The sequence below is a fragment of the Artibeus jamaicensis genome, unplaced genomic scaffold (genome assembly GCF_021234435.1).
Source record: "Artibeus jamaicensis isolate MK-2021 breed Jamaican fruit bat unplaced genomic scaffold, CSHL_Jam_final contig_468, whole genome shotgun sequence".
Lineage (NCBI taxonomy): Eukaryota > Metazoa > Chordata > Mammalia > Chiroptera > Phyllostomidae > Artibeus > Artibeus jamaicensis.
Window position 1 is genome coordinate 2761453 of NW_026521846.1, and position 60948 is coordinate 2822400.

A 60948-nucleotide genomic window follows, 5' to 3' on the forward strand; every position below is an offset into this window, starting at 1 on the left:
TATCTTCCTAGTGTGGAGTCATGTGAATCCTTTATATATTTTATAGATCACACCCTTGTCCAAGGTACCATTGGCAAATATGTTTTCCCATATGGTTGGTTCCCTTTTCATTTTGCTGGTGTTTTCTTTTTTTTTTAAATTTATTTAGTTATTTTTCAAGTACAGTTTTCTTTTGTCAATTTCTCCCATCCCAGCCCCCCCCTCCACCCCGTCTCCCCACCTCCCTCCCATTCCCCTCCGCCCACAGTCCTCATCCCTGTGTCTTTCATACTTGTTCTTCAAAATCCCTCCCCGTTATTCCCCTTAAATTCCCTTCCCTCTCCCCTCTGGTCGCTGCCCACTTTATGTTTCTTTAGCATCTATTGATATATTTATGTGGCTTTTGTCTTTCCTTTGTTTATGTATTGAATTTATTGATATGCACATATTGTACTATCATTGCATCCTTGGGATAAATTCCACTTGATCATGCTGTATGATCTTTTTACTTATTACTAGATCAAGTTTGCCACTGTTTTGTGGAGAATTTTAGCATCCATGTTTATCAGCAATATTGGCATGTAGTTTTCTTTCTTTGCTGTTTCCATATCTGGTTTTGGAATTAAGAGAATATTGGCCCCATTAAGAGTTTGGGAGTCTTCCATCTTTTTGGATTTTTGGTATATTTTAAGAGGGATCAGGGTCAGTTCTTTCCTAAATGTTTTATAAAATTCTCCTGTGAAGCCATCTGATCCAGGGCTTTTGTGCACCAGGGGTTTTGATTTCTACTTCAATTTCACTAGCTGTTATTGATCTATTTGGGCTTTCTGCTTTTTCTTGATTCAGTTTTGGAGAATTACATGTGTCCAGAAATTTGTCCATTTTGCCCAAGTTTTCAAATTTATTTGCATAGAGTTGTTTATAGTAATTTCTTATGATCCCTTTTATATCATTGGAATTGGTTCTGATTGCTCCACTTTCATTTCCAAGTTTCTTTATTTGAGTCTCTCTTTTTTCTTGATGAATCTGGTTAAAGTCCTGTCAGTTTTGTTTACCTTTTCAAAGAACCAGCTCCTAGATTCATTGATCCTTAGAATTGTGCTTTTCATCTCTATGTCATTTAATTCTGCTCTGATCTTGGTTATGTCCTTCCTTCTACTAGCTCTGGGTGGTCTTTGTTTTTGTTCCTCGAGTTCTTGTAGGTGTAGGGTTAGGTTGTTGGTTTGAAATGTTTCTACCTTTTTTAGGTAGGCCTGTATGGCTATGAACTTCCCTCTCAGGACTGCCTTTGCTGTGTCTCATAAGTTTTGGGTTGTTGTGAGTTCATTTTTGTTTGTTTCCAGAAACTTTTTGATTTCTTCCCTAATTTCATACTTGATCCATTCATTGTTTAATAGCATGCCATTTAATCTCTATGATTTTGAGTGTTTTCGTTTTTTTCCTGTGGGGTTGGTTTTCAGTTTCAGTCCCTTGTGGTTGGAGAAAATGCTTGGTATGCTTTAAATTTTTTTGAATTTTTTGAGCCTTGTTTTGTGTCCTATCATGTGGTCTATCTTTGAAAATGATCCATGTGCATTTGAAAAGAATGTGTATTTATCTTCTTTGGGATGAAGGGCTCTCTATATATATCAGTTAAGTCCATTTCATCCTGGGTGTTGTTTAATGCCGCAATGTCTTTGTTGATATTTTGTTTGGAAGATCTGTCCATTTTTGATAGTGGGGTGTTAAAATCCCCTACGATAATTGTGTTCCTGCCAATATCTTTCTTGTAGTCCTCTAAGATTTTATCTATTTGGTGCTCTTATGTTGGGTGCATATATATTTACAATGTTTATGTCTTCTTGGTGGATTCTTCCCTTGAGTATTATGAAGTGACCTTCTGAGTCTCTTTTTATGGCCCTTTTTTTGAAGACTATTTTGTCTGATATGAGTATTGTTATCCTGGCTTTTTTTCCCTGTCTGTTTGCTTGGGAAAATTTGTTTCCAGCCTTTCATTTTCAGTCTCTGTAGGTCTTTTGTCCTGAGGTGAGTCTCTCGTAGGCAGCATATGTGTGGTTCATGCTTTCTTATCCATTCAGCTATTCTATGTCTTTTGATTGGAGCATTTAATCTCTTTACATTTAAGGTTATTATTGATAGCTACATATTCATTGCCATTTTTGTAACTTTGTTTATCTTTGTCTCTCTTCCTTCCTTTCCTTAAAGCAGTCCTTTTAGCTTCTCTTATAGAGCTGGTTTGGTGAAGGTGTATTCTTTTAGACTTCTTTTGTCTTGGAAGCTCTTTATTTTGGCCTTCTATCTTGATTGAGAGCCTTGCTGGGTAAAGTAGCCTTGGTTGAAGGTCCCTGGTTCTTATTACTTGGAATATTTCTTACCATTCTCTTCCAGCTTGGAGCGTTTCCATTGAGAAGTCAGCAGCTCAGCTTATTGGGGCTCCCTTGTATGTTACTTCCTGTTTTTTCCCTTACTGCCTTTAAGATTCTCTCTTTGTCTTGGAATTTTGCCATTTTAATGATGATATGTCTTGAAGTGGGTCTCTGTGGGTTCCTCTTGATTGGGAATCTGTTTTTACCTAGCTTCCTGTGACTTTTTTTCTCCTCAAATTAGGGAAGTATTCCATCATTACTTTTCCAAATAGTTTTTTATTCTTTGTTCTTCTTCTCCTTCTGGTATCCCTATTATTTGGATATTATTGTTTTATATTGTCTTGCATTTCTCTCAGTTCCTCTTCATTCTTTCTGAGCTTCTTTTCCTCTTCTTGCTCTTTCTGGGTATTTTTTCTACTTTGTTCTCCAACTTGCTGATCCAATCTTCTGCTTCTTTCATCCTGCTTTTGATTCCTTCCACTGTCTTCTTCAGTTCAGAAATTGTATTCTTCATTTCCTCTTGTCCCTTGCTGATATTTTCTATTTATTTTTTCATGTTGATATAGTTTTCAGTGAGTTCATTGTAGTTACCCTGTAGTTTCTGGTAGCTCATTGTGGGCTCTTTGAACTTCCTGATAACTGGTGCTTTGAATTCAATATCTGATAGTTGACTTGCCTGTATTTCATCTAACATTCTTTCTGAGGCTTTCTCCTTTCCTTTCATTGGGGGATTGTTTCTTTTTCTTCCCATTGTTTGTGGGAAGAAAAGTTTTCCCATTCTTCTTATTGTTAGCTTCAGTTTCTTAAATTGATTTGTTCTGGCTTCCTGGGTTTATGGTGTGAAGTTCTGTGGTATAATTCCTGTGAGATTCAATGGTGTAGTTTCTTTTTATCTCCCAAGCTCACTGATCTTTGGGTGTCTTTTATGTTGGCTCTGTGTTTGTCTTTGGGTTTTGTTTGTTTGGGCACCTTTTCTTTCACAAGCTGGTGAAATGATGGCCTCTCTGTCCACCACCTGATTTAATTTGTTGTACTGGTGAGGACAGATTGTGTTGAAGCTAGTTCTTCTGTGTGTACAAGGTTTTGATGATTCCATTTTGCTCTTGTTCAGTTGTTTGTACTGGGTAGTTTCTCCCCTATTTTGTACTATTTCCAGATAGATCTTGCATTGAGGTTTGTGTGGTTTCCACTCCCTCCTTCACCTTCTTCTGTTGTTATCTGTTGGTGGTTCCTTTGTTGTTGGGTTTCCTCTTCCAGTGGGTATCTTGTTTTTTTACCACTTCCACCTACTCTTTTTTTGTGTGATCAGTGGAAGGGGGAGGAAAAATGGGTTATGACAGCAGGAGAATATTCTGTGATAATTACAATAGCAGCCAGGAGAGAAGAGATAGGAGGTCTTTAGGCTATGTATAGTGTTAACCATAATCTTCAACCCATCTAGGAACTTTTAAGAAACGATGGACAGAAATTAAGACTCTTGTTGGGGAGGGAAAACTTGTGATTTGGATCTAGAAAGCATTGAGGTTGACGGAGGTCAGATTGTGAGGTAAGGTGAGGGTAAAGGTTTGTAAACAGGTGTAGTGTGAGAGAGAATAGAGTTAACCACTACAGTAATAGAGTTCAGGAAACTGTGTAGTGGGTTAAGATCTCGGAGGAGTGTTGTGAAGTATTTACAATTGTATGTAACAGCTACTATTTACAATAGTATTAGAGCAACAATCATATGACAAATCTATGTAATCTGAATAACATGAATAGGGGGTATAGAACTTTGAGCAGTGTGCTAAAGGAACACAAGTGAGGTGAAAGATAGTAAATTAGCAATACACTATGGAAGAGAGAGCAGGGGAAACCTGTGAAATGATAAAATATAACCAGCCAAGGCAAAGAAGACTATACAGACAGAGGAGGAATACAAAGATACTATTGAAATAAAAGATGTAAGAATAATAAGAAATAACAATAATACAAATATGCAGCATCTTGTAGCTTCCCTGCTATAGCAAAGTGAAATTTGTCTCTCTGTCTGTACTGTTGGGGTACCCCCTCTTTGGGTCCAACTCTGACCTTTTCTCGGTTCCAAGTTGTTTGTCTCACTTGTGCTTAAAAGAAAAAAAGGCAGGAGAAGGGAGGAAGAAGCAATAGGTTTGGGAAGAAAGAAAGCAGGAATGAAACAAGAAAGTATGAAAGTGAAGAAAAAGGTATTGAGAGATAAAACAATAATAAAATAAAAAAAAAAGATTACTTTAAAAAAAGCACCTCTTGTTGGTTTCAAACTCACCAAACGGGTTTTTCTGGTCTTGCTGGCTGGAGTAAGCCAAAGGGCTATTGGTGTGGCCTTTCTTCCTTCCAGATGAGTACTCAGCAAGTCTTGTGAGCACTCTCCCAAGAGCTAGTCTGGTGCCTCTCCCCAGCACCCCATGTAGGGGATTCAGGTCCTCTTTAGAGCACTCTTTCTCCTGGGGTCATTGCCATGGGCTGGGTTGCAGGCGTGCATGCCCAGCCAGGCTGCCTGGGTCCTGCGGGTTTGGGCATGAACGCTTCCTAGTGATATGGGGGGAACAAAAGGCCTTCTGCCCAACCTCGCTGCTAGGCTGGGTAGGAAGTAGGCCAAGCGGCTGTTACAGGAGAATCCTTCAAACAGTTTACTTTTTGAGAAATTTCTCCTATCAAGCCTGCCCTCCACTCAGTACAGCTTATTTCTCCAGCCAGACTGGTGATTATCAAAGTCAGAGCTGGACACTGCACCTCTCAATTCTCCCAAGTTAGCAACCACAGACTCCGCAGAGGATCACAACCCTTGTGTTTGCCTCTTCATCCTTATTTCCCTCTCTGCAACCTCAAGCCACCAGGTTTCTCCTGGTGTTGCCCAAACTCTGCTTGGCCAGGGAGGGAGGAAGCTAATGACCTGGCTCTCTCCCAAGGACCCTACGACAGGCCCACAGCTCCCAAAGAGTCCGTGGTAGACCCACCAGGTGCCGGGAGCAGGTCGAAGCTTATATTTAACATTTATTTTTTAAATAATCATGTGTCTTGGAGTGGGCCTCTTTGCATTCATCATAATTTGGAGTCTCTACACTTCCTGGACTTGCATGTCTATTTTCTTTTCAAATTAGGAAAACTTTAATTCACTATTTTTTTTGATAGATTTCCAATCACTCGCTCTTTCTCTTCTCCTCCTGATACCCCTATGAGGCAAATGTCGGACCTCTTAAATTGGTCCCAGAGGCTGTTTATACTATACTTGTTTTGGATTCTTTTTTCTTCTGGCTGTTCTGCATGGTTGTTTTTTGCAGCCTATGTTCCAAATCATTGATTTGATTCTTGTATTCATCCATTCTACTGTTGTTTCCCTGCAAGTTGTTCTTTATTTCAATTAGTGTATCCTTTAGTTATGACTGGGCCTTTTGTTGTTGTTGTTGAAGTCTTCAATAAGTTGCTTGAGCATCTTTATAAACAGTGTTTTGAACTGTGCTTCTTATAGATTGCTTATTTCCATTTAATTTAGCTCTTTTTTCTGGAGTTTTGCTTGTTCTTTCATTTGAGCCCTGTTTCTATGTCTTCTCATTTTAGCAGCCTCCCTTTGTTTATTTCTATGTATTAGGTAGAGCTGCTTTGACTGCGTGTCTTTGTATTGTGGCCTAATGTAGTAGGTGTCCTATATGGTCCAGTGGCATGGCCTCCCCTGTCATCCAAGCTGGGTATTCAAGGTGTGCCCTTTGTGTGGGCTGAGTACACCCTCCTCCTGTAATTGAGCCTTCATTGCTGTTGGCAGATCAATGGGAGAGATTTAGCCAGGCCAGTCAGCTGCAAGGACTGGCTCTGACCACTGACCACCAATCTCTGGCCTCCATGGAGGACTATCTGTGCAGGTGTTCCAATATGATCTGTAGCTGTCTACTGGGTGTGTTGGCCTGGGGTTTCCCAGGTGTTGCAGGTCAAGATCAGCTATGACCTGGGGTTTTGCTCAGGGTACCCTACCTGAGCTATAAAAAAATATCTGACATGGTTGCTACATGTGCTAGGCTTGGAGAGTCCCAGGTGAAGCCAAACTGTAACTCTAATCTGGCTGCCACTCTAGGGATCATTGAAGACAGCTGTTGCTTCTTTGATATGACTAAGAGCCAAGACAAGCCATTCTTATGGAAGAGCATCTTGAGTGGGACCATAAGTTGGGTGGCATAGGGCATCTGTGGATCACCAAGGTGGGTCACACAGTGTTAGCCAGGTTGATGGAGTCTCAAATATGGCACCAGCCTACTGGCTCTGAGGGGGGATGTCTCAGCAAAGGGACAATGGCCTCTGTTCACCCCAATGCCAGACACTTCACTCTCTCCTGGTATACCACTTGTGCCCTTGAAGCTGCCGCCATAGTGCTGTAGTTCAGAGGGAGCAAGTCTGAGTAGGTGAGTCTATGTGTAGGCTGAGTAGGCTCCCCAAGAGGAACTTCTTAGGGCTATGACAGCCTTCTATAGCCAACACAATCCCTCCTGGTTTTTGCAGGCAGAAGTTGTGGGGACTCATCTTCCTGGAACTGGAATCTTGGGCTGAAGATCCTGGTATAGATCTGTATAGAGAACCACTTCACATGGTGTGGAATTGTAGCTCAGCCTCCACGTGGAAAACCAGAGGGGAGTGAGTGGCACTCAGGACCACGCCCATAGAAAGGTTTTCCAATTGGGAATCAGGCCTGCATTGTACCTAGACTGCTATGAGACTTGCTTTTGCTAAAACACCCTCACCCTGAATTCAAACAGAGAGTGCTTACTATAACTTCCTAAAATCCATGTTAAACCTTCCAAGGATGAGTGTAACCAGTTCAACCACTTTTCCCTTTGCATTTTCAAATATCCTTCTTCTGTGATGTGATCAGTGGCATCATCTCCTTTGTTTTCTGTAAAAGGTAACCACCTAAAGTGAAACTATGTATCATAAATGAGGACCATCATGTAATGTGCCCAGAAAATAAATAAAGGCCAGTCAAGGCAAGGCCCAAGGCATTTTCTCCTCTTGAGAGAGAAGCCATGTCCCTTTTCTTTCACAGGACTCAGTAGTTCGTGTGAATTTCTCATACTTCATCCACCCTATGGCAGACTCCATGAGCTGGGGTCCACATCAGGTCTGAGGCTCCTGGCTTCCAGGATATCCCACATGAATTTTTATTCATGTGGGTGTGAGGCCAGCCTATTCCATGTCTATGCCTCTGTTACCAGTCTGGATGGATGTGGTTTCCTCAATTCCATAGTTGTCAGACTCTCATTCAAGTCTATTTCTGATGTTCCTGGGTGATGGTTTTTTATATTTTAGTTGTAATTTTGATGGGGCTGTGCAAAGAGTCAAGCCATGTCTGCCTATGTTATCATCTTGACTGGAAGATTCTCACCCTCCATTTTATTTATTTTTTTAAAATTTTTTAAATTTAGTTATTTTTCAAGTACAGTTTTTTGTATATTTCTCCCATCTAAGCCCACCCCCCATCCCGCGCTCCCCACCTCCCCACCTCCCCCACCCCCCCAGGCCTCTTCCCTGCGTCCCTCACATTTGTTCCCCCAAATCCCTCCCCCTTCCCCCTTAAATTCCCTTCTCTCTCTCCTCTGGTCACTGTCCCCTTGTTCTCTATTTCAGTGTCTTTGTTTTTATTCTGCTTGCTTGTTCATTTAGTTGTTTAGCTTCCTGTTAGAGGTGAGATCATACGGTATTTGTTTTTCAACACCTGGCCTATTTCACTCAGCATAATGCTTTCCAGTTCCATCCATGTTGTTGCAAAGGGTAGTAGCTCCTTCTTTCTCTCTGCTGCATAGAATTCCATTGTGTATATGTACCACAATTTTTTGATCCATTCATTTACTGTCGGGCACCTAGGCTGTTTCCAACTCTTGGCTATTGTAAATTGTGCTGCTATGAACATTGTGGTGCATAGGTTCTTTGAAATTGATGTTTTAGGATTCTTAGGATATAATCCTAGCAGTCTCACCCTCCATTCTAAATGACAGCCTTGCTGGGTAGAGTAGTCTTGGTTGCAGGCCTTTGCTTTTCACTACTTGGAATATTTCCTGCCATTCCCTTCTGGCTTGTAGTGTTTTTGTTAAGAAATCAGCTGCTAGCCTTATCAGAGCTCCCTTGTATGTTACTATTTCTCCTTTGCTCATTTTATGATTCTCTCTTTGTATTTAACATTTGCATTTTTAGTATGATGTGTCTTGAAGCAGGCCCGTTTGGGTTCTTCTTGATTGGGACCCTCTGTGCTTCCTAACATTGCATGGATTTTCCCCTCTCCAGGTTAGAGAAGTTTTCTGTCATTATTTTTTCAAATAGGTTTTCTCTCCCTTGCTCCTTTTCTTCTCCTTCTGGTATTACTATGATGCAAATGTTGTTATGTTTCATGCTGTCCTGAAGTACCCTTAAACTATCCTCATAATTTTTGAGTCTTTTTTCATTGTGTTGTTCTGCCTGGGAATTTCTTTCTACCATGTCTTCTAGCTCACTGCTTGGTCCTCTGCTTCATCCACCCCACTTGTAATTCCTTCTAGTGCATCTTTTATTTTAGATGTTGTATTCTTCATTTATTCTTGGTTCTTATTTATAGTTTCTGTTTCTTTTTCTATGCTGTTGTAATTTCCAGTCAGTTTCTTGCAGTCACTAAGATCCTTGAGCATACTTGTAACTTTTTAAAAATATATTTTAATGATTATATTATTACAATTGTCCCATTTCCCCCCTTCAGTCTTCTCCACCCTGCACTCCCCCTCCCACCCACATTCTCCCCCTTTTGTTCATATCCATGTGTCATACTTATAAGTTCTTTAGCTTCTACATTTCCCATACTATTCTTACCCTCCTCCCTTGTCTATTTTCTACCTACCATTTATGCTACTTCTTCTCTGTACCTTTTCTCCCCTCTTTCCTCCTTTGATTGCCCTGTTGCTAACCCTCCATGTTATCTCCATTTCTGTGGCTCTGTTCCTGTTCTAGTTGTTTGCTTAGTTTGTTTTTGTTTTTGTTTTAGGTGTGGTTGTTAATAATTGTGAGTTTGCTGTCATTTTACTGCACAAGTTTTTATCTTCTTTTTCTTAAATAAGTCCCTCTAACATTTCATATAATAAGGGCTTGGTGATGATGAACTCCTTTAACTTGACCTTATCTGGGAAGCACTTTATCTGCCCTTCCATTCTAAAAGAAAGCTTTGCTGGATAGAGCAATCTTGGTTGTAGGTCCTTGCCTTTTTTGACTTGGAATACTTCTTTCCAGCCCCTTCCTGCCTGTAAGGTCTCTTTTGAGAAATCAGCTGACAGGCCGATGGGAACTCATTTGTATGTAACTGTCTTCTTGTCTCTTGCTGCTTCTAGGATTCTCTCCTTCATTTTAATCTTGGGTAACTTAATTATGATGTGTCTTGGTGTGTGCTTCCTTGGGTCCAAGTTCTTTGGGACTCTCTGAGCTTCCTGGACTTCTCGGAAGTCTATTTCCTTTGCCAGAATGAGGAAGTTCTCCTTTATTATTTGTTGAAATAAGTTTTCCACTTGTTGCTCTTCCTCTTCTCCTTCTGGTATCCCTATAATTCAGACATTGGAACGTTTAAAGATGTTCTGAAGGCTCCTAAGCCTTTCCTCATTTTTCTGAATTCTTGTTTCTTCATTCTTTTCTGATTGGATGTTTTTCTTTGTTTTGGTTCACTCCATTGATTTGAGTTCCAGTTTTCTTCCCATCACTATTGATTCCCTGCACATTTTCCTTCATTTCAATTAGCATAGCCTTCATTTTTTCATGTAGTGTGCAACCAAATTCAACCAATTCTGTGAGCATCCTGATTACCAGTGTTTTTGAATTGTGTATCTGATAGTTTGGCTATCTCTTTGTTGCTTACTTGTATTTGTTCTGGAGCTTTTGTATGTTCTTTCATTTGGGCCATTTTTTTTTTGTCTCAGTGTACCTGTTACATATCAGGGACAGAGCCTTAGGTGTTCTCCTGAGTGAGCTAACCCACATAGCTGGCTGTGTTGTGACATTGTATGTGGAAGAGGGGTGTGAGAGGGAACAATGGTGCTTGCTCTGCTCTCTGGCAGATTTCAGTCACTTCCCCCACTACCCACAAGCAAATTGGACCCTTTTAGTGCTGATTCTCCTGTGGGTGGGTTTGTGTACATTCTAGGATCCTGTGGGTCTCACTATCAAACTCTTCTATGAGGTTGGGAGTTTCTCCTGGCACCTCAACCCTTGTAGGTATTTTCAGTTGGTGTTTTGAAGCTTTATTTTCCTGCGTTGGGACCCTGGGTTGTGTGATATGTCTCGCTCCCCAGTTTCGCCTGGTTTATCTGCATGTGAGTGTGGGACTGCTTGGTCCACAAGCTGCCTTGTGCCCCATGGCCCTGCACAATCTGCCACCTTGCTGCGTCTGCCAGCTGCTGCCTTGTATGTCTGGGGATCCACCAGCCACTGCTTTGCCGTGACTCCTCTCTATCAGGCTGCCCAACTTTGCCCCTCCTACTGGTCTGGATGGATATTTCTTCTTTAACTCCTTGGTTGTTGGACTTCCATACAGTTCAATTTCCTGTCGGTACTGGTTGTTTTTTTGTTTCTGAATTATTGTTGTCGTCCTTATTTTGTTTGTGCAAGGAGGCAAAGTGTGTCTACCTACACCTCACTCTTGGCGGGCACTTGTAACCTTTTTTGGAACTATATGTCTGATAGATTGCTTGCCTCAATTTCATTTAGCTCTTTTTCTAGGGATTCTTTCATTCCTTTTGATTTGGGATTGTTTCCTTGTCTTCTCATTTTAGTTAACTCTATTTGTTTGTTTCTGTACCTCAGGATACTCTGCTTTGCCTACCTGTCTTTGTGTGGTTGACTTCTGTGGTAGAAATTCTGTGGGATTCATTGGAGCAGTCTCATTGATCACCATTTCTAGATGCTCTAGGGAGGCTGTTTATTCAGTTTGTGTGGGCTCTCATGTTATACTTGGGTTTTGCCTATTGGTGGCTCCTTTGTTGGTGGGTTCTCCCTTCTGGCTGGCTTACAGGTAGTCACAACTCCCACCTCATAATGTATGCTGTTGTACGGGTGTTGGTTAACAAAGTAGTATTCTAGAAAACTAAACTCATGCCAGCCAAAAGAACCCCTCTCAACTGCATCAGCAATATCAACCACAATTGATCAAAAATTAACAAAGATGAAGAGAGATTAAGAATATTTTAAGATAGGAAAAAGGGAATATTAGATGACTAAAAGATAGAAAAATATTTTTGAGTGAGAAGAGGGAGGAGAATTTATAAGGGTAAGGATAGAACCAAGATGAAGAAAGGGAGATAAAAAGTTTAAATGTAAGTAAAACAGCAAAGGGTGCTGGCAAAAATGGAGTAAGAAAAAGGAAAAGTATATTATGAGGTTTGCAGCAAAATTAAAAAGGTATTGGACCAATGGGAACAAAATTGTAGAAAAACTACAGCAGGGTTAATAGCAATGACAGCTGAATGATGATTAATACAAGTGGAAAGGGAATAAGAATATTGTACAAAAGAGAAAACTGCATATGATATGTCTACAGTAAGAAAAATGTTTTTGAGTGGATGGGGGAGGAAACTATTAAGAGTAATGAGTAAAGCCCAGGCTAAGAGGGGAAAAAATTAAAATAAAATTATTCACTCAAGTGATCAAGGGCAGGGGGGAGGCAAAATGGAGTTAGACAAGGGAAGAGTATCCTATAGGACTTAAACTACAAACGAATAGGAGTTCCAATGGAGAAGAATAGCAATAACCATGGTATCTTCACCCAACTAGCCACAATTTCTAAAGGTGAAAAGAAAATAAGACTATTATAAGAGTGGAAAAAGAATGTGAGCTGACCTAAAAAAGGAAGAGTGATTATTCGAGGTTAGTTGGGAGGAGAAGTAGGAAGAGTCAAGAATAAGGATATGATGTAGTGTGAGAGAAGATAAAATTTACAACAGTAAGAAAGGTAAGGAAAATGGAAGAATGGAGTAATACCAGTGAAGGTTGTTATGTGGGATTTGAAATAACAATACTATGAAAAACTATATAATCTGAATAAAAGAATAAAAAATAAAAGACCAAGGGTAGTGAGTTAGTAGGAATTTGAGTGAAGAAGAAATATTAAAATGCTATATGAAAGGGGGGAAAAGAAGAAGACAGAGAAACAAAAAACACACAAGTTCTGAGGAAGAGTGAGGTGAACGTCATCTCAGCTGTTGATGTTCACCTTCTGACTTCTTTCTGGATTCCCCTCTGTTTTTTTATCAGTTCAAGGTCCTGGGGTAGGTCATTCAACTTCTGGCAACACTGCCTGTATCTCCTTCCCCTGCCTCTAGAGGGAGATTCTGTTGGAACTGAGAGGATGAGGTCTCTGTGTCTCCCCTGGGAGGCACTGTTCAGGCTTCTGGGAAAACTGTGAACATGTTCCCCCTGCCCCTACACCTTTCACCTTAGTCTGTCCTAGTTTATTTCCAATAATGTATAGTTTCTGATTAAATAGCTGTTTCATGGGGGGGGGCAATCTGTAGTGTGTCAGCTCTCCGGTGCTTGGTGTAGACTGTAGCTCTCTGTGTGAGCCAAGGCTTGGTGGTACCCTGATTCCCCTTGTTACACCCTTTCTTAACTTCCCACTTTGATGGCCTTCAGTGAAATATGGCCCTAGGACCCAATGTACTTTGTGTCTTATGGGGAGTTCAAAATGGGCCCTCTTTTATATTTGTCATGCTGTGTTACTCTTGCAGAAATGCCCCTGCAGGTTGGTATGCCTACCCAGCCACTCGTGAAGATCTTCCCTTTCACTGTCAGAAATAGGGAACTGGGCTCAATCTTGCTTTCCTAGAGGTTCCACCAAGGAAGGGGACCCAGTCTGGCCTCCGTTAATGTCCAGAGCACAGTTCACAGCTGACTATCCACCCATCATGTGGATTGCACTCTGCACTCTAACTTTGGTGCCATGCATCCTGGGGCCAAGAAAACACCTCACTATGCACCCTTTGATCAAACTGCCCAGGTGTACTGAGTGGAACTAGATAGTGACAATAATCCTCCCACCTTTCTGGCTAGGCAACTGCACATTTGGGGATCTTGCTCAGCATGCCTCAACTGCCCTTTTGAAAAAAAAGCCTTTCTGGGCACTCCTACTGCAACACTGAGCCACTGCCCAGCTTTCCACATACTTCAACTCTCTGACAAGTTGAGTCCATCACAGTCATGGCTTGTCATGCCCCTCTTCTTTCCCCAGCTCCAGGTGCAGCCAGAATCCTACCCATTCTCTGGCACTGTCCTGGTGGTATCTGCCACTGCAGCTAGGGTGCACCCCCAGCTATGTGTGTGGGTAGCCTGTTTCTCCCCAGCAACTCTGCATGTTCAAGTCACACCCAGCTGCCAGTTCCATGGATTCCCCCCCACCTCAGGAGTGGAAGGAGCCAGTAGGCTGCTATTTCTGACTGGTCTCTCTTGGACACTATCCCCACCACAGCTGCAGTTTTTTGCACTGTGCCTGAGGACTTTTCCTGTCCATATATAAAACCTGCTTACCCCCCATTTTGAAGCATCTTCTGTATGCTTTGGCTTCCAAACTTCATATCATGTAAAATTCTGTTGACTGTTCACTTTGTTTAACCTCAGCGTCCTAGTTGGGTGCCTGAGTAAGTGGGCTCAGTTACCACCTACTTCACCACCCTCTTCCTGCTTCATCTTCCTCTTTCCTATCAATAGAATTTTTTATACTATGTTAAATAAACATAAGATTCTTGTTGATTGACAGGTTTTTTTTCATTTATACAATGGAATACTATGTGAGTATAAAAAAGAAGGACCCCTTACCTTATGTGACAGTTTTTTCTTTCAGTATTTTTAATTTCCATCCCACTATCTTCTGGCTTATATTGTTTTAAATCAATAATTGGTTATTAATCTCACTGAGGTTACCTACTGTGTAACAAGTTGTTTTCTCCTGCCATTTTCAACATTTCTTCATTTGTCTTTCAATATTTTGACCATAAACTATCTGAGGGTAGATTTCTTTGTGTTTATCCTCTTTGGAGTTTATTAAGGTTTTTGAATGTGTAGATTAATATTTTTCATCAAATGATAGTTTTTAAGCCATTACTTCTTTGAATATTTTTTATGTAAATTTATTTCTTCTCTCCTCCTAGGGCTGCCATTAGGTAAATGTCAGTATGCTTAATGGTTTCCTCAATTTCTCTGAGATTGTTTATTTTTCTTTATTGTTTTTGTCTTTCTTTTTTTAACAAATTTTACAGTATCTATCAACGTATCTTCAAGTTCTTTATGTTTTCTGTTACCTCAAGTTTACTACTGATTGCCTCTGGTAAAATTTTTATTTTGATTATGGCATTTTTTAATTGAAAATTTTTATTTGGTTGTTGCTTTAAAAAAGTATTTATTGATTTGTTAGAGGGAGAGTGGCAGAGAGAGAGTGTGGGGGCGACTGTCCTTGCAAGTCTCCCCGTGTGCCACGGATGAAAGTAAACATGACTGAGACATGATGCAATCTTCTTGGGGAAGAGAGATGGCCAGTTTCCCAGAGGAAAAAGGCCTTGAGCAGTGGCCAGTTTCTCAGGGGAAAAAGGCATTGAGCCCCTTCCTCCAAGGGCTTTTATTGGGTTGTAATACACAGGAATACAGGGTGGCAAGGATCAAACAGTAGATAACATTTCAAAGAAATCTGAGGGCTTAGTCTGAGTCAGAGTCTGTCAAGAAGCATTTTAGGGTTTCTTGCTCAAACCCTTAACATATTGAGTGAAAGCACTCTTAGCAGAGCAGATTTCACAGGTTTATCAGGAAGTCTTTGTGATGCCAGATTTTTCCCCTGGACACGCTCTAGCAAGGCAAGGAGCTGCACCTCTCCCCAACAGGTATTCAGACTTAAAGGGATTAGAGCCAGGAAGTGCTTCTCCCAGAGGACATGGGGATTTAGGCTATCTCAAAGCTGGAGGGCAAGAGTCCATTGTTCTTTGTTGCAGCCCCCCCCCCCCCCCCGAGTCCTTCCATGATGGCCTCCCAAGTGGTCGTGTCTACATTGTCCCCCACTGTGAGGGGTCTTACCTGTCATGGACTTCCAACCATGCTTTGGAGGTAGAGAGGAAACTGAGGCAACATTTGCTACCAAAGACAAGCTTTGTCTCCTGCGGCTCCCATTCCAGAGGTCACTGACTCCTCCTTAGCCACTGGGGGTAGAGTTACAATTCCTAGAACCAGGCAGAGTGGTTCACAACAAGAGAGGAAGGCATTGATTTGTTGTTCCACTTATTTATGCATTCATTGCTTGATTCTTATATGTACCCTGGTGGGATCAAAATGAAAACCTTGGCATATGAGGACAATGTTCTAATCAATTAAGCTACCTTCCAGGGCAGTTGTGGTTGTTAAAAAACATTTCCTAAGAGACACAAGATGGTCGAGAAGTAGGTGAAAGCCACACTAACCTCCACCCAGGACCAATCTAGAATTACAACTAAATTGTAGAAAAATATATTGAATAACCAACTGAATACTAGCTGGAGAAAAGCCTTACAATCATAGAAAGACAGAAGAAAACACTTCAGCATAACATGACTGGTAAGGAGTATGGAAGAGACACAAGAGGGCTGGCTGGGCTCCCATTGGGTGGCAGCTGAAGTGCCTGAGAGATATTTCAGTGGCTGGGGAGTTCCCCCTGAGAAGTGTTGGGTCTAAACACAAATTTGGGCTCCCCAGCCTACATATAGCACCAGAGCTAAAAAGGAACTCAGATAACACCAAGCTGTGAAGAACAAAAGGAGTTCTGTCCTCCCAGGAGAGATGGCTGGAGATACAGAGAACCATTGAAAGAGCCAACACACAAAATTTCATTTGTAGCCACTTACCATGGGTGCTGGCAAAGGGAAGACAGAGTGAATTAAAGATGATTGAGAAGAATCTGTGGTTGGTGGCTCTGGGAAGAGGACTGAGGGAAACAACTACCAGGATCCATGTGCTGAGTCATTCCCCATACCGGTGGAGCCATCTCTATCAGGCACAGTACTCCTCTCTGACTGGCATTAGCCTGAGGGGAAGCAATAGCCCCATCCTGTGCTGCTTAAGCCTGACTGCTGACAACAGATTGATCAGATTAACAACTGAAGAAATTAATAGCTCATTAGTTTAACATCAAAGACAGGTAATACAAAGAAGTAGCCAAAATGGGAAGACAAAGAAATAGATCCCAAATGAAAGAACAAGAGAATTTTCCAGAACTAGGTGAAATGGAAGTAAGCAATTTATCAGACTCAGAGTTTAGAGTAATGATTATAAGGACACTAAGCAACATGAAATAAAAAACATAGAAATCATGTAAAAGGATCAGTGAAAACGATCAGTGAAAAGAATGCAATACCTGAGATAAATAATACACTGGTAGGAATAAACAATTGGTTACATGAAGCAGAGAATTGAAAAAATGTTTTGGAGGGCAAGGTAGAAACAAACAATTAGGCAGAGCAGCCAAAAGAAAAACAAGTTTAAAAATATGAGGAGCTTAAGAAACATCTTGGACAACATGAAGCATAACAACATCTACAACATGGGAATACCAGAAGGAGAAAAGAGAGAGTAAAGGATTGAGAACTTATTTGAAGATATAATGTCTGAAAACTTTCCTAATCTGCTGAAGGAAAAGTCACACAAGTCCTGGATGCTCAGAGATTCCCAAAAAAGTTGGACCCAAAGAGGCCTACACCAAGGCCTACATATCATAAATAAAATCACAAGGCTTAAAGACAAGGAAAATTTTCTAAAAAACACAAGAGAAAAGCAGGTAGTTACCTACAAGGAAGCACCAATTAGACTCTCTTCTGATTATTCATTAGAAACATTTCAGGCCAGAAATGAGTTGTATGAAATATAGAAGGTGATGGAAAGCAAGGGCATTCAACCAAGGCTGCTTTACCCAGCAAAGCTATAATTCAAAAGAGAAATGAGATTTCCAGAAAAGAAAAAACTAAAGGAGGCTGTTATTCCTTTTTTTTTCTTTTTTTTACTGTTGCTCAAGTACAGTTGTCTCCATTTTTACTCAACCACAACCCCCTGCCCCACTCATTCCTGACTCTCAACCTTGCACCTATCCCCTTTGGCTTTGTCTTTGTGTCCTTTACACATGTTCCTTGATGGACCTTCCCCTTGCTTTAAGAAGAAGAAGAAAAAGAGAAGGGGGGGGGAAGCAGAGGAAAATAGTCCAACATAAAATTGTACTACATACATATCTATCAATAATCACCTTAAATGTAAATGGATTAAATGCTCCAACCAAAGGACAGAGGGTAGCTGAAAGGATAAGAAAACAAGATATATATATATATATATATACTGCCTCCAAGAGACCAATCTCAGAAAGAAAGATATGCACAGACTAAAAGTAAAGGGTAGGGAAAAGATATTTCATGAAAATGGAAAAGAAAAAATAGCTGGGGTAGCAGTACTTATAGCTGACAAAACAGATTTTAAAACCAAGGCTATAGTAAGAGACAAAGAAGGACACTACATAACAATAAAGGGATCAATCCAATAAGAGGATGTAACCCTCACAAACATTTATGCTCCCAACATAGGAACACCTAAATATGTAAAACAAATCTTGGTGGACATATAAGGAGAGATCAACAGAAATATAGTCTTAGTTGGGGATTTTAACACCCCATTGACTTCAATGGATAGATCTTCCAAGCAGAAAATCAATACAAAGACAGGGATCTTAAATAATGCACTAGATCAAATGTATCTAATTGACATCTTCACAGCATTTATTTCTGAGCAGAAATAAACAAAATTGAGTCTAAAAATGACACAAAATGTCAATGAATCCAAGAGCTGGTACTTTGAAAGGATAAACAAGATTGACAAACCTTTAACCAGACTCATCAAGAAAAAAAGAGAAAGGACCCAAATAAATAAATCAGAAATGAAAGAAGAGAAATAACAATGGACACCAAAGAAATACAAAGATTATTAAAAAATCATAAACAACACTATGCAAACAAACTGGATAACCCTGGATAAAATGGATAAATTCCAAGAAACATACAATCTTCCAAAATTAAATCAGGATATCTGAATAGACAGATGACACATACTGAAATTGAAGCAGTAATAAAAAAACTTTCAACAAACAAAAGCCCTGGACCAGATGGCTTCACAGGTGTATTTTACCAAACATTTTGAGAACAACTCACACCTCTTTTTCTCAAACTATTTAATAAAATTCTAGAGGAGGGAAGGCTCCAAAACTTATTTTAGCATTATTCTAATTCCAAATGCAGATAAAGACACTACAAAAAAGAAAATTATAGGCCAATATCCCTGATGAACATAGTTGCTTAAAATCCTCAACAATAAGTTAGCAAACCGAATTCAGCAGTGCATCAGACATATACACCATGACCAACTGGGATTTATTCTGGGAATTCAGGGTTGGTGCACTGTTGGCAAATCAATAAATGTGATTCATCACATAAACAGAATGAAGGATAATAACCACATGGTCACATCAGTAGATGCAGAAAAAGCATTTGATAAAAGCCAGCACCCATTTATGATAAAAACTGTCAGCAAATTGGGATAAGCAGGAACATACCTAACCATAATAAAGGCCATACATGACAAACCCACTGCTAGCATCATACTCAACTAGCAAAACTGTAAGTGTTCCCCTTAAGATTAGAAACAAGACAAGGAATCCACTTTCACCTCTCTTATTCAATGTAGCACTGGAAGTCCTAGCCACAGCATTCAGACAAGAAGAAGAAATAAAAGGCATCCAGATTAGAAAAGAAGAAGTAAAACTGTCATTATTTGCAGATGACATGACACTGCATGAAGAAAATCCCAAAAATTCCACCACGAAACTACTAGAACTGCTAAATGAATTCAGCAAAGTAGCAGGATACAAAATTACTAAACAGAAATCATTTGCATTTTTACATGCCAATAACAAACTATCAGAAAAGGAAATTAAGAAAACAATCCCATTCATGATTGCTATAAAAAAATAAACCTAACCAAGGATGTAAAAGACCTGTACTAGGAAAATTATAAGACACTGAAGAAAGAGATTGAAGAAGACACAAATAAATGGGAACACATACCATATTCACAGATAGGAAGAATTAACATCATTAAAATGTTGATATTACCCAAAGCTATCTATATATTCAACCCAAATCCTACCAGAATTCCAATGACATATTCACAAAACTACAACAAATATTTCAAAAATTTATATGGGACCAAAAAGGCCCTCCATAGCAATAGCAATCCTGAGAAATAAGAACAAAATTGGATGAAACTCACTCCCTAACATGAAACTATACTCTAAGACCATAGTAATCAAACAGCATGGTACAGGTATAACAACAGACACATAGATCAATGGAGCAGAGTAGAGAGTCCAGAAATAAACCCATACCTTTATAGTCAGTTAATATATAACTAGAAAGCAAGCATATACAATATGCTAAAAATAGTTTATTCAACAAATGGTGTTGGAGAAATTGGACAGATACATGCAGAAAAATGAGCTAGACTACCTTCTTACAATACATACAAGAATAAATTCAAAATGGACCAAAGACTTAAATGTAATACCTGACATGGACAAGGACTATGGGTAGAGGGCAGGGCTGTATGTGTGAGATGGAGGATGGGCAGGAAAGGGCAGATCAAGGAGGGCGGGGAATGGGAACAACTGTAATTAAATAACAACAAAGAAATTTAGAAAAGTTACACCAGAAACCATAAACATTGTAAAAGAAAACAGGCAACAAAATCTCAGGTATTGCTCATAGAAATATTTTATTGGATTAGGCAAGAGAAGCAAAAGAAAAAAATAAATGGGACTACATCAGACTAAGTAAGTTTTTTCACAGTTAAGAAGCTTATCAACAAAATAAAAAGATAGCCCATAGAATGGGAGTACATATTCAGCAGTAGATCTGATAGGAGGTTAATATCCAAATTTATAAAGAACTTGCAAAACTCAATACCAAAAAAAAAAAAAAAGAACAAATAGTCCAATTAAAAAGTGGCAAAGGGCCTGTATGTATGGACACTTCTCCAAAGAGGACATAAGATGTCCAGTAGACATATGAAAAGATGCTCAGCATCACTAATTATCAGATAAATGCTGATTAAAATCACAATGAGAGATATTTGTGCAAAGACCATAGTGAGGTAGGTGGGAGTGGAGGCCACTTGCCCCTGTGCAGAGGTAGAATGCCTAGAGGATCTTCTGAGGAACAGAGTAAACAGCCAATGGAATACCAGTATATATAAATGTTGGAGGCCAAAATTGTAGAGGAAACTGAAAAATAGATGGTAAGGAGAATGCTTTGGGACAGTAATGTCCCTGGGACCAGTGCAGGGACCAGGGCTGCTGCAGCCCCAGCTCCAGAACCTGCCAGGTCAGCAGCTCCCTCCCCTGTCAAACAGGGAGGATAGAGAAGCACCAGGATGGACCAGGATGCTTGAAGTCCCTGGGGATAATAAAGACAAAGGCAGTCACACAGGGGCAGTGTTCATCCACTGAGACTGTGGATGATGACTGGGTCATTACTAGAGAAATTGGGGAGCTGGGGGACACCTGGAGAAAGGAAAAGAGTTGGACTGTGACAGACCCTGACCCAGACAGCCTCCAGTCTGGTTGGAAAGTTGGGCTGTGTAAGAGGCCGGGTGCATGTTAGGAGTGGCAGGCTTGAACAAGAGGATTTTGTTTTTTAAAAAAAGTCTCTTGGTGGCTGTGTAGGGAACTCTCCCTCATGGCTGCCCCAGCCATGCCCCCACAGCCCAAACCTCAGCCTTACCACTTCCACCCCAGAGGCAGAGATTGTGCCTCCACTGCCCAGGTTGCCTCAGCAGCCCACCCATCACTGCAGCCATAACAGCTGCCCCCCACTGCATCCACTGCACTCCCACCCCTGCTGCCACGACCCAGACTTTGCCTCTGCCCCCACCCCCTCAACAGCAGAAGCCATGCTATCATGTTTAAGGCCACCCATAGCCTCACCCTGCCACCACAGTCACAGGGGTGCCCCCAGCCCAAGCAGCAGGACTGACTGGCTAAGAGGAAGGAGGAGGCTCCCCTCACAGATGAAAGCAGAAGGGCTCAGGGAGTTAGCAGTCTCCAGAAAGCCTTAGCTCAGTGTGGGAGCTGAACTACCCTGAAGAGACTTTGAGAGAACCTACAACCTAGAACAGCAAGGAGCAAGAAAGTGATCTGTGAGTTGCCCCTAATTGGTGCACCAAAAGGATGGCACAACTGGTGGATTGGAGGTGAAGAAGGGCACTGGGGGCCCAGCAGCTAACTGAGGAACTGGGTTGGAAGCTGGGCAACTGCGAAGAGTGTGGACCAGACCTGGCCCTTATCCTCAAAAAACCATAGGAAGGAAAAAAAGTGAAACCCAACCCCCCTCAGTCTGCTGCAATCAGGAAGACCAGCAAAACTGGCTTGGCTGGATGAAAGCCAGCAGGAGGCTTTTCTTTCATTTTTTTTTTCTTTATTTCTCTAAGGGAGACACTAAGACCTCCAGCTGTGAAAGAACCAGAGTCAGACCCAAACAGGCATCATAAGGCTAATCTCAACAACTAAAAAACAGACATATTTCACTTGGCTATTCCAGACAATTTGCATGTTATTGTTTATTTGCATTACTATTTTTCATTATTTTCATTTCTATTATATTATTGGTATTTTTTAATTTCTTGTTTTCTGTTTAGTCTTCTTCATGTTATTTGTTTGTTTAATTGCATTGTTTGACTGGTTTTCCTTGTTCTCTCTTTTATAGTATTTTTAAATATATTTTATTGATTATGCCATTACAGTTCTATTTGCCCCTTCATTCCCCTCCACCCTGCACACCCCTCCCCCACTATTCCCCCCTGTTTAGTTCATGAACACGTGTCTCAAGTTCTTTAGATTCTATATTTCCCATACTATTCTTGCCCTCCCCCTATCTATTTACTACCTACCATCTATGCTACTTCTTTTCTATACTTTCTCCCCCTTCTTCTCCCACTCCCCTTTGCTAACCCTCCATATGATCTTCATTTCTATGGTTCTGCTCCTGATCTAGCTATCTTAGTTTGCTTATGTTTTAGGTGTGGTTGTTAATAACTGTGAGTTTGTTGTCCTTTCACTGTTCATGTTTCTTTAACTTCTTTTTCTTCAATAAGTCCCTCTAACATTTCATATAATAAGGGCTGAGTGATGATGAACTCCTTGAATTTGACCTTATCTGGGAAGCACTTTATTTGTCCTTCCATTCTAAATGAAAGTTTTGCTGGATAGAGCAATCTCGGTTGTAGGTCTTTGGATTTCATGACTTGGAATACGTCTTTCCAGCCCTTTCTTGCCTGTAAGGTGTCTTTTGAGAAATCAGCTGACAGTCTGATGGGAACTCCTTTGTAGGTGACTGTCCCCTTATCTCTTGCTGCTTCTAGGATTCTCTCCTTCATTTTAATCTTGGCTAATGTAATTATGATGTGCCTTGGTGTGTTTCTTCTTGGGTCCAACTTCTTGGGGACTCTCTGAGCTTCCTGGACTTCCTGGAAGTCTATTTCCTTTGCCAGAATGGGGAAGTTCTCCTTAATTATTTGTTCAAATAAGTGTTCCACTCATGGCTTTTCCTCTTCCCCTTCTGGTACACCTATAATTTAGATGTTGGAGCGTTTAAAGATGTCCTGGAGGTTCTTAAACCTCTCCTCATTTTTTTGAATTCTTGTTTCTTCATCCTTTTCTGTTTGGTCATTTTTTTCCTCTTTCTGGTCCACTCCTTTGATTTCAGTCCCAGTTTTCTTTCCACTACTATTGGTTTCCTGTGTATTTCCATTCATTTCAATTAGTTTAGCTTCCATATGTTCCTCTAATTTGGGCTCTGGAGCCTTCTTAATCTGCTCCAAGACTGTGTCACTTGTGGAAGTGGTTGGATGGTGCCTCAATAGTCTGAATCTGTCCAATGGGTGTGGTGGCTCTGGGACCTCCCACAAGGTGAAGGTCAAAGTCAGCCACTGCTTGTGTCTTACCCAGGACCATCTGGCCTGAGCTACAAAGTGATCTGCAGATGGCTGCTACTTGTGCTAGGCTTGGAGATGCCCAGGTGAGTCTAATCTTTAGACCAAGGCCGGCTGCTGCTCTTGCTGGGCCTAGGGCCACTGAGCATGAAGTACAGGGCATGCTCATGACAGATGCTATTTGTCTGAGAGGTTTTAAGAAAGTCTGAAGCATGAGCCAAGACAGGCCATTTGTATGAAAGAGCCACTGGAGCCCTGGCTGGTCTGGCTCAGTAGGTTGAGTGCCAGCCTGTGAACCAAAGTGTCACCAGTTTGATTCCCAGTCAGGGCACATGCCTGGGTTGTGGCCCAGGTCCCCATTAGGGGCACATGAGAGGCAGTCATACACTGATATTTCTTTCCCTTTCTCCCTCTCTTCTCCTCTCTCTAAAAATAAACAAAATCTTTAAAAAAGAAAAGAAAAGAAAAAACCACTGGAAATAGTTTCAGTGGGCCTGCAAGTTGGGTGGGATGGGGACTCGGGGAGTCATCAGGGTGGGGTGAACATTATGAGCTAGGTTGATAGAGATTCAGATAAGGCACCTGTCCTGTTGGCTCTGTTGTGGAAGAGCTCAGAGGAGGAACAGTGGCTTCTCCCTATACTTTTGTCAGCTAGAAATCTCCCCTCTAGCTCTCATCCTGAAGCCATACATTTCAATTATTCTCTGTATACTCCTGATTCCTTTCAGGCTGTTGCCCCAGTGCTGGAGCTCAGAGGGAGTTTTAGTAGGTTTAGTAGGTTTAGAGGAGCCCACATGTGTGGGCTCTTCAGGAGAAACTTCCTGGGACTCTAGAAGCTTTGTGTCTCAGTCAGCCATAATCCCCACTGTTTTTTACAGCCAGAAGTTGTGGGGACTTCTCTTCCTGGCATTGGAACTCTGGGATGTGAGACCTGATGTGGGGCTGGGACCCCTTGTTCCTCGGCGGGGGGGACCTTTGCAACTGAGATCAATCTCTATTTTGATCTGCCACACTTGGGTGTGGCACCAGCTTGTGCCACATCTTCATCCTTCCTACCAGTCTTGATGTGGCTTCCATTCAGCTAGATTTCAGACACTTATGAATTTATGGTTGTTCTGTAGTTTAGCTGTAATTTTGATGTGTCAGTTTTTATTTTCAAATGAAATGCTACAAGGAACAGATAAAATCGGAGATATTTGGGTTGAAGATACAGTGAATGAATGGTGGGGCTTGATGTGAAGATTGGCCTTTCTCTTGTTTTATCCCCTCATTTTACTCTATTTCCATTCCCTTGCTGATGGAAACACTTTTTAAAAAGTATATTCTATTGATTACGCTATTAAAGTTGTCCCAATTTTCCCCCTTTTACCTTGCTCTGCCCTTCACACCTCAGCCCTCCAGCATTACCCCCTCCCTTGGTTCATGTTCATGGGTTGTACATATAAGTTCTTTGGCTTCTACATTTCCTATACTATTCATAATGTCCCCCTGTCTATTTTTGTACCTACCAATTATCCTTCTTATTCTTGTACTTTTCTCCTCCCATTCTCTACCCCGCCCCTGCCCTGCACACTGAAAACCCTTGATGTAATCTCCATTCCTCTGGTTCTGTTCCTGTTTTAGTTGTTTCCTTAGTTTTATGGATTTTTTTAGGTTCAGTTATTGACACTTATGAGTTTATTGTCATTTTACTGTTTATAGTTTTTAATCTTTTTTAAGCAGAATTTTTAAAAAATATTTTATTTATATATCTTTTACAGGGGAAGGGAAGGAGAAAGGGAGAGAAATATCAATGTATGGTTGCCTCTCGTGGGTCCCCTGCTGGGAACTGGCCTGCAACCCAGGCATGTGCCCTGACTGGGAATCGAACCATGATCCTTTGGTTCACAGGCCCGAGCTCAATCCACTGAGCTACACCAGCCAAGGAGTTTTTGATCTTCTTGATAGAAACACTTTTCAAGGATCATTTGCCTTTATGATGAATTACTAACTTTGTCCATTCACAGTTTTGCCCATCCCACTTTCATCCATTCAATCCTTCCTTTTTCCCATGTATATCAGTCAGGGTTCAATCAAAGAAACAGAACCAGAAGGATTATGCACATACGAAGAGATTTATGGTATTTGTTGGGTTATGTGATTGTGGAAGCTGGGTAAGCAAGTCTGAAATTTGTAGATCAGGCTATCAGGAAGGGCAGGGTGGAAACTCTCCGCAAGGGCTGATGCTGCTGTTTACAAGAGAAATATTTCTTTTTCTTCAGGAAGAACTCAGTTCCTTTTTTAAAGCTTTTGAATTGACAGGGTCAAGCTCATCTAGACAATCCAGGATAATACCTGTATCATAAAGTCAACCGATGGTAAATAATCAACACACCTACAAAATATTTTCACAGCAGCAACTATTTAGTGTTTGACTGAATAATTGGGTACTGTAGCATAGTCAAGCTTAAATAAGAGGCAGCAAGTCTGTGAGGTAGCCCTGGAGCTAGACAGCTCTCCTCAGGTCTGGTAAGACATCTGAGATGTGTTCATGTTTGAGCTCCAGCTGGGAAAATGCAGTGTTCAGTATTTGGTGGAAAGGGAAAGCATACTTCTTGAGACAGAGGGAAGCTAACTTATATAGACAAAAGTCCTCACCTCTGGTCTCTGATTGATCCATTCTAATGCAAATAAAGACACCAAATCTTTGCAGTTTAATTGATCAGAATGGAGCTGCTCTGATTGGAAGACACTGATGAGGACATATCTGTGCACTTCCAACTGTACAGGGAGAGCCTTGGTCTTATTGGTTAAAATATAATTTCAGGAACTTGGTTTATGTTGTTCTAAACCCAGGTAGGTTTACCATCTGGGGCTCAATTTAAGAACAATTATAAGGCCTAGCTCAGGCAGCAGGAATACAGTGCAGGCAGGCAGTTCAATGTAGGAGGCAGGAAGTTCAGTGCAGGCTTTTCCCTGAAGTGCAGTTTGTGTAAGATGCCCCTATGTAGACATGGTCATTAGGCTCTTTTTAAAAATTTTAGCCCAGTTAGCCACTAGGAATTATTCTTGGTAGGTATTTCCTTTCTTAGGGTCCAAAATGCCATGCTTCAATTGCTGTGTTCTTTCCTGAACACTACCTTTTTTAATACCCATGAAATCTTGACATATTTCTTCCCCTTGATCCTCCTTGTCCTGTTTCTCTGTCTCCTGATCTCCTCCTCCAAGAACCTGCACAAATGTTGCTTCTTCCATAAAGCCTTGAATTCCTCAGGCAGAATCAGTTGTACCTCTTCTGACCTCCCACAACTTCTTTTCATGCCCATATTTTAAAACATTACCATTCTGTCCCATCAGTATTTGCTTCTGTCTCCATCTCTCCTAATATATTCTGAAGTATTTGAGAATGGTATTGGATCTTATTTGTCTCTTGATGCTCAGCATGATGCCAGGTACAGAGAAGCTGTAAATAGATTCTAGGTAGGCTGAGTTACTGAAAAGCCTGCAACTTGCTAAGAAAGTGTGGTTTTTGTGATTGGCAAGGCAGATAGGCAGCATGAGCTTAAGCTTAAGAGAGCAGTTCTAACTTCCTCTGCAGCTGGTTGCATGATCCCCTGGTTCATGGAGTGGAACTTGCGGCATGTCCACAGGAAACACTGCAGCCAGTGCACTCGTAACTGCAGCACACAAGTGTGACCCTCCAGCAGGACAACATGGCCCTGGTGCCCTGGCTGGCCAAGGAAGTGACTAGGGATAAGTCTGTCTGATTAATCATTTTCCTCTGGTTTTGAAGGACCACACCTTTTTTTGGTCCATTTCAAACATTTAAAGTTGTTTTCAGTTTCTCATGCATAGTTAAACTGAATTAGACACTGTCTACTACTGAGTATTAAAATGAAATATTCACCGGGGATTTAGAGAAAAAAAGAAAAACAAATAAATTGTCTAGAACCATATCACCCCACCCTGACCTAGGATAGAAAACCTCATAGTTTTGACTGACTTCCCCTCAAGGTGGTTGTTGTCAGCTCTGCCCAGCCTATTGCTTGTTTAATTACCATTTCCTCTATTCCAGGAAGAACAAGAAGATAAAGACTAAGGCTTAAGAAGTTCCCGTATCTTTGTACCTATCCTGCTGAAAGGATAGAGGTGAAAGGCTCTTACAGCTTCTTCAGTCTGTGATACCAGCTCAGATAGCTTTGGATGAGGGTCTTGTTCCCTTCTTCTCCATCTTTGTGCTTTCAGGATGATCTCTCTCCTCTCCCAAGGCTATATAACATAAGAGTGGAGTGAGGCAGCCCACACTACCTTACCTTGGTTTATGCTGTTGAAATCTAGATAGGTTTACTATCTGGGGCTCAATTTAAGAACTCTATTTTATTTAGGAAGATGAGGGTAATGAACATTTTTCCCTTTTGTACTTCTTGACTAAACACAAACATACTTCTCAATTTATAAAGGACGAGATTCAAGTAGACTTGTTACATGTTACTAGTGTTTTTTTTTTCAAGTGGGAGAACAATTCTCATACTCTGGCTGACATGTTTTATCCCAAGATTAGATAATCACAAAAGATTATCTCCACCAGCCCTGACAGAACAAACACAAGAGAAGTAATTCACACCAAGGGGTCTGAGCAGCATTATCTTTCCTCAAAGAAACTTGCCCTGAGCCCTGTCCATAAGGGCCACTGGTTATTCTCTCTCCCTTCACACCATACAAACTTTTTTCAAGCCACTTACCACTACTTGACATTGTCTTATGTCTGTCCTTGTTTATTGTCTATGGCTGTGTCCTTGTTTATTGTCTGTATATCCCACTGGAACTTAAGCATTGTGAGGTTTTTCTAGTTTTGTTCACTTTCACATGTGTGATATTCACAACAAGGATTTGTGGTAACACAGAACTAGGGAGAAAGGGAGCTAATAATTTTTAGGTACTCTGTGCTAATAAATTTTACACACTTTAGTTAATTTATTCTTACAACAGCCCCAGGAAGTAAATATCATTACTAAATTTTACAGAGAAGAAAGTCCAAGTTCAAACATCTTCTGAATGAAAATGTGTGGATATATCTGTTTGTGTGTATGTGTTAAAATGTCCTAACTATGTGAGGACTGCAATCAGTATCCAAGAAAGTGACCCAAAAGTGGAAAAAAAAAACTTAACTAAGAAAGTGTTCCAGTATGATGAAAACCCAATACCAGAAAATGTTAATTATGCATATTAGGGTGTTATGCTGCCAGGCACTATACTGAGTATCTTAATTGGGCAGGAACTATTCACACCCTCATTTTACAAATGGGAAAACTGAGGTAAATAAGGACCAAGTAATATTCCAAGGCCACAGAGCTAGTAAGTGGTAAAGTTGGGATTGGAATCTTGGCAGTCTAACTGCAGGGCCCTAGATCTTAACCCAAAGAAGGTATGGAGAAGAAGGGAGGTGTGATTTATAAAATGAATGAAAAAGTACACTTTTGAGAGATGAGAAAGATGGCAGCAGAGTAGGACAAAGAGGATTCCGCTTCCCCCCACACATGGGAGAAAAACCTGGCTGATCTTTGGAGGAATACAGCAAATAGCCAACAGTGCCCCAGCATATTGGAAAATAGGAGTCCAGATATTATAGTGGACACTGAAAGACCAAATGGTGAGGAGCTGGCTGCAGGTCAATAAGGTCCGAGGGACCAGCACAGAGGCCGCAGGCCACAGCTGCCACCTCCACCAGGCTGGGCACCAGGGGCCCAGGCGGGGTCTGCCACAGACTCTTTGGGAGCCCAGGGCTGGCAGCAAGGTCCTTGGGAAAGAGCTGGGTTATCAGCTCCCTCCCTACCCAGCTGAGAGCAGTTTGAAAAATACCAGGAGGGACCGGTTTGCTTGTTACAGTGTCAGAGAGAGGAATGGGCACAAGGAAGTAAACAAGGAGGCCTCGATCACCCATGGAGTCTGTGGTTGCTAGCTTGGGAGAATTGAGAGTCGCCCTTGTGTTCCTCCGTAGCACTGGGAAAGGTTCACGACCAAGCCTATGGGAATAGGGAAGCCTGGTCAGGCATGTGCACCCACACCTCAGCCACTGGTGGTGACTCTAGCAGGGAAAAAGTGCTCTAAAATAGGACCCAGATTCCCTCAGTGGGGCGCTGGGGAGAGTCACCAGTCTGGATCTTGGGAGAGTGCTCCTGAGACTGGCTGAGTACACCAAAAAGGGAGAAAAGCCACACCAGTCACTCCTCAGCCTGCTGCAGCCAGTGAGACCAGAAAAAGCAGTTTGGCCATCTGGAAACCAACACAAGGTGTTTTATTTGTTTCTTTAAGTAATCTTTTATTTTTTAAACTTTATTATTGTTTTATCTTTCACTACTTTTCTCCTCTCTTTCCTTCTTTCTTCCTTTATTCCTTCTTCCTTTCTTTCCAAATTTATCACTTTTTCCTCCCTGCTACTACCTTTTTTTCTTTTGTTTTTTTCTTTCCCTCACAAGTGAGACAAAAAGCTTGGAACTGTGAAAAGACCAGAGTTGGGCCCAAGGAAGGGGCATCTCAACAGTAGAGACAGAGAGACAAATTTCACTTTGCTATAGCAGAGAAACTACAAGTTACTGCATTTTTGTATTTTTTCATTATTCTTATATCTTTTATTTTAGTAGTATCTTTGTATTCCTCCTCTTTCTGTATAGACTTCTTTGCCTTGACTGTATATATTGTATTACTTGACAGGTTTCTCCTGTCCCCTCATTCATAGTCTGTTGCTAATTTATTGTCCTTTACTTCACATGTCCTCTATCAACACACTATTGAAGGTCCAATACTCCCTATTCTTGGTATCTCATAGATTCTGTCATATGATTGTTGCTCTAGTATTATTGTAAATAATAGCTATCCCATACTATTGTAAATGCTACACAACACCACTCCCAGATCTTAACCCACTTCATTATTTCCTGAACTCTAATACTATAGTGGTTAACTCTATTCTCTCTCACACTACACCTATTTACCATCCTTTATTCACCTTACCTTAGAATCTGGCCTCCCTCAACCTCACTGCTTTCTAGATCCAACTCACAAGCTTTCCTTCCCCAATAAGAGCCTTATCTTCTTTCCATCCTTTCTAAAAAGTGTCTAGTTGGGTTGAAGATTATAGTTATCACTATACATACCCAAAGGATCTCCTATCTCTTCTCTACTGGCTTCGACTGTAAATACCATAGAATACTCTCCTGCTGTCATAAACCATTTTGCCTTCCCCTCCAACTGATCACAAATAAAAAAAGAGTAGGTGGAAGTGGTGAACACCAGGATACCCACTGGAAGAGGAAACCCAACAACAAAGGAACCACCAACAGATAACAACAGAGGAAGATGAAGGAGAGAGTAGAAAACACAAAAACCTCAATCTAAGACCTATCTGGAAATACAACTAAACAGTGGATAAACTATGCAGTACAAACAACTGAACAAGAGCAAAAGAGAATCCTCAAAACCCTGTACACACAGAAGAACTAGCTTCAACACAAACTGCCCTCATGAGCACAACAAATTAAAATGGGTGGTGGACAGAGGGACCATCATTTCACCAGCTGGCGGGAAGGACAAACAAAAGAAAGACCCCCAAACAAACAAAACCCAAAGACAAACTCAGAGCCAATGTAAAGGACAGCCCAAGACCAGTGAGCTGGGGAGATCAAGGAGACAACATCACTGCATCTCACATGTATTATATTAGAGAAGTTCATACCATAAACCCAGGAAGCCAGAACAAATCAATTTAAGAAGCTGAAGCTAACAATAAGAGTCTCACAAACCATGGGAAGACAAAGAATCCTCCAATGAAAGGAAAGAAGAAAGCCTCAGAAAGAATGCTACATGAAACAGAGGCAAGTCAGCTACTAGATACTGAATTCAAAGCACTGGTTATCAGGAAGTTCAAAGAGCTCACAATGAGCTACCAGAAACTACAGGGGAATTACAGTGAGCTCACTGAAAACTATATCAACATGAAAAAATAAATAGAAACTATCAGCAAGGGACAAGAGGAAATGAAGAATACAATTTCTGAACTGAAGAAGACAGTGGAAGGAATCAAAAGCAGGATGGAAGAAGCAGGAGATTTGATCAGCAAGTTGGAGGACAAAGCAGAAAAACACTCCCAGAAAGAACAAGAAAAGGAAAAGAAGCTCAGGAAGAATAAAGAGGGATTAAGAGAAATGCAAGACAATATGGAATGTAATAATATCAGAGTAATAGGGATAACAGAAAAAGAAGAAGAAGAGCAAGGGACAGAAAATCTATTTGAAAAAGTAATGATGGAAAACTTCCCTAAATTGATGAGAGAAAAAGTCACACAAATCCAGGAAACACAGACAGTCCTAATCAGAGGAACCCAAAGAGGCCCACTTCAAGACATATCATCATTAAAATGGCAAAATTCCAAGATAAAGAGAGAATCTTAAAGGCAGCAAGGGAGAAAAAGAAGGTAACATACAAGGGAGCCCCAATAAGGTTAGCTGCTGACTTCTCCATGGAAATGCTCCAAGCAAGAAGAGTACGGCAACAAATTATTCCAAGTAATGAGAACCAGAGGCCTACAACCAAGGCTACTCTGCCCAGAAAGGCTCTCAATCAAGATAGAAGGCCAAATAAAGAGCTTCCAAGACAAAAGAAGTCTAAAAGAATACACCTTCACCAAACCAGCTCTGCAAGAAACACTAAAAGGACTGCTTTAAGGAAATGAAGGAAAAGAGAGAGACAAAGAGAAACAGAGGTACAAAAATGACAATGAATAAGTACCTATCAATAATAACCTTAAATGTAAATGGATTAAATGCTCCAGTCAAAAGACATAGCATACCTGAATGGGTAAGAAAGCATGACCCACACATATGCTGCCTACAAGAGACTCACCTCAGAACAAGAGACCTACACAGACTAAAAGTGAAGGACTGGAAACAAATTTTCCAAGCAAAGAGCCAGGAAAAAAAAAAAAAGCTGGGCTAGCAATACTCATATCACACTAAATAGTCTTCAAAAAAAGGACCATAAAAAGAAACCCAGAAGGTCACTTCATAATACTCAAGGGAAGAATCCACCAAGAAGACATAAACATTGTAAATATATATGCACCCATCATAGGAGCACCCAAATATATCAAGAAAATCTTAGAGGACTTCAAGAAAGATATTGACAGCAACACAATTATAGTAGGGGATTTTAACATCCTACTGTCAAAAACAGACAGATTTTCCAAACAAAATATCAACAAAGATATTGTGGCATTGAACAAAGCCCTAGATGAAATAGACTTAATTGATATATAAATGCACATTCTTTTCAGATGCACATGGAACACTTTCAAAGACAGACCACATGATAGGACACAAAACAATCCTCAGAAAATTTAAGAAAATTGAAATCATCCCGACCATTTTCTCTGACCACAAGGGACTGAAACTGGAAACCAGCCCCAAGGGAAAAGACCCCAAACACTCAAAATGATGGAGATTGAATAGCATGCTATTAAACAATGAATGGGTCAAGTATGAAATTAGAGAATAAATCAAAAAGTTTCTGGGAACAAATGAAAATGAACTCATGACAACTCAAAATTCATGGGACACAGTGAAGGCAGTCCTGAAAGAGAAGTTCATAGCAATACAGGCCTGCCTAAAAAAGATAGAAACATTTCAAACAAACAACCTAACCCTACACCTACAAGAACTTGAGGAACAACAACAAAGACCACTCAGAGCTAGTAGAAGGAAGGACATAACCAAGAACAGAGCAGAATTAAATGATATAGAGATGAAAAGCACAATTCTAAGGATCAATGACTCCAAACCAGCTCCAAAGGAGCTGTTTTTTTGAAAAGATAAACAAAATCCACAAGCATTTAAGCAGGCTCACCAAGAAAAGAAGAGAGAGGACCCAAATAAACACAATCAGAAATGAAAGAGGAGAGATTATAACTGACACCACAGAAATACAAAGGATTGTGAGAAATTACTATGAAGAATTGTATGCCATGAAATTTGAAAACCTAGGTGAAATGGACAAATTTCTACAAAAATATAATCTTCCAGAACTCAATGAAGAACAAGCAAAAAGCTTGAACAGACCAATAACAGCAGAAGAAATTGAAGCACTAATCAAAAAATTCCCAACACATAAAAGCCCTGGACCAGATGGTTTCACAGGAGAATTCTAAAAAACATTTAAGGAAGATATAACTCCTATCTTTCACAGACTATTTGAAAGAATTCAAAACGATGGAAGATGTCCAAAGTTTTTTTAAAAAATATTTTATTTATTTATCTTTAAGTGGGTAAGGGAAGGAGAGAGGGTGAGAAATATCAATGTATGGTTGCCTCTCATGTGCCCCCTGCTAGGAACTTCCCCGCAACCCAGGCATGTGTCCTGACTGGGAATGGAACCACAATCCTTTGGTTCACAGGCCTGCACTCAATCCACTGAGCTACACCAGCCAGGGCCAAAACTCTTTTTATGAAGCCAACATCATTCTAATCCCCAAACCAGGTAAAGACACAACAAAGAAAGAAAACTTTTGGCCAATATTGCTGATGAACATAGATGCTAAAATTCCTCAACAAAATATTGGCAAACTGCATCCAAAAATACATTAAAAAGATTATACACCATGACCACGTGAAATTCATGCCAGGGAGGCAAGGATGGTTCAACATTCACAAGTCAGTAAATGTAATACACCACATAAATGAAAGAAAAGACAAAAAACACAAGATCATATCAATTCATGGGGAAAAAACATTTGATAAGGTGCAGTACCCATTTATGATAAAAACACTCACCAACGTGGGAATAGATGGAACATTACTCAACATGATAAAGGCCATATGCGAGAGACCTACAGCCGACATCATGCTCAATGGGCAAAAACTAAAATCTTTTTCTCTAACATCAGGAACGAGACAAAGTTGTCCACTTTCACCACTACTATTCCGTATAGTATTGGAAGTCCTTGCCACAGTAATCAGGCAAGAAAAGGAAACAAAAGGCATCCAAATTGGAAAGGAGGAAACAAACTCTCATTGTTTGCAGATGACATGATAGTGTACATATAAAACCTTATAGACTCCACCAAAAAACTGCTCAACCTAATAAATGAATTTGGCAAAACAGCAGGATACAAAGTCAATATCCAGAAATCAAAGGTGTTTTTGTATACCAACAATGAAACAGCAGAAGCTGAAATTTAAAAAAAATCCCATTCAATACATCAAAAAGAAAAATAAAATACCTAGGAATAAACCTAACCAAGGAGATAAAAGACCTGTATGCAGAAAACTACAGAACACTGAAGAAAGAAATCAAGGAAGACACAAACAAATGGAAACATACCATGTTCATGGATTGAAAGAATTAACATCATCAAAACATCCATGCTACCCAAAGCAATTTATAGATTCAATGCAATATTTATTAAAGTACCAATGGCATATTTTACAGACATAGAACAAACACTTCAAAAATTTATATGGAACCATAAATGATCCCAAATAGCAGCTGCAATTTTGAGAAAGAAGAGCAAAGTAGGAAGGATCACAATACCTGATACCAAACTGTATTACAAGGCCACTGTAATCAAAACAGCCTGGTACTGGCATAAAAACAGGTACATGGACTAGTGGAACAGTATAGAGAGCCCAGAAATAAATCCAAGTCTCTATGGTCAATTGATATTTGACATAGGGGCAGCTACATAAAATGGAGTAAAAATAGTCTCTTCAACAAGTGGCATTGGGAGAGCTTGACAGCTACATGCAAAAAAAAAAAGAATCTCGAGCACCAACTTACACCATACACAAAAATAAATTCAAGGTGCATAGAAGACTTAAATATAAGCTGTGACACCATTAAAGTCCTAGAGGAGAACATTGGCAGGAAAATCTCAGATATTTCATGCAGCAACATTTTCACTGATATGTTCCCTAGAGCAAAGGACATAAAGGAAAGAAGAAACAAATGGGATCTCATCAAAATAAAAAGTTTCTGCATGGCTAAAGAAAATATTAAAATAAAAAGAGAATTAATCATATGGGAAAACATATTTGCCAATGGTACCTCAGACAAGGGTTTAATCTCTAAAATATACAAAAAACTTACATGACTCCACTCTAAGAAGAGAGGCAACCCAATTAAAATGTGGACAAAAGACTTGAACAGACACTTCTCGAAGGAGGATATACAGAGGATCCAGAGACACTCAAGGAAAAGATGCTGAATATTGCTAGCTATCAGAAAGATTCAAATTAAAACCACAATGAGATACCACTTTACACTGGTCAGAATGGCCATCAGAAACAAAGTAAGAAACAAGAAGTTTTAGAGAGGTTGTGGAGAAAGGGAACTCTAGTACACTGTTGGTGAGATTGGAGACTGGTACAACCACTATGGAAAACAGTATGGAATTTTCTCAGAAAACTAAAAATGGACTTCCTTTTGACCCAGCAATTCCACTGCTAGGATTATATCCTAAGAACCCTGAAACACCAATCCAAAAGAATCTATGCACCCCAATGTTCATAGCAGCACAATGCACAATAGCCAAAGGCTGGAAGCAACCAAGGTGTCCATCAGTAAATGAATGGATCTAAAAACTATGGTACATTTACACAATGGAATTCTATGCAGCAGAAAGAAAGAAGGAGCTCCTACCCTTTGCAACAGCATAGATGGAACTGGAAAGCATTATGCTGAGTGAAATAAGCCAAGCATTGAAAGACAAATACCATATGATCTCACCTTTAACAAGAACCTAAACAAGAAAACAAACAAGCAAGCAAAAATATAACCAAAGACACTGAAATAGAGAACAGGCTGACATTGAGCAGAGGGGAGGGAATTTCAGGGGACAAGGGGAAGGGTTTACAGGAACAAGTATAAAGGACAAATGGAGAAAAACTAAGGGGGGTGGAAATAGGAGGGTGGTGGGGAACCCTGGGGGAGGTGGGCTGGGATGGGATTAAAAAACAGAAAACTGTACTTGAACAATAATTTTAAAAATGAATTAAATGTTCTAAAATATAATTACTTATTTAAAGTAATAATATATTAGTGTATAGATAAATCAAGTGAATGATAGCAATGACACAAGTGACAAGAGGGAGAAACTGAAAATAAGTTACCTGCACTAAATATGAAGTGGCCTTTTGTTATTGAGCATGGACTTAGAATAATTAAAAATGTATATTGTATTCCAAAGTGGTTGTATGAGTTTACCTTCCTACCAGCAATGAAAGAGATTTTTTAGAATTGTTTCACCACTTGTCCAAATGTTATTATTTTCTTGTTGTAATAGCCCTTCTAATAGGTGTGAGGTGATTTGCATTTACTAATAGCTAGTGAAATCGAGCATCTTTTTATATATCTGTTGGCAATTTGTGTGCCTTTTTGAGAGAAGTGTCTGTTAAAGCCCTCTGCTCATTTTTAAATGGATTGTTTGTTTGGTGTTGAATTGTATGAGTTATTTTTATATTTTGAATATTAACCCCTTGCCAGAGTTGTTTGAAAATATATTTTCCCATTCAGTTGGTTGCTTTTTTGTTTTGTCAAAGGCTTCTTTTGCTGTGCAGAAGCTTTTTAATATAATATAGTCCCAATGATTTATTTTGACTTTTTAAAAAAATATTTTATTTATTTACCTTTAGAGAGGAAGGGAAGGAGAGAAGGAGAGAAATATCAATGTATGGTTGCCTCTCATGAGTCCCCTGCTGGGAACTGGCCTGCAGTCTAGGCATGTGCCCTGACTGGGAATCGAACCGCGATCATGTGGTTTGCAGGCCCGCGCTCAATCCACTTATTTTGACTTTTACTTTCCCAACTTGGGGGTCAAATTATTAAAATCCTCTCTAAAATCAAGGTCCATAAGTTTAGTTCCTATGTTTTGCTCCATGTAACTTGTGGTTACAAATCTTATATTTAGGTCTTTGATCTATTTTAATTTTTGTGTATGGTGACAAAGAGCAGTCTAGTTTCATTTCTTCACATGTGTCTTTCTCATTTTCCCAGCATGATTTGTTAAAGAGGCTTTCCTTTCTTCATCGCCTGACTTTGGCTTATTTGTTAAAAATTATTTACATATATATATATGAGTTTATTTCTGGGCATTGAATTTTATTCAATTAGTCTATGTGTCTATTTATTTATTTATTTTTTGCCAAGACTATGCTGTTGATTATTGTCAATTTTTAAAAAGATTTTATTTATTTACTTATAAAGAGAGGGGAAGGGAAGGAGAAAGAGAGAGAGAAACATCAACGTGTGGTTGCTTCTCACACCACTGCCTCCCTCCTCCCCCATCGGGGACCTGATCTATAACCCAGGCATGTGCCCTGACTGGGAAAAGAACCAGCAACACTTTGGTTCTCTGGCTGGCACTTAATTCACTGAGCCGCACCAACCGGGGTTCGTTGTCAATTTGTCAATTTGATTATTGTCAATTTGTAGAATTATTTGAAGTCAGGGAGTATGGTTCCTCCAACTTCTTTTTTCTTCCCAGTATTGATTTTGCTATTCATGTTCTTTGGTGGTTTCATACAAATCTGATAATATTTTTTCTATTTCTTTAAAAATCTGATATTTTTCTATTTCTTTTCTATTTCTATTTCTAATTTATTCTATTTTTTCTATTCCTAATTCCATTGGGATTTTGATGAGAATTGCCTTTAATCTGTATATTGCATTGGGTAATATGGCCATTTTAACTATGTTGATTCTTCTAATCCGTGAACACAGAATATCTTTCTATTTCTTCGTGTCTTCTTTAATCTTTTTAAAAAATATCTTGCAGTTTTCAGTGTATAGGACTTTTGTTAAGTTTATTCATAGGTATTTTACTACTTTTGTTGCAGTTGCAAAAGGAGTGTTTTTTATTTCTTTTTCTGAAATTTAATTATTAGTATATAGGAATACAGTGGATTTTTGTACATTGATTTTGCATTCTGCAACTTTATTGTATTTGTTTATTGCTTCTAATAGTTTTTGGTAGATTTTAGGGTTTTCTATATAAAGAATCATGTCATCTGCAAAAAGTAATGATTTTACTTCTCTGTTCCCAGTTTAAATGCCATTTATATTTTTCTCTTGCCTGATTGCTCTGGCTAGGACTTTCAGTACTTTGTTGAATATCAGTGGTAACAGTGATGGGCATCCTTATCTTGTTCTGATTTAGAGGAAAGGCTTTCAGTTTTTCAGCAATGAGTATGGTATTAGAAGAGGGTTTGTCATATATGACATTTATTATGTTCAGGTATTTTCCTTCTATACCCATTTCATTGAGCACTTTAATTATAAATGGATATTGTGTCTAGTCAAATGCTTTTTCTGAATCTCTTAATATGATTATATAACTTTTGTCCTTTACATTTTAACATAATATATCACATTGATCAATGTGCCTATATTGAACGATTATTGTGCCCCTGGAATAACCCCACCTGATCATGATGTATTATCTTTTCAGTGTATTGTTGCATTTGATTTGCTAGTATTTTGTTTAGGATTTTTGAATCTTGAATCATCAGAGAGATTGGTCTGCAATTTTACTTATTCATTTATTTTTTGTTATTCTTGTTTGGTTTTGGTATCAGGGTATTGTTGGCCTCATAAAATGAGTTAGGAAGCATTGCCTCCTCTAGTTTTTGAAAGAGTTTGAGAAGGGCTGGCATTAAATATTCTTTGTTTGGTAGAATTCACTAGTGAAACTCTCTAGTCCTAGTGAAAACTGTCTAGACTTTTACTTTTGGGGAAATTTTTGATAAATGTCTTAATTTTCTTACTGTTAATTAGTCTGTATACTTAGACTTTCTAGTTCTTCATGATTCAGTTTAGGAAAGTTATACATTTCTAAGTTATACATTCTGATAGAATCCACAACCCAGATATGTGCCCTGACGGAGAATCAAACCCGCAACCTTTCACTTACAAGACAATGCTCCAAGCGGCTGAGCCACACTGGCCAGGGCTCTCTATGAATCTTTTGATTTCTTCTTTTATTTATTCTTTGGCCCAGTTGTTCTTCAGTAACATGTTGTTACTCCAGCTATCTGTGGTTTTGCCCACTTTCTTTTTGAAGTTAATCTCCAATTTCAAAGCATTGTAGGCAAAGAACATGCTTAATCTTCTTAAATTTGTTGAGGCTAGTTTTATGTTACAACATATGATCCATTCTTGAGAATGTTTCATATGCACTAGAGAAGAATGTATATGCTGTTATTCTGGAGTGAAAGACTCTGTAAATATTGAGTATTTCTGTTTGGTCTATTGTGTCATTTAAGGTTGATATTTCCTTATTTATTTTGTGTTTGGACTATTTAGCTATAGCAATCAATGGGGTACTTAGGTCCCCTAATAGAATTGTGTTTTTGTCAGTTTCTTCCTTTAGTTTTGTTAGTGTTTGCTTTATATATTTTTGTGTTTTCCTACTTGGTATATATATATATATATATATATTGATCAATGCTGTGTCTTCTTGCTGTTGCATCCCTTATGATTATTGAATATTCATCTTTGTATCTTGTTACATTTTTATCTTGAAATCTATTTTGTCAAATATAAGTAAAGCTATGCCCACTTTTGTCTGCATGCCATTTGCTTGAAGAATTAGTTTCCATCCTTTCACTTTGGGTCTGTATTTGTCTTTGCAGCTGAGATGTGTCTCCTGAAGGCAGCATATGGTTCAGTTTTATTTTTTGACTTAATCTGCTACTCTGTGCCTTTTTATTGGTGAGTTCAGTCCATTTATATTTAGGGTGATTATCAATGTATGAGGTTTTCCTATGGCCATTTTATCTTTTGTTTTCCTGTAGTTCTGTGTCTCCATTGTTTCTTTTTCCTCATGTTTCTGTCTCTTGTTTTAGTTTAGTGGTGTATAATTTTTCCTTTGTTTCCTCTTGTTTTAAGTTATATGTCTCAGTTTTATTTTTGTGTGTGTGTTAGGTTTATACAAATAAAAATTTCATATATACAGTAGTTCTTTTTCACCTGAATGCATCTTATCTTTATTCCCCTTGAACATTCAGACCTTTACTTCATTCCCTTTTGTGTTTTTGTTGTCCCAAATGATTCCAATATATGGTGTGTTTATTTCCAAATTGTGCTATCTATTGCCTTCTTCTTCTCTCTGTTAAGTGTTATTACTTCCTTTAAACTTTGTTATACTTAGGTAGATAATACTGTATTCTGAAAAAGGGTTGCAGTTTCTTGCTTCTGTCTGTTTGTTAGTCATCTTACTCATAGTTTTGTATCCTTCTGTCTTTTTGTTTCAGATAGAATAATACCCTTGAGTATTTCTTGCAATGAAAGTCTTCTGGTGGTAAATTTCCTCAGCTTTTGTATGTCCTAAAAAGTCTTTATTTCTCCTTAATATCTAAAAGATAACTTTGCTGTATGCATAATTCTTGGCTGGTAATTTCCCTCTTTTAATAGTTTGAATATTTAATTCTACTCTCTCCTATCTTGTAGGGTTTCTGCTTACAAATCTGATGATAATTTAGTGGAATTTCCTTTATAGATTACTATCTTCTTTCTTGTATTCCTTGAGAATTTTTTCTTTATTATTAATTTTTGAATTTTAAAATAATATTTAGTGGAGAAGGCCTATTTTGGATTAAGGTAATTAGATGTTCTATTTGCTTCTTAGATTTGAGGATCCAGTTCTTTCTATAGGCTTGGTAAATTCTCACCAACTATTTCTTTGAATAGGCTCTCTGTCTCCTTCCCTTTCCCTTATGTCTGGAATGCCCATTATTCTTACACTGCTTTTTCTGATGGAGTCAAATAGTTCTTGTGGAGTTCTCTGAATTTTATTTACTCTCAAGTCTCCCTCTTCTTCCATCTTGATCATCTCTAGATTTCTATCATTAATATCACCAATTCTTTCCTCCACCCAGTCAGCTCTTTTTCCTAAGCTTGTGAGTTCATTCTTCATCTCTTTTGTTAAGTTTCTTCATCTTCAGAATTAGTATTTGGTTATTTTTTGCCTGGCAGATGCAGCCAACCACTGAACATAAAGATATTCCTGTACATAGACTATGGGATATAATTTGGCCATTTGGAAGTGAGGAAAATAAAAACAGCTGGAAAAGGATTAGAGGACTAAGTACCAGATAAGATGGCAAGTTTATGAAATGCAGTGTTTTGGAGGACTACTCATCTACCAGGCAAAGGTGACAAAATACCTACCATTGCTCTGGAATCCCATCTCCTGTTTTCCAGGTGGTTCTCAATCTCTGTCTTTTTAAGGAAGATAAATGGCCTTAAATATATATTAATTGTAAATATAATTCGTGCATATGATAAAAAGTCCAAATAATTGAATATGATAAAAAGTTCAAACTATGGGAAGCAAACCATTTTTACAACTCTAACACTCTAGGATTAGTCTCTACAAGTGCTTCTTCTAGCCCTGTCTTTGAGCCTTACTCTTAATGGTCCATCCCACACTGTTCTACACAGATGTTCAAGGAGAATTCTTGGAAAGAGTGTTTCTGAAAAGAGGGGTGGATGAAAGCTTGATGTGAATGGACTGAGGGGAGGTAGTATAGGTAAATCTTTCAAGGGATTGGCTATAGAGGATAGCAAAATCAAAGGGAATAGAGAAAATAGCTACAATTGTTTTAGCAAAAATTCTAGACGATTTCCTGCCTTTTCTTATTCATTCAGGAAAAAGACTTATTTATCCTCCTGTGCCTTGTAAGTTTTTAAGATCTAAGTTACAATGGAAATAAAAACAACATTCAGGTAATTTGACTAAATGTGCTCAATTTCAAAAAATTCTGCTTGCACCCTCAAAGACATTTTACTGAATCCCATCTGACCGTAAACAGTGGCCTCAAATTTTTTTGCTTGTATATTTCTATATTTTTCTAATTTTATTTTATTGATTACACTATTAGAGTTGCCCTGATTTTTCCCCTTTCCCCCCTCCACTCAGCCCTCCCACTTCCTCAGGCAATCCCCCCACAATTGTTCATATCCATGGGTAATGTGTATAAACACTTTGGCTAGTCCATCTCCTATACTGTAATTTATATCCCCATGACTACTCAGTAACTACCTATTTGTAATTATTTTTTTAAAAAAATATATTTCATTGATTATGCTGTTACAGTTGTCCCAGTTTCCCCCCTTTATTCCACCCCCACCATGCACAATCCCTCCTTCTTAGTTCCCACCTTCTTAGTTCATGTCCATGGGTAGTACATAAAAGTTCTTTGGCTTCTACATTTCCTATTCTATTCTTAACCTCCCCCTGTCTATTTTGTATCTACCAATTATGCTTCTAATTCCCTAACCTTTTTCCCCAATTCTCTTCCTCCCTCTCCCTGCTTATAACCCTCCATGTGGTCTCCATTTCTGTGGTTCTGTTCCTGTTCTGTTTGCTTAGTTTTTGATTTTTAAGTTCAGTTGTTGTAAGTTTGTTATTTTACTACTCATATTTTTGATCTTCTTTTTTTTCTTAGGTAAGTCCCTTTAACATTTCATATAGTACGGTCTTGGTGATTACGGTCCTTTAACTTGACCTTATCTGGGAAGAACTTTATCTGCCCTTTTATTCTAAATGATAGCTTTGCTGGATAGAGCAATCTTGGGTGTAAGTCCTTGCCTTTCATGACTTGGAATAGTTCTTTCCAGCCCCTTCTTGCCTGTAAGATTTCTTTTGAGAGATCAGCTGATAGTCTTATGGGTACTCCTTTGTAGGTAACTGTCTCCTTATCTCTTGCTGCTTTTAAGATTCTCTCCTTATTTTTAATTTTGTAATGTAATTATGATGTGCCTTGGTGTGTGCTTCCTTGGGTCCAACCAACTTCTTTGGGACCCTCTGAGCTTCCTGAACTTCCTGGAAGTCTATTTCCTTTGCTAGATTAGGGAAGTTCTCCATTATGTTTTCAAATAAGTTTTCCATTTCTTGCTCTTCCTCTTTCCCTCTGGTAGTCCTATAATTTGGATGTTGAAATGTTTAAAGTTGTCCTGGAGGTTCCTAAGCCTCTCCTCATTTTTTGGAATTCTTGTTTCTTCATTCTGTTCTGGTTGAATGTTTATTTCTGCCTTTTGCTTCAAACTGTTGATTTGAGTCCCAGTTTCCTTCTCTTCAGTGTTGGTTCCCTGTACATTTTCCTTTATTTCACTTTGTATGGCCTTCACTTTTTCCTCTATTTTGTGACCACATTCAAACATTTCTGTGAGCATCCTGATTACCAGTGTTTTGAACCCTGCATCTGATAGGCTGGCTATCTTTTCATCACTTAGTTGCATTTTTTCTGGAGTTTTGATCTGTTCTTTCATTTGGGCCATTTTTTTTTTTGGTCTCAGCACACCTGTTTCATAATAAGGGGCATAGCCTTAGGTGTTTGCCAGGGTGGGGCAACCCAAGTCACTGTGTTGTGGCACTGTATATGGGGGAGGGGTCCAAGAGGGAACCATGCTGCTTGCTCAGCTCTCTACCTGCTTTCAGTCACTTCCTTCACTACCCATAAGCACAAATTGGCCCCTTCTTATGCTGATTCCTGGGTGGGTGGTTTTGTGTATGTTCCAGGATCCTGTGGATCTCTCCAACAAGCTCTCCTGTGAGGTTAAGAGTTACTAGCATTGCCTCAACCCCGACAGGTTTTTATAGTCAAAGGTTTTGAGGCTTTATTTCCTTGCACCGGAACCCTGGGTTGCATGGTCTGTCTTGCTCCCTAGTTGTTCCTCCAGATTTATCTGCACACAAATGTGAGACCACCCACTCCACCAGCCATTGCCTTGCCCACAGGGATCCTCCAGCTGCTGACTCGCCACGAGTCCTCTCCACTCCAGCTGCCCATCTGCACCCCTTCTACTGGTCTGGATGAATGTTTCTTTGTCACGGTCCAGCCGCAGCAGGGTCCAGGGATTCCTGAAAGGTGGGTAAGGCATCAGCGATGGGTAACAGACGACAACACGCCTCAAAGGACAGTGAAGCTCTGTTCCGTTTATTGCAAGTACAAGCAGGTTTTTATATTTTCATTTTAGGTAGTGATTAACATTTGCAGCACAGCATGATCAGTTAAGCAGAAAAAAATCAATACAAAGTTAACCAGGAAAAGTATGAAAGTTCCCATAAGATTCAGTTATATTAAACAAAGATTATTTTGACCAGGGGAGCCATAAATCAATTAGAAGTAGCTGTATGTACAGAATTTGAATATCTTATTGTATATTAAAGTTTCTCAGAATTTGTCATGGGGCAAAAGGATACACTAAATTGAGTAGAGGTAATAGGAAAGTTATTATAAGGCCTTTGTGATGTCTAACTTAGCTATATATCCTTTTCTAAAATGTTTTTTGTGTTTAGTTTGTAATAGCTAACCACCTTTTCTTATTTCTTTGCCTGTCTAATTCCTATTCAAGGTAAAGGAGGGGCTGTTACTCCAACAACTTTTAGACATACAGGGACTTTGTCCTCTGGTCAAGAAATTATTTTGTACAACTTCATTGGAATTATGCTAATCAATAAACCTGAAATACAAGTGTCTGACAATCCCACCACCTTTTGATCACCCAGACAAACATGTAAGGAGAGATAGACAGGAAATACAACCACAGTTGCCTCTGCCTTACAGATGCATCTCAACCGTCCTGACCATATCCCTGGGCTGTGGGTAGGGGTCTATATAGTTTTTACTTGTCTTCTTGGAAGACCCTTTTTATCTGTGGGTAAGGAACAGTCATGGGAAAAGTCTTTCTAATCTGTTCTTCCATTCCCTCAACTGTTGGCAGAACAACCTGTTATATTACCCTGGCTGTCGTACACCCCTGTATAAGGGAGAGGGGAATCTATGGGGATTTTTCCATCCTTTCAGGCAGTTCTGTGGGGAATAGTAATGTTTTCCCCTGAACTGCCCCTTCCTCTTGGGTGATTTTCACAGGAATAAGTAAGTACAGTATAATGCCTATATTCAGTAGCAAGAGTAAAATAATTAAAATAAAACAACCAATTGTTAACCCATTTTGGATGCCACGTTCTCTTCTGGGGAGACGAATTCCTTGAACTTGAATCCTCCATGCCCGGACCTTGTCAGACAACATGGTTGGAAGAGGACATGACATTTCTTCTTTAACTCCTTGGTTGTCAGACTTCTATACAATTCGATTTTTCTGGCAGTTCTTTTGTTTTTAAATTTGTTGTTGTCCTTCTTTTAGTTGTGCGAGGTGGTCCAGTGTTTCTACCTACACCTCCATCTTGGCCAGAAGTCCCTTCTTTTCTTTCTTTTTTTAAAATTTTAATTGTTGTTCAAATACAATTTTCTGCCTTTTACTACCATCCCAGCCCTCCTCCCCCCGCCATTTTCACCCCTCCTAGTTTTTGACCATGTGTCTTTTATACTTGTTCCTGTGTGCCTTTCCCCTTTTCCCCTGAAATTCCCCTTTTCTTTTTCAAGGATGATGCAAGTTGAATGTAGACAAAGGACTTGCATGTTTCCATTATATTTCTTTTGCTACCATCTAGTGGCAGTTCTAGGTAATGCAGAGAAGTGTAAGAAGCTTAGTAGTGTCCAGAACAAGATGACTTGGGTGACCCAGTATTTTTTATTCTCTTTGTCCATGCAGTGCCCTCATTGAGCTGGAGTGTTTTTGATTGAGGCTAGAGATTCAATGTGCTGATATGCATTGGTGATAACACTTAACCTTCTCAATGGCACATACTAAAAAACATGTTTGTGGATCCTGTCCAAAGCAGGAAAGTGGACCCCTGAAAATGACAAGTGTGGTCCATCTCCAGTTCAAGCAAAAGCCATGAAAGCATCATGAAAAATAATCCCATCATTGAACAAGACATATGTTATATTTATATTCCAGACAAATGTCTTACAGTGAGAAAAAAGTATTTTCTGTAAAAAATGTGCTGCCCTGTGTGTATTATTTCATATTTTTGGTATTTTGTCTTTGAGACCAATACCTAGAAACATAATTTCTAGGTCAAAGGTAATTACATATATACATCTGCTAGATATTGCCAAATTACCTTCTGTAGGCATTCTGACATTTTGAATTCCCATCAACAATGTACAAATTTGGCCGACTCTCCACAGCCATGCTAACTAAATAGGGTTAACACTATTGACTGATACCAATCTGATAAGTATGAAACCATAGATTCTTATAGTTTGTTTCTCATTATTATTGTTTGAGTCAAGGTCTAGCTAGGAAATACTAAACAGCAGACCAATTATTTTAATCGAGTTACAAAATACAGATAAAATGTTAAACACATATTGGTGGACCATAAGATAACAGAGAGACAGAAGTCTAATCAGCTAGATTAAAACTCTTCACATTTGTAATATGCAGAGTGACTTTGATTTTCTGACTGAATCCTAACTTCTATGACTGCCCACAAATCATCACATTGCCCCCCTCCAACTGACCTGCTCAATTTCTGACATTTAGTCTTTTAATCACACTGAATAGAGAGGCTTCTCATATCCTAGATAACCCATTCAGATTGCCTTGAAAATAATGATATAGCCAGGTGTGGGGGCGTCTCACTGGAACTAAGAAATATATTGATTTCACAAGCTTTGTTTAAGTCAGCACGCCTGTCTCGAGTTCCTAATTTTTTAAAAGATTTGTGCCAGACACAGTCAAGACTGAGAATGGGAAGCTTGTTATCGATGGAAAGTCCATCTCTATCTTCTAGGAGTGAGATCCCACCAACATCAAATGGGGTGATGCTGGTGCTAAATATGTTGTGGAGTTAACTGGTGTCTTCACTGCCATGGAGAAGGCTAGGGCTCACTTGAAGGGAGGAGCCAAAAGGGTCATCATCTCTGCCCCTTCTGTGGATGCCTCCATGTTTGTGATGGGTGTGAACCATGACAAGTATAACTCCATGAAGATTGTCAGCAATGCCTCCTGTACCACTAAATGCTTGCCCTCTACATCCCGTGGCCAAGGTTATCCATGACAACTTTGGCATCATGGAGGGACTCATGACCACAGTCCATGCCATCATTGCCACCCAGAACACTATCCCTGCTTCTACTGGTGCTGCCAAGGTTGTGGGCATGGTCATCCCTGAGCTGAATGGGAAGCTCACTGGCATGGCCTTTTGTGTCGCCACCCACAACATGTGGGTTTTGGATCTGACCTGACTCCTGGAGAAAGCTGCCAAATATAATGACATCAAGAAGGCAGTAAGTAAAGCAGTTATCAGAGGGCCCCCTCAAGGGCACTCTGGGCTATACTGAGGAACAGGTTGTCTACTGTGATTTTGACAGTGACACCCACTCCTCTACCTTTGATGCTGGGGCTGGCATTGGCTTCAATGTCCACTTTGTCAAACTCATTTCCTGATAAGACAATGAATTTGGCTATAGTGACAGGCTGGTAGACCTTATGGTTCACTTGGCCTATAAGGAGGAAGAGCCCCCAGACCACCAGCCCCAGGGACAGGAAGAGGGGCCCTCAGCTGCTGGGGAGTCTTTCCCCCAAATCAATCCCCCAACACATTGACAATCTCCTGATGCCAGTTTCCATCCTAGACCCCCTGAACAGGGGAGGGGCTTAGGGAGCCCCACCTTGCCATGCACCATCAATAAAGTTCACTATATCCCCCCAAAATAAAAATTAAAAGTTGTGCCTGAGAACTCTCTTGACAAATTAGGAGGCAGAGTAGTACACTTTACAAGCCACTACAATCTTGGCCCAGTTTCAGAGAAAAAATGGAAAACCACCCTGTCTTGGGCTTCTGGCCTCCAGGACTGTGAGAAAAATAAATGTCTGTTGTTTAAGTCTGTGGTATCCTGTTTGACAGCCCAACCAGACTAATATAATATCTAATGTATGTAAAGCACCTGTCACAAAATGGTGCAAATATTTTCTTCACTATCACACTTCCAACACAAATATTAGATTCTCTGTTATACCTTTTCATCCAGATACTATGACAAAGCATCTCAAGATCAGCATTTTCTAAGAAAATTATTCATCTTCTCTCCCCAACTTCCCAGTCACCTAGGCTAGAACCCTTCATCATTGTATTTCCTTTCTTGTTTGCACCTCAGATCTGATGTCTTCAGGTTTGTCCACTGTGTCACCACAGTATCTCTGTTCCTCCTCTGTACTCCCAACTCAAGAACCCAACTTTAAAATTTTTTTCCTACTTGGATATTCTAATTGTCCTCTTGACTCTCATTGATACCAAGTGGTCTCCTTAATTCAAGCCTCTGCCTTTCAAATAATGTAAAAAATAGTCTCTCCAAATTACTAACTTAAAATCTCTTCCCAAAACATCAACTTTCCAATTTGGGCAGATCTAGAATTGTTTGGTCATAAGCTTGACATTTTAAAAAGACGTGTGTGTTTAAAAACTTGCAATGTGCTAAACATGCTCCAAACATAGTTTTAAAGAGAAAAACTGAGTTTGAGGCCATTTAAAAGTTGGAAATGGGACTTCTGCCAAGATGGAGGCATAGGTGGAGACGTCATGCTTTCTCACACAACCAAGTTTAGAGACAACAAAATATTAGCAACAGAAAACACAGCCAGAACACAGAAAATTGAACTTTTCAGAAGTCCGATAACAACGAATGCTTCAGCCTGACTGGTAAGAGGGGTGAAACCGGCAGCTGGTGGAACGGGGTTGCACAGGAAAACTCAGTCAGACAGACTCAGGCGCGTGGATCCCAGGCATGGGGTTGCAAAGGGCAGACCCAGTGAGCGACTGGCGGATCTGGCAAGGGTGAAGGGCAGCAGGTTGACTGTGCTGGCACATTCCTGCACAGATAGACTAGCGAGGGATTGGGCAGTGAGACGGGACCCAGTGGGTCCCAGCGATAGGCAGCAGCAGAGATGGCCGCCAGTTCCGGCTCTGACCCCGCCCCCACATACAGCATCACAACCCAGTGACCTGAGCAACCCTACCCAGGTGAACACCTCAGGCTTCGCTCCTCACCCAGCAGTGGGAAGCAGGAGAGGGGGACGCCATTTCCCCACTCTGACCCCGCCACCACATACAGCATCACAACCCAACGACCCCACCCTGGAGGCCCCCCGCCTCACCCCTAAGGCTCCGCTCCTCATACTTAATGGGCCCAAACAGACCAAAAATGGCTCAAGAAGATCTCAAAGCCCCAGAGCCCATAAATCTAAGTGATGAAGAAATAGCCAAACTTTCAGATGCACAGTTCAAAACACTGGTTATCAGGATGCTCACAGAACTGGTTGATTTTAGTCACAAATTAGAGGAACATATGAAGGCTAAAGTAATGGAAATGAATGGAACTGAACAGGAAACCAATAGTAATGGAAAGGAAAGTGGGGCTCAACTCAAAGGAGTGGACCAGAAGGAAGGAAAAAATGACCAACCAGAAAAGAATGAAGAAACAAGAATTCAAAAAAATGAGGAGAGGCTTAGGAACCTCCAGGACATCTTTAAACGCTCCAACATCCAAATTATATGGGTACCAGAAGGGGGAAAGGAACAGCCACCAATGGAAAACTTATTTGAACAAATAATAAAGGAGAACTTCCCCAATCTGGCAATGGAAATAGACTTCCAGGAAGTCCAGGAAGCTCAGAGAGTCCCAAAGAAGTTGGACTCAAGAAGGAACACACCAAGGCACATCATCATTACATTAGCCAAGATTAAAATGAGAGAATCCTAGAAGCAGCAAGAGATAAGGGGACAGTCACCTACAAAGAAGTTCCCATCAGACTGTCAGCTGATCTCTGAAAAGAGACCTTACAGGCAAGAAGGGGCTGGAAAGACGTATTCCAAGTCATGAAATCCAAAGACCTCCATCCAAGATTGCTCTATCCAGCAAAACTTTCATTTAGAATGGAAGGGCAGATAATGTGCCTCTCAGATAAGGTCAAGTTCAAGGAGTTCATCATCACCAAGCCCTTATTATATGAAATGTTAAAGGGATTTATCTAAGAAAAAGAAGATAAAAAATATGAACAGTGAAAGGACAGCAAACTCACAGTTATAAACAACCACACCTAAAACGAAAGCAAGCTAAAAGGACAGCTAGATCAGGAGTGAACCACAGAAATGAAGATCACATGGAAGGTTAGCAACAGGGGAGTGGGAGAAGAAGGGGGGAGAAGGTACAAAAAATAAGTAGCATAGACAGTAGGTAAAGAATAGATAGAGGGAGGGCAAGAATAATATGGGAAATATAGAATCTAAAGAACTTGAGACACATGGTCATAAACTAAAGGGGGGGAATGGTAGGGGTGGGCGGTGCAGAGTGGAGGGGAATGAAGGGGGGAATATAACAACTGTAATGGCATAATCAATAAAATAAAAATTAAAAAAAGTTGGAAATGACATTCGTTTTCTAAAATTATATACACTCTATGTGTAGGTATTTTAGAATTCATAGAGCATAAAAGAATCTGGGTCATTAAAAAATTATCATCCAGTTTACTGGGGAAAGTGAGGGAATTGGCTTTTCAGGTCCTTTCAGACCATGTGAATCTCATTCCTCAAAGTTTGGTGCCATTTTATACACTTGTTCTTTCATTAATTATTTCATTCAACAAATATGTGCCACATGCAAGGCCAAATAATAAATTATTCAATGAGCAAGAATCTCCAAGAGAATAGAAAATATTGAAGAGGGATAAGGGTGGCAAATGGGGGACAAAAAGTTCTAGGTGGAACTCTCCTGCGAGGTAGGTATGGTAGTTGACAGCCAGCCTGGGAACTTTCTAGAACTACTTACCTCTTTTTCTAACCTTCTTTAGGTACTTCTTCCCTCTTGGTATTTCTCCATTAAAACTTTCAACTGAATGACTACTATAAGCCAAGAGCTCACATTCTAGTAGGAGAAAGGGAGAATAAGAGACTGAAACATGATCATTACAATTCAGCTAAAAGGAAGAACATCTAAGGAAGGTTCAAGGCCAACTTCTTGGAAGCCTACTTCAGAATATAGGTCAAAGCCAAATAAGCAAAATTATAGAACTAGTTTGGAGTTGTTGATATTCAGTGAGAGGCAGGGAATGAAAGGAGGTAAGATTTGAGCTTCAAGGCAGGAGATGAAACCCTGTAGGTCTAATTAGCCAAGTAGGTCTATTCTGTGGTAGCTTTTCTTTTGGCAATAGAGTTATTTCCCACTGGATCATCAACTTTTAACCTATGCTCTAAAAACTTGTATGCATCCAATCTGTTTCACTTTAAAGACTGGTATTTAAGTCTCTCCTGGAGGCCCATTTCAGCCTCATTTCCCACAACACTCAGATGAACAGGAATGCCAATAAAATAGTTACGTGCAGCTGTTCTCTGAGATGAGATTCTGTGCTTTCCCGCTTCCACTGCATCATATACTTCTGCCCCTCCCCTTCTTCCTCCCTGCTGCCCACCACCCCTACCCCTTCTACCCTCCTCCACATAGTTACACACAGAGCCTTTACATCCTTAAAAATGTAGTCCAGGTGTGGCAAGCTGACAGAAACGGTTACGACTTTTAAAATCTGGATTTCTCATTTCTCTTGAATAATCAAGAACTGGCATACCCAGATCTGAATCTCTGGATGGGGGGGTGGGGAAAGGCTGAAACGGAGTCAGATTATCATTTTAAATGGGCAGGTGCATTCCATCTTACAACACTCGTTTCACTCACGCATTTGCATTAGCTGCCTGGCCTCTCCAGCTTTTTGGGTTTGTATTCTCTAATCTAGTGTTAAATAAATATTATCCCTTTAAAATTTTTATAATGCTTAATCCTCACCTGAGGATATATTTATTGATTTGAGAGAGCAAGCAAGCAAATGAGCGAGATCAGTTATTTTCTGTACATGCTCGAACTATGGACAGAATCCGCAACCCAGGTAAAATATCATCCCTTTAAAGATCCCTTCCTTCTTTTCTGTACCAGATGTAAGTTATTCCAATTTGAAAGGCAATCACACTGTGTACTCATAACATTTTAGTGTTACTTTTAATCTAATTTACCTTTTCTATCAGTTTTTTATATACATGGCAGTGCTCAACAGATACTTCCTCAACAAAATGAAATTACCTCCCTAACATGGTTAATAAATACTGTTTGTGGCTATGTACTTCTATTTTTAACAGGTACTCCTATTACCTGTCAAAAAATTCACCCAGGTTCTTACTCTTTTAGAGACTTATTAGATTGTTCTTGCCCTTTTAAGGTATCCCTTTCTCTCTAAAAATCCTGACTCAGCAAAAACAAACCAACAAAAATCTCACCTTTAAATTTATGGGTAGTACTTTTGCTAATAACAATTTCAGATTTGATTCAATAGCTTCTCTGCCTCTGATGACCTAAGCTAGTAAATAAATTCTAAACAATGTTCCAGACTCTATGCTAAGCCCCTCTACCTGCATTGTTATGTAATTCACTCCACAACTCAACCATAGGTATCTTACCCAATTTACTCAAGAACAAAAATTCAAATTGCCCAGTTGCTAGGTAGGCAAGATATAAACCCAAGTAGGTTGAAACCAGCACCCAGTCTTTATCATTAAATCCTGCCTTCCCTCATCAAAAATTAGTATTATGTAAGTATCTTGGATACAATTTCTTTTTTTTTTTTTAAATATTTTATTATTTATTTATCTTTAGAGGGGAAGGGGGGGAAGGAGAGAGGGAGAGAAACATCAATGTATGGTTGCCTTTTTGTGCGTCCCCTGCTGGGAACTGGCCTGCAGGGAACCGGCCTGCAACCCAGGCATGTGCCCTGACTGGGAATCGAACCGCGATCGTGTGGTTCGCAGGCCCGCGCTCAGTCCACTGAGCTACACCGGCCAGGGCTTGGATACAATTTCATATAAGCACATCACTACTCTCAGTAATGAGTTATAGCAGTGGTTCTCAGAGGGTGTGCTACAGTAGCATTATCACCATCACCTGGGAGCTTGTTAGAAACAGCCCAGATGTAAATTAGCAATTCTGGGAGTGGGCCCAGAAATTAATATTTTAAGGAGCCCTCCACATGATTCTAATGCATGCTGAAATTGAGAATCAGTTCAGAGGTCCCTATTATGTGCTCTCATAGTACTGTTTGCTTTACTTATTTACATAGTTTTCCAATTCCTCTACTTAATTACCCACTTAACCTAAACTCCTTTAAACTGTCTTGATCAGTTTTATTTCTACCACACTTATTAGATGATTGAATGAGTAAAAGAATATGGAAGCCAAGGATTTTTAACCCACCTTACTCATTGGTGTAGGACAGAAGAAATTCTAGCAGCGTAATGATGTTGGAGCTCCCACCCCCCAACCACCACACACAATAAAACATCCAGAGATTGTATAAGGAGACAGAAGAATAAAGGAATTCAGCTTGGTAAACCTGAGTTGTGGTAGAAATTCAGCACAACATTAAGGGGCAGTATATTTTCATACAGGGTATACTCAAAGCAGCAGTGCTTATGACTCACATTCTACCATTACTCAATTTCTAGTAGTGGAACATTTCCATTCATTCATTAATTTAGAGCAGCTGTAATTGTTTTTCTCCCCTTACACTCCTAAAAGGAGTGTGAGGCTACGGTGCCACATGTTGATACCACCAAAAAGCTACAAGTGTACTGACCTATTTGCTCCTAGTTCTATGACTCTAAAAAGAAACGCACAGCACTGTCAACTGGGAATACATCAAAACCTGAAAGTATTTGCTTCATTTTTTTTGGAGAACAGAGAAAAACTCTATTCAGGATAAAAATGTAAACTATAAAATCTAACGATATATAGGACCCTGTAGCAGGACCCTGTGACTGATGTCAAAATTGCAAAACTCATTTATTTAAGAAGGTGGTATTAGTCCCAGTCAGAAGTTATCTCAGACATAAAACTGCTACAAATATCACTGACGGTAGATCCTCAAAAGAGTCCCAGAGCCACACCTTCATAGTCACTGCTTCAAAGTGACTTGGCTGTGATTAATAGGACACTTGCTAAGCAGTCCGAGATCAAGTTTTCTGTAAAAGATAACAGCATTTAAGTCATACAAAACACTTAATGGATATCCTACTAGATGAAACTGCTGCCAACAAGGCCAAGTTCTATGACCCTGCCCTAAGGACAAGGCCAGGAAGCAGGAAAAGTTCAACTCTGAGAAAATTAAAACCAGCCAAAACAAGTGACTCTTCCAAAGCTGTGATTTTAGATGTTGCCTAAATGGTTAAAACAATTTCCCAGAATAAAAATAAACAGAAGGTGGTACAGTATGCAAAGTATAACTCCATTTATTTTTATGAATAACTCATGTGTACACCAGCAACTGTCATTATTATAAAAGTTGCAAAAAAATAGAATGTTAGCATTCAATAGAACTAGAATCTGAGCTGAAGGCTGCTGATCAGAATGTCTGATACATAGCACTGTTCTGGTGATAGCTGAGAAATATGTTTGCTAGACGGTAAATCAGGGGTGTCAAACTCATTTTCACCAGGGGCCACATCAGCCTCAAGGTTGCTTTCAAAGGGCCAAATGTAATTTTAGGACTGTATAAATGTAACTACTTCTTAACAGTTAAGTGAGAGCTCGGCACTGCTGCTGGGTAGAAACAAGGTGGAGGGTCGGATTTGGCCCATAGGCCTTGTTTTTGCTACCTGTGCTGTAAATAATTCATATAACTCAGAAAAGTTTAACTCAGATTTCAAAATCTACACATTAAACAATGCACTGACATTCACATTAAATAACTTTTGCTGTTGACAAACATTTGTTTAGGTATACTTAAAGTTTTCAAAAGGGAAAGGAAAGCAGGAAGGTGTGTGAATTGCAGAGTTTTTTAAGTAGCAAGTTGAGATTGCTTTGGTAAAATATGGTTTAATTATTTATTCTTGGAGGTCTAAAATGCTACCTCAGTTTGTCAGAGCACACAAAAATGCCCAAGGAAGTCAAAAGGCATAGGGATATATCAATATAAATCCATCCCAACTTCGGAAAACACAGTGTAAAACCATCTCAAAGAACAGTGTTAGCAAGAATGAGACTTGTCATCTATGTTTTCACTTTGAGTTCTAGTGTATCTCCTACTAAGAATGTGGAGAAAAATAGAGAAATTCTATTCCTTTAACAACTGTCTATAAGAAGGAAAGAAACAAAAGAAAGTTAATGTAGAGTGATGGGCCTTGTTAATTAAGAATCTGTGAACATGAATATATTTTAATATAGTAAATATTAAATCACACTTACAACCTGATGATTAATATATTACAAAAATTTATAATAATAAAATCTCCTCATCTATTATGAAACTTCAAAACCAATGGGATTAACTTCTTTTCCCTTTTAATTACTCCTCCAACAGAAAGTCTTAAAACTGAGTACTCACTGAAATTCCTACATTTTTACAGGTCATAAAAACATGATTGTTTTTGTCAAAATTATGCAGAGAGCACTTTCGAGTGAGGTCAAGGGTCTTATAAACTCTCAAAACATATTTTCAGTTCTTTGTACTCCAGGTTACATAAAAGAAATGAGAGGACAGTTTGACTCATGTAATTTCTTTCCACCCCACCCAATGTCATCAAACTCCCAGTGTTTCCATGCTAGGAAAGGATACAGTATTTAAGTGCTCTATTAGAAAGGATCTCTAGTCCTAGAAGAGAGATTCTTTTTCTCTTCAACAGGGCTGAAACACTGTCTCTTACTTAGCGAATACCAGTCACTGACTTCTTTCTTGTACCTGCTTTCCAAGATAATACTAGGTGAGTTTTTGACCTACTATTTTTGCCTGGAGTTTTGCCAGGCTTCTTTTCTTTGTGTACCTTCATGTGCTGCCTAAGATGAGAGCTCTGGCTGAAGCATTTGCCACATTCGCTGCACTGGTAGGGCTTCTCCCCTGTATGGGTTCTCTGGTGCTGAATAAGGTGGGAACTCTGGCTGAAACATCGGCCACATTCATCACACTGATAGGGTTTTTCTCCAGTATGAATTCTCTGGTGTTGAATGAGGTTTGAGCTCTGTTTAAACCTTTCTCCACACTCATCACATTTATAGGGCTTTTCCCCAGTATGGATCCGACGATGCTGAATGAGATTAGAACTCTGAAAGAAACTTTTCCCACAATCAGCACATTTATGGGATTTCTTTCCAGTATGGATCTTCTGATGCTGAAAGAGAGTTGAGCTCTGACTGAAACTTTTTTCACATTCAGTACATTTATACGGCTTCTCATCCAAGCTTCTTCGTAGTCTACTCAAGCTTGAGTCAAACCGAACAGTCATTCCCCATTTGTGCCCTTGCCGGCCTATTTTGCACTGGTTCTCAGAAGTCTTTCCTTGGCTTGAGCTCCGAGAAATACCTTCCTTAAGTTTTCCTAATCGCATGGTGGAGAGCCAAATGTACTCTTAACAAAGTCTATTCTCTTCTTCTCAACTATAGTTTCTCTTCCTAGAGCTATATAGCTCAAATTTTCTGGGTGTAGACGAAAAAATAAAAACAAATTACATATGTTAATAAGTCAACTTTATACCTCTGTAGACCCATCAAATTTGCATTCATTTTTAAATTAAAAGTGTATTCAATACATATAAAAACAAAAACAATTTTGGGGAAAAATACAAAATAATTCTAATAACTCCAGAGTTTAAACTTGATATTACCAAATAAATGTCTTAATATTTACTCCCATGTTAACTTCAACTCATTAGTGACTAATTAAGGAGTCAAAATTTTTAAAAAAATGACAAATCATACTATTTTATTAAATATTCATTTATCCTTATTTGTTTCATTCTACTTGCACAGCTATAACTAACACCTTAGCTCTAACTTTTAGCATAAATTTTTTGAAAGTAGGAACTACTTTATAAGGACTAGTTTCTATGAGTTCATTCAACAAATGCTGAGAAAAATATCCATGAAGAGATGCTTTACTATTATTTTTTTCTAGATTTGAATAATCAAAGAGGACAGTTCTTTGAAATTTGAAACCAGATATTTTCTGAAAGAGGAAAAAAATTTTAAAGAACTTTTACAGGATAGTGAAATGAATTTGAGTAGGAAAAAGGGCGGCAAGTAGAACACAAGAAAAGGAAGATGAGGAGAAAGTTTACATGTACAAATAGAAATGGAATTGTAAAAATATCCAAATGCTGCAAAAATTCAAAATTTCAAAATTAATTTCATTTATTTATATATAAGGTTACTTAAAATAGTGGCCACAAACTTGAAATAAGTGGAAATGTAAGAGGAGCTAGGCTGCAAAAGTAATAAAATTATTCTAACTATTTTCACATCGTATGTCAGGAAATAGACTTTAAAAATGGGAATAATTACCCTGGGCCTCTGCAAACAAATTTTGACAGCAGATTACTGAAAACACAAATGAGACTGTTCTAACATTCCTTCATCTACTTGTATACCTGAGACTTCACGCTTGATAGTGTTGAGGAATTTATCTGGATACTTAATAATTATATCTGCTGCAATTATGGTAAGTATCAGGAAGAGCAAACTTCATAGAAAACAAAACTACAGCGCTTTCACTACTCATTCTTTAACCTTAGAAATATTTAGAAACTAGGGACTTCCGCCAAGATGGAGGCGTAGGTGGAAACACCTTGTGTACGCGCACAACCAAATCTAAAAACAACAAATTGTTAACAACAATAAACACAACCAAACAACACAGAAAATCGACAATACAAAGTTCGAAAACAAAATGTTCAGCTAAACTGGTAAGAGGGGCAAAGCCAGCAGCGGAGCGGGTTGGCCAAAAAGATCCCCGACCGGGTGGTGCGCAAGCAGCCAAAGGCGCAGATCACAGGTGCATGCTAGCTATGGGCGGACACTGGGAAGAGGAAGAGGTGCGGCTGGCTGTCTGCGGTAGATCGCGCATTTGCTTGCAGATAAACCAGTGAAGAGGCGAGCATTGAAACTGCACAGTGCAGGGCAGCAGGCTCGCACAATTCCGCTTGGATAAACAGGCCGGGGCGAGTGGTGGGACGGACTGGGCTAACAGAGAGGACCACCATTGCTCCCTCTCTGACCCCGCCCCCACATACAGCATCACGAACCAGTGACCTGGGTCGCCCTGTCCTGGTAAACAACTAAGGCTCCCCTCTTCATACCTTACCGCAGGAACTGACCAAAAATGACTCAAGAACACCTCAGAGCCACAGAGCCGATAAATCTAAGTGATGAAGAAATAGCCAAACTTTCAGATGCACAGTTCAAAACACTGGTTATCAGGATCCTCACAGAACTGATTGATTTTAGTCACAAATTAGAGAAACATATGAAAGCTAAACTAACTGAAATGAATGGTAATGCACGGGAAACCAATAGTAATGGAAAAGAGACTGGGGCTCAAATCAGGGGAGTAGACCAGAAGGAAGGAAAAAATGACCAAATAGAAAAGAATGAAGAAACAAGAATTCAAAAAAATGAGGAGAGGCTTAGGAACCTCCAGGACATCTTTAAACGCTCCAACATCCGAATTATAGGGGTACCAGAAGGGGGAAAGGCACAGCCACCAGTAGAAAACTTATTTGAACAAATAATAAAGGAGAATTTCCCCAATCTGGCAAAGGAAATAGACTTCCAGGAAATCCAGGAAGCTCAGAGAGTCCCAAAGAAGTTGGACCCAAGAAGGAACACACCAAGGCACATCATCATTACATTAGCCAAGATTAAAATGAAGGAGAGAATCCTAGAAGCAGCAAGAGATAAGGGGACAGTCAGCTACAAAGGAGTTCCCATCAGACTGTCTGCTGATTTCTCAAAAGAGACCTTACAGGCAAGAAGGGGCTGGAAAGAAGTATTCCAAGTCATAAAAACCAAAGACCTACAACCAAGATTGCTCTACCCAGCAAAACTCTCATTTAGAATGGAAGGACAGATAAAGTGCTTCTCAGATAAGACCAAATTCAAGGAGTTCATCATCACCAAGCCCTTATTATATGAAATGTTAAAGGGACTTACCTAAGAAAAAGAAGATAAAAAATATGAACAGTGAAAGGACAGCAAACTCACAATTATCAACAACCACACCTAAAACAAAAGCAAATTAAGAGGATAGCTAGATCAGAAGTGAACCATAGAAATGAAGATCATGTGGAAGATTAGCAACAGGGGAGTGGGAGGAGATGGAGGGAGAAGGTACAGAAAATAAGTAGCATAGACAGTAGAAAATAGATAGGGGGAGGGTAAGAATAGTAGGGGAAATATAGAATCTAAAGAACTTGAGACAGGTATTCATGAACTAAAGGGGGGGAACAGTGGGGGAGGGGCGTGCAGGGTGGAGGGGAATGGAGGGGGGAATAGAACAAATGTAATGGCATAATCAATAAAAAATGTTAAAAAATATTTATAGAATACCCATCACAAGGAGACATTTGTTAAGTTCATGGTGTTAAAAAACCTGCAGAAAGAATAATTATACATTAAAAAACACACACACACACACTAGTACTATGGAAGTCAGACTGGTGGGAAAACTCAGAGACTACTACCTATTCACCTAGAACACTACAGATGAAGAACATTGTCTTGTATGGCAGACAATGCTATTCTATTCGATTCTCACAGCTGCGTTATGCGACTATCTCAATCCTAGCAGTCAGACTCCGGGGCCTACCAGCTCAATGGCAGAACTGATGTGCAGCCACATTTCAATGCCAAGTTCAGCACTCGGACTGGTGAGCCGTAGTGGGAACCCAGGTAATCGGAATGTGCCTGTTTCTCACACATAAAATTAGAATGACCAAAAAGCAGCTACATCCGGAAGGGGTTTTGAGTTTAAACCAGTCAATATTTGTAAATCCCTCAAAACAGCCCTGCGCTACCCAATTATCTATTCAACGTTTTTGGCACGGAAATGCGCAGCGCCACTAGTCACGTGGTCCGGGTCCGCCGCCTCTGACACCAACCGCTGGGCTCCCGTTACGGCTTCAGCCCTCTGGAGGCCCCCCAACCCCTACTCCTCCCGTGCCGTGCCGATGCCCTCCGGAGGCGCGGAAAGGCGAGGCCAAGGTAGCCACTCCAATAGCCGGGTCGGCTGTCCGGCTACCGTCGGCTTGCGCAGTGCGGCTGCTAATTGCACGGCTGCACCCCTCGGGCTACTCACCATTCCCAGCCGGCCCACCGCCCTCCCTGCCTCACTGGGCGTCCCAGCCCCGAGTCACCGGATGTGAAGGCCTAGCTGGCCTCTCGCGCCACCGCGGTCGCTCTAGGAATGTGGTGGAGCGACCTCTATGGTCCTAGTCCACCGGAAATTAGAAAGTTTCTTCCAACTTTTTTTCTTCTGGCGCTGCTAAGAAGGAGTCCTGTGGTTCCTCCCTTTGTGGGCGTGGAACCAGCCTTGGTGTCCGACCGTGCTGTGAACCGTTGAGACTTTTTAATGCAAATATGGAGCACTTACTAATTTTAAAAGACTACTTTTTGAGAGCCTAAACTATTTTTGAGCTTTTTCATGAGTCACCTTATTTCACTATAACCAAAAAGCCTCTGCCAAGACCGGAATTGTTGTGGGAAATGAAGTGACTAAACACCGAGGGATTTTGGAGTACGAGGTTTATTTTACATGCATGGGTTCAGAGGAATCATTTCCAAATTCTGAGCAATGAACAAAGGATTCCTGGGGTTTTTATAGATTAGGGTCTTCTTGT

At 39.8% G+C, this 60948-nt stretch overlaps 1 protein-coding gene and 1 pseudogene across 2 annotated transcripts; one reads left to right on the plus strand and one right to left on the minus strand.

The window, feature by feature from the left end:
• Nucleotides 1-23450: 23450 nt before the first annotated feature.
• On the plus strand, nucleotides 23451-47699 carry LOC119035942 (glyceraldehyde-3-phosphate dehydrogenase-like; annotated as a pseudogene).
• Nucleotides 47700-55538: 7839 nt separating this feature from the next.
• Nucleotides 55539-60513, minus strand: ZNF22 (zinc finger protein 22). 2 transcript variants are annotated; one of them, XM_037127478.2, is made up of 2 exons: nucleotides 60408-60513; nucleotides 55539-56752 (listed from the first exon to the last, which is right to left on the minus strand). In XM_037127478.2, exon 2 carries the CDS (start codon nucleotides 56662-56664, stop codon nucleotides 55987-55989), a length of 678 nt encoding a protein of 225 aa, XP_036983373.2. In that variant the 5' UTR covers nucleotides 56665-56752; nucleotides 60408-60513; the 3' UTR covers nucleotides 55539-55986. The 2 variants fall into 2 exon arrangements, with proteins under 2 accessions (XP_036983373.2, XP_036983374.2); XM_037127479.2 differs by having other exon boundaries at nucleotides 60466-60486.
• Between the last annotated feature and the right edge of the window lie 435 nt (nucleotides 60514-60948).

What these genes read in the sequence shown, in the direction of transcription:
- ZNF22 (XM_037127478.2), bottom strand. Translation starts at nt 56,664, where the DNA reads ATGCGATTAGGAAAACTTAAGGAAGGTATTTCTCGGAGCTCAAGCCAA.